The 72,089-nt window shown below is 42.8% G+C and overlaps 1 protein-coding gene across 1 annotated transcript; it reads right to left on the bottom strand.

Moving 5' to 3' along the window:
• Nucleotides 1–8,399: 8,399 nt before the first annotated feature.
• On the bottom strand, nt 8,400–47,878 carry LOC147718283 (nicotinamide N-methyltransferase-like). The gene is made up of 3 exons (XM_086918252.1): nt 47,731–47,878; nt 44,136–44,343; nt 8,400–10,981 (listed from the first exon to the last, which is right to left on the bottom strand). Exons 1-3 carry the CDS (start codon nt 47,876–47,878, stop codon nt 10,555–10,557), a joined length of 783 nt encoding a protein of 260 aa, XP_086774378.1. The 3' UTR covers nt 8,400–10,554.
• Between the last annotated feature and the right edge of the window lie 24,211 nt (nt 47,879–72,089).

A 72,089-nucleotide genomic window follows, 5' to 3' on the forward strand; every position in this document is an offset into this window, starting at 1 on the left:
CTTAGTGTTTTTTAACTCAAGTAATAAAAGGTCGGGATTATTTGTATCAATTTGCTTAAAGGAGAGGCCTCCTGTAATTTTCACCCATATTGTTAGGCCGCCAGAAGGTCTTCCCCCATTTGTGTTTATTGCGGGGATGAAAAAAGATCTATAATCAACCTTAAAATAATTCTCGAGCCTCTAGGTTTCCTGGAACATGATTAAATCCCCACTAGCCAGATAGTCTTGCCAGGCCGGATCTGAAAGGTTTTTTTTCAAACCTGCAATATTCCAACAGATAATTGTTGTTATTTCTAGAACACCTAGTTTTCTCTGTTACCTGCTGTTGTGTAGTAGACCCATTTACATCTAAGTGTGGTGTTTGTACCATTGTGTCAACATAATGCAGTGGCTGTTGAACATTTTTAACAAGTGCGATCTGCTTAGGTACAACTTCAGGATGCAAACTAGGATATGTATGTTTTATGCCACATGACATTGGCAAAGCCCCTCCATCAAGTCAATCGCAATCAGCTAAACCAGCTAGGGCCTCAAACCTATTTGAGGTGCTGACTCCCCAATTATAAGATGGGGCCCCAAAACCCCAACCATTTGCTGGTACGTTCCATCTAGGTGCAGGGGTAATAGGATATGCTGGATTCTGGTGAGTACCCAGCCATCCTCCATTATGGTTGCCATTGCCTATGGGTGCTGGGGTAATAGGATACAATAAATTCTGCTGCACACCTGGCCATCCTCCGTTGTAATTGCCATTACCTAAGGTCCCACAATTGTTAGCAAGTGTACCCGGCCCTCGTCTGCCCATTAGATTCCAATTTTGACCTGGAGTGGTGTAACGAGGAGTGTTATGTTGATTAACTTGCCATGGGCCAGCCCTATTTTTAGAAGCATAGTTCGTGTCAAACATTGTAGGTCCCCCACCCCATCCATTATTTCTCGCTAACCAAGCTGGCTTCAGGGACTTATGATTGTTGGCTTTTTGCGACTCATTGTAAAAGAATTCTAATGTAAGGGGGATTATAGAACTACTTCTTCTTTGTGGTGGAAGAATATTGGATAGAATATCAGGAAGAGCAGCTGGATTTGAAAGATTTAATATCACACAGTCGCCCTTCCATTTTTTTTGCTTATTTCCTATCCATCTAACCCTCCTTGCCATTTTAATTTCGTCAGCCAGCCGCTGTTCACCCCCCTGTGCTATCCGCATATTATTTGACAGCCAGTATAATGCCTTGCTTATTAGTGACGAGGCTGACTCGGTTTGACCCGGTGATAGGGTTGGTGTATTAGCTAGAACTAACACCAATGGTGATGCTTCAACTACAAATTGTGTTGAATCTTCTTCAGAACTAGGGGGCACTATGACATGTGGTGGATCAATTAGTTGAACAATTGGGGCTTCTAATGGCAAGTCATTGATAATATGGCCAGTTTGCGGGCATTCCGGGGGAGTTGGCCCTGGTGGGGTAACATCTGATGTTAACCCAGATTCATTATCTTCCTTTGGACAGTCGTGGCCCTTATTAACATTACTTAAAACATTTCCTATCACATCTGCTAATACATTTTGTGTACCTCCCAATTTCTTTATCTCCGCAGAAAGTTTATCAATCTTGCTAATAAGTGGCTTGATAAGTGTCTGAATTTTTATTTCTAACAGCTCCGCTATTCTTGACATTAGGTCCTCATCCAATATCTCCCTCAAATTGTTCTCCTCATGGTTCTGGCGAGTACTTTTTGTCTTTGGCGGTGATGTAACCTTATTTTTTCCTGAACGTGCCCCCCCACGTTTGTTTTGTAGTCTACGACAGGCTCTAACTGCCCTCGTGGACTGCTTTACGGATGGATCGTCCTCCACTTCTTCTTTTTCTTCAACCACAATGACAGCCTGTGCATCTAAAACATTGTCCACATGTGGCTCAATATCCACCTGCTGCACTGGTATACTGACATTTACTGGGGAGTTTATTTCATGAGCATCATTGTTAGAGTCTAATAGCAGAGACTCATTTGTTTGTGAGGAAGTGGGTGGGCTCAAGGAAGGGAGAATAGATGACTGGGACAGTCCCAACGACTGTCTGCGCTCACTGTTTATCTTGTTAACCACTTGAACAAGGTAGTTTTCCATGGTGTTCTTTGGTGTTTCAGATCCCATGTGATGATTTCTTTTAGGCATAATTATACAAAGGTGTGTGATAGTCTTGCACCCACAACTCAATAAAATGACAAAGTTTAACTCTCAAGGTTTAAAAACAAATGTCTTACTTCAGTGCCTTGTACAGGTATCCAGTGGACTCGTTTCCTGATTCGTAGAGGTGTTTTATCTGCTATCAACGTCTCAGCGAAGGCCCCCTCCTCTTTCCAAGCTCCTGGGCGATTCGGTGGCAGCTATACAGACTACTTACCGACCCCCGTCTGGTAACTAGGATTTGGGAGGCGGTCAACCAAAAGCAATAACACTTCCACTGGGAATGAGCTGGCTGGAACTAATCCCTGGTGCACAATGATGATTTTTAGGGAGGTGGCCTAGCCTGGCCTACTCGTGCCGATGAGGGCCGTAGAGGGCCCGCCCTTTGCCCGGGCTTCGCCCCGGGCGTCCCGCTCACGTCCCGCGCGCGGGTGTGTGCCCAGCTTTATCGGTCCTTTGCGCTCTCCGTGTGCGTCACACAACGGGCCGCCGCGAGGCCTGCCGGGTGTTTTGGTTCCCGGAGCGGCGGCGCGGATTTCTATGGCAGGATGACTCTCGGCGGTGGCGGCTTCTTCCTCTGCTGTGCGGCGTGGCAGGACAGGTGAGTTTTCAGCGGTCTCCCCCGCTTTGCCGATGTGTGCCCAGCTTTATCGGTCCTTCGTGCTCTCCGTGCGCATCACACAACGCGCCGCCGCGAGGCCTGCCGGGTGTTGTGGTTCCCGGAGCGGCGGCGCAGATTTCTATGGCAGGATGACTCTCGGCGGTAGCGGCTTCTTCCTCTGCTGTGCGGCGTGGCAGGGCAGGTGAGTTTTCAGCGGTCTACTTTTACTGTACGCACTTTACTTTACTTTAAGTATTGCAATTGTGGCAATTCATTTCTCTTGCATGAGGAAGAAAACTGCTCAATAAATAACACCTTTTATTGAAAACGCCTGTCTCTCTATTTCTCTGCATTCTGGTGAAACTAAGTATGCACTGCTGACTGAGTGAAATAGCTGGCTATTGTTTTCACACGACTCTAGAGATACACTCCTATTCTGAGGGAGCAAAGTTGTCATGTTTATGCGGTTGTCGGAAACTGAATCCCTTCTTGTCTGAGCCAGGGAAGTTCATCCCTCCCTATTCATTTGAGAAAGTTTCCAGTGACCTCTGAGCTAGCTGGCGCAAACCTAATTAAGTTTTACATAGTCAGTAGAGACCTAGATGACCTCAGTCCTACGTCTACACTGCTGTTTATGTTATTCCAATGCGCAGAGCCTATTGGGAAAATAGGAACTACACTACACCGCAAGGGTCCTCACTACCTCCAACATTGTTTAACCTGCTCCTGGAACCTCTCACCAGGTACGAAAAAGGTATTAATTCCCTAATCCGTGGAACAAGAGTGAAGATATTGCCACCTTGTCCTCCACTACCATTGGGGCTTGTGCTGCTCCTCTGGTTGCCCAAACTCGTAGTCCTGATGAAGACTTGCATGGCCACGGTCTAACTTGCCTAAAGGCCCTAAGACGAGTCGAAACGTCCACGCTTTATAATTTTTGTCCTGGATGGTGTAACACACTTTATAGTGCAATATAAGTTTGGAAGCAATGTCTTCATTTAATGTAAATTGTGTTTAGAATCTACACTACATGCTAGGCCATTAAGAAATTGTCTATTGTGCGAATTTACTGCGTATATATACAAAACTGTAAATATTATTCTATGTTTTTTTTCTTCTTCTCTATTAAGCACTCTACATTTCAATTTTCTTCACATTCTTCTTTGGGCAACCAAAAGTTTTTATATTGAGATAGCCATGAATGCAATGAATTAAAATTACCCCAGAATCTAGAATTATTGCTGTTGCTTTTTTGTATAAAAAAAAAACATTGAATGGATTGGGCTGATCTATTGGACATGTCCCATAATTAAGAGAAAGTTTGAATAATCACTTGATTTACCTGTTTGAGCAATGATTTCAAGCTGGCAGTACAAGCTCTAGTTATCCCTTGTGTGGAGTACTTAAGTGCCTCTCTATGTGGCCTTCCAAAAACTACAACAGCACCCCTAAGAGCCTCAATAAATGCTGCAGCAAGACTCCTCACTGGTTCTAAAAAAGTTCCGATATTTCCCATACTTCGGCATGCATCAGTTGCTGCAGTGCAAAGTGCAGTGGTTCGGCGTGCTGTGCCCTCAAGTCGCTGGGCAGCAGCTCGGTGACAGTCATCCAGCTGCATCGGTGAGATGGCAGTCATCTTGCTCCAAAAGAGTTCTAAAGTTCAGGGGTTAGGGCCCCACTTTTTATAGCCTAAAATAATTTTTCCTCTTAGGCAGCAGAGAGTGACTGTGCCCAGCCAGAACCACTTCTGTCCTATCTGGTGCAGCTTCCTGGCAGGAGATGGAGACAACATTGTCAGGGGCAAACCAAGATGCAAGGAAATCTCCTTCCCTACTCTAAATGCAGCCCAGGTATAGTCAGCCCAATCCTGACCCACCCAGACTATTTGGAGCCATTGCTCGTCCCCAGCTCCTCTTCTCCCAAAGCTAGACAGTCAATCCACAAACCCAGTGGAGACACACTAGATGGGTGAGCAGACAAATACCTACTTTCTAAAAGTGGTATTTTTTAAACACTAAAATATGCATCTTTAGATTTTGAGTTCAGGCATTTTAAGCTGTATTTCTCTACCTTGTTCCCAGGGCCAGTTTTGTTTATAAGATGTTATAAACAAACTTCCTATTCTGTTCTATGGGAACAGGTAGCCTTCCAATAGTGAAAAACGACAGAAATTCAGTATCAGGACAGGCCACACATATTAGTGCATATCCTACCTTTCACATACACTGCACTCTGCCCCCAGAGATACTGTGGCCTACCTTAGGGGCGACTCACATGTAAGAAAAGGGAAAGGTAGAGTCTGGCAAGTGGGTACACTTGCCAAGTCAATATGGCAGTTACAAACTGAGCATAGGCTCTGCAATGGCAGGTCTGAGTTACCCTTACAGTGCTACTTCTTTGAGTGGCGCAATCAGTGCTGCAGGCCCACTAGTAGCATTTAATTTAAATGCCCTGACACACTTAGTTCACTTTACTGGTAAATCAAATATGCCAATCAGGGAAACACAAATCCATAACACAATTTACCCGGAGAGCATATGCACTTCAGAACTGATCAGCAGTGATAACGTGCTTAGAGTCCTAAAACCAACAAAGACAGGTCAGGAACAAATAGGAGGAAGAAGAAAAATGTTTGGGGATAACCCTGCAAGAAAAGCCACTTCAAAATGTTGGATCATTTACAAGCTTTCGAAGTGATGTTTGAGGAGCCCATTCTCCTAACCTGGTTCTGTGTATGCATGGAATGGATGTGAGTAGACGTCTTTAAAGAACGAGGTGTCTGAATGGCTTGTAGAAATGTGATTTTTGGCAAAGATTGAGTTTTACACAGGATTGTGGGTAAACAAAAAAACTTCTGAGAGCCATGTAAGACACTCCAACCTGGACTCCCCCAGGTGGATAGTTTTAAAAAATGTGCTGGTTTTATAGGTTTCTCTAGGTGCCTGCTGAGCTGTACTCAAGATCCACAGCTGATCACAGTGCAAAACAGCTCAATTCGTTTTAGTTGAGAAATGTGATGTGTATCTGTTGCATTTGATGCCCTTTCCTCTCACAGGCACTTGGCCTATTCACACAAGGGAGGCACCATTATTTTTAGGAGACATGGGGAAATGCTGGGTGGTCGACCATTTATTTGTCCATGCAAATTGCAGCAGTTTTCTCCACAGAGATGAAAGGAACATGTGTTTTTTAGGCAACGCTTGAGCAACCATGGGATTCTGGGAAGAAAATATATGGTGAGAGCTGCGCAGGTGTATAGGTTTTTTGTGGGAAATGTGATGTCTATGTTGTTTTTTGCACCCTTTCAAATCATGGGGATTTAGCTCACCCATACAAGTGAGGCACCGTATTTTACAGTAGACTTGTGGGAATGCTGGGTAGTAAGAACTGTGTGGGTCCATGCAAATTCCAGGAGTTTTTCTCACGTAAATGGCACAAACATGTGCCTTGCAGGCAAAGTTTGAGATGTGCAAGGGATTCTGTGTAAAACAAACATTAAGAGAGCCACAAAATTCACCCCATCATGGACTTCCACTGGTTTCTAGTTTTCAAAGATATGATGTTTTCATAGATTTCCTGTTGGTAAATGAGGAATGTGTTGTGTGGTTTGGGTCTACATACGTTTTTCACTGGGAACCAAACACACAAATGTCCCACTTGACTCTCATAGGGTAACGTTGCAGAGCAGTCCAATGTCTTCTGTAAGGAGCTAGTAATACTATCGGCCTGTGTATAATTGTAAATCAATGTGTGGTATTGAATAGTCTGTATGTAATAAATGTATGTTTTGAAATAAAAGTCACAAACTAGGCAATTCTTCATTGAGTGTTCTTAGTGAGTATATGTGAATAGTGATTACTAGCCCACACCACCTCCTTTCAGTAGTCCTTGGACTGCTCTGCAACGTGTGGTGAGCCCTAGCGGATCAGGTCACCACCAAATTGAAGCAAGTGTGCGGGTGTCTACAGAAACAGCACAGAGTCGCCCTAAAAGATTGGGAAAATCCAACCTAAAGCAGTTTTATTTACAAACAATGGGTCAGGTGCTGAAAGGCATTAGGGGGCGTTCCTCTGGGAACCTTCATATCTGAGCAACGGCTCCCCCACTGCTCCAGGGAGAGCTGCACTGGATTGTCTGGCAGGTAAGGGGTTTCTCTGAAGCATGTTTTAAGGCATCACACAACTCTGCATAGTCCCTTCTGTGACAGGTTACCTGTGCCCAGCTCCTAGGATGTGCATGTCAGGAGTCTACCAAGCATAGCCCTCACATGGTGCACATGCATGTGTACATGTGTCCCCATGTAACTTGACCCCTACCACTTACTCTGGCTGCATCACAGTTGCCTTATCTTACAAGGCGGACACAGGTGGTAAAACAGGCAGCCCATTTTACCATTAGTTTACAGTGGGTGTGTACCAGGTTATGAGGCTCTCCCACAGTAAAAGGTTAAAGTTCAGGTGAACAATAATGGAAACATCAGAGTGGTCAGATGGTCAGAACCATCTTCTCACATTCCCCTATGTCCTCCCTGAGCTGCAGTCCAAAATCCATAGCTAGCTATCATGCAGGGTGAAACATGTTGTCTTCTACATAACATTTTGTGGTGTTTTTGTTAAATGCACAAGACCCAGCCCCTTGTGAATATGTCAGTACAGTCCATATTACAAAAGGGGCCATTTCTGTAATAACATAGGCAACAAAATTGGGAGCACTAGTGTAAAACAGCCACTGTTTTTTAATAATTACTCATTTAAAGAACCTGTTGCCTGTATTCTTTACTGGTTGCACAAGTGTGAGAATGAAAACAGATATCATGTGGCCCATAGACAGGATCTTATTCTGGCAAATCAAAAAATAGTTTGGTCTTGGCCACAGACAAATGTAGCTGTCGCTAGGCAAAACTATTGCTTTGAATAAAAATATAGATGACTTGCTTATCATTTCACATCCTATCATTTTGTTTGTCCAATCTAGAGGTGCTTTGTGGATTCACCAGCTGTAGATTGGCCTTTTTATCTTTAAATAGCAGTATGTGTATTGGGATTGATTGGCTTTCTTGCCTATTTTAACTCTTTGCTACTTATTTAACAGCGTTTATCCCTTTTCTTTCAATGTCCTGCCCAAAAGATCACCTTAGTTTAAACTCAGCCTGTGGAATACATTTAAGAACCAAATCCTCTCCTCAACATTGGAAACAGTTCTTTATGTTTGCAATTATTAGAGACATGCTATTTCCTCTTTTATTCACTTTCATTTTCACATTTAGTTTTTGTTTTATGCCTCATTTGTGCGTGTCTGCCATTATGTTGTGTAATAATGTGGTTACCCTGACCCCAATATAGCTAGATTGTAAATCTTGAGAGAACAGTAAAAAAGCCACAATCTCACAGACGTAGGGAAGTGGAGATCTTGGGGTTACTTCTGTTCCATCACACCAACCCTCAGCCATCTTGACCAGGCCAGAAATGTACACTGTTTGAGGGGGGGGCTCTTACATGATGACATAAATGCTTCTTCTAGTGTTTTCATGGCTTTCCCTTATTATAGACTAAGATCCACCCCCACCCTTCATTCTGACACTTTTTGAAATGAATCCACATAACATGTTTTAATCCTTGTATCTTTTATTTAAAATATTGACAGTAAACATGTCATATTTTTCTGGGTGCCCTGGTCGGCTCCAAATGTGCAGATGCCCCTTCAAATGTCCCTTTAAAAGCATGGATGCAGGGGCTCAGGATCACAACTCTTGAGGCTTTTGTGGTGTCTGCTCCTCAGCAGGTCTGGCTGCTCCTCCATTGTTACTCTCTCTTCCATGGTACTGCCTGTGAAGAGGCTGAAGATTGAGCATCTTCAAGCTGACACAAGCTCTTTCAAGGCTGACTGTACAAACTGTTTACTCATGAATGGCATCTGAGAATAAGGTCTATCAAAGAGTGAGATTCTTCTGAATGCAGCAGGGAGTCCAGGAAGCGTGTTACATAGTAAGGTTAATTGAGCACATGCGTGCATGCTATTACATTTGTACCAGGGTAAACATTTCATCTGTAATTAAACACATGCAAAATTATGACTGGTGGTGTGCACCTCAATTCTGGGAAACCATACATGAGTAAAGAATGAACAGGCAATTGTATAGGTGTTTAACATGCATGCAGCTCAGCGGAGACCTATTCATCAACATCTTTAAATCAAGGGGCATATGTATCTTCAAGTCATGCAGCAGAGCAAGTCACCTTGCAGAGGTGCACTGCATGATAAGGAAAGGGCTGGAATGCATTGCCTTTGTCCAGAGATGGCACATAATGTGCGGCCTAGTGCCAATATAGGCAGTCTCACAACCTGCGTTTTTATCCGGATTGTGTTTGTTCAGGAAGGGGCATCTTTTTACACAGAAACAGTCCCCTGAGGCATTTCCTCCTCTTATATGTGCTGCAGAGTGCAGTACTCATAGAAAGAGGGAAATACAAGGCAACATGAACATATGTTTCCTTGTCACCCTTCCCCTCGGGAGGCGTTGCCGTTTTGGCTCATTCCCTGCTCTGCCACTCATGGTAAATCTCAGACTGGATCAAAATGCATGGGATTTGAATGGGAATATCCACATACCACATGCAAATACCTCCAGGAGAAGAGCAAACGAACGCAGCGATCTCTGCTGCTGTGCGAGACTCTGAATTTATCAGCACCAGGTAAGGTGGCCTTGTGTAACTTGATAAATCGCATCTTAATGGTTGCTTCACATTTGCACCCTGTTACATGGTACAAAAGTGATGCCACCCTGTGATGAATATGGCCCTGAATGTACAACTCTGAAATGTTTTGGCAATAATCAATGGGCAAAGGTCTGATGACAATATAGTACATTTGCGGATGTTTAGGAAATGATATGGCAGACAAATGTTTTGATTAGATTCAGAGGGACATATTTATCATTAAATCACACAGCTCATGGATCCACCCTGCTGCGCTGTTCTGCATGACAAGGAAACAGCAGAAATGCTCCATATTTAACATAATACAGTGCATCCCTCTTTTTTCCTGGCTGCCTGGTGCCAAAGCAGGAACTCTTGCACTACCGTGCAAGGATGCCGATGTTGTTAGAAGGTTTGTTTTTATGTAGGAAGGGGAGCCGTCCTCCGCAAAACAATCCCCTGAGGCATTTTTCCCTCTCTAGATCCTCTGTAGAATATGGCAAATATAGGAAGAGTACAAAACAAGCAGAAGCATAGATAATTCCCCTTGTCACCTCCCCCTGGAGATGCAAAGCATTTGGCGCATTCCCAGGTCAACCTCTAATGGTAAATCTGGTAATGCGCCAAACCAATGGGTGTTGTGGGAACACCCATGACCACCCTTAGAACTCCACGCCGCGGCAGAGTATCACAATGCGGCCAGGCTGACCAAGACACGTGGCCACGCCAGGAGGCCTTGCATAGCCTGATAAATCACACCTAAGGTTTGCATCACTTTTTCACCCCATTGCGTTGTACAAAAGTAACACTAACCTGTGATAAAAATGTCCCAGAGTCTATTTGAGGGTGACAATGAGTAAAGTGGAACCTGTTCGAGAGCACTCGAGGTGATACAAGATCAATAGCATCTTCCATTGATAAGAGTGAGCTGAGAGGCTGAGAGCAGAGGACTATTGGTTTAAACCAAAATGGAGTTACAACAAGAAGCAGAAGAAGAATATATGTGGTTCAGGCCAGAAGGGAATAACTTATCTCTTCTATATGATTGGCATGTATGGTAGATGGAATGATTATCTCTTTATGGCATTAACAACTATAAAAGCACTATAATCTGCTACATCATACAATAGATTAACTTTCCTAGGGAACACGTGCAGCTCTGCAATGTCATAACCAGTGTCACAAAGCGCTTTTCTCACAAAATCTTCATCAATGCATAAATGGGGAAACTTGTAGCTCCCAACCATGTAATATGTTTCTTCAAGGCATGCTATTATTACTAAATGCCCTCCTGGTTTTAACAGTGTTGTGACATTTTTCAGGGCAGTAATGAAAGTTTCCTTGTCTGTAACGTGGGCTTCCAAACAGTGAGACAAGAGTAGACAATCAGCCTGTGGGAGTATGGTTGGAGACAACGGGTTACTTTTGCTGACGTCATATTTAACAGGTTGTTTGATTTTCTTTTGCCACATGTCTTGCTTCTCAATCCATGATTCCCTAAAATATAAAGAACAAAGAATAATATGTGGCTTAGTAATTAAAATGCATTGTTTGCTTTCTTTCAGGATTTCACAAATCTGTTTTGATTTAACAAATGGGCACATGAACAAAAATGAATGGTTATGAATATGTATATAAGACATTTTCATTGGTTTATGAAGAGCATTGATAAAAAAGAAAAAACGGTTCATGCCAAACATCATGATTGGAGGAGAATATGTCATAGAGTTATCTACAGGTGCACAAAACATTACATCTGAGAAACACAATATTACAGAAATGATATCTCTTCAATATAACAGACACATAAGCACACTTGATCAACACAGGGAAGTTTAATGCTGCCAAGTAACCCATAACCTATAGATCAAAGAGGTGTGTTTATGGAGTGCCACAGAAGAATGAGAAGCTGAGTGGACCAGCTGGTACTTACACCTGTAACAATAGTACCGAACACAGGTCTCTAAGGGGATGTTTTAGACCACAAAGCCACCCAAGATTAAGCCGGTTTGGTTCCTAGCCTAGGGCTCACCTGTGTTCCTGCTCCAGGGCCTTGAGGCGCCCACAATGTCCTCACCTGATGGCTCCCTCTCTCTCTCATTCTGTGCCTCTTGTTCTTTGTTCTCTTATCTGATTCCTACTCTTTTAGTTTGCTATTATCCTAACCTGATTTACTCTGTTTTGTGCTTTGTTGCTCTATTTGTGCTCTACCTTTAACCTTTCTGTATCCCTTTTTCTCTGTGCTCTGGTCCTTTTCATCGTGTTTGTGACGTTGTCTCCGGCTCTGCTCAGTTTTCTACCTGTCTTTTACATTTTTTTAATCTGTACTCTCATCTGTTTTACCGTGCTTTGACTTCATGCTGTGTTTCTGAACTGTTTACTATCCCATTTTGTACCATTTTATGCCCTGTTTTATTCTGTAGTTTTTGTCTCTTTTTGCCCCTTGCACCATTTGTGTGCCTGTCTTTCTATATGTGTACGTGACCGTGCACCTTTACTTGCCAGTCCCTTTGTTTCCTCTAGTGCTCTTTACCTGTTTCTCTCACTTCTGCTCTCTCACTTCACATCTCCTCTGCATCCCTCAGCCCTGCCCACCACCATCATTGACTCAGACACCTTTGAATACAATTGGAAACATTCTATAGTTGCTCCACTATGAAGAAATCCCTGCATCTTAGCAGGCCACGGTCCTAGAGAAGATCATCACACAGAAACACTGCTTTGAACCTGACCAACCTGCGTTCATACTTTTGCAATTCATTGACCGGACGTACAACTACTCCAAATTGCCCCTGCCTGCAACGTTTCTCACCATTGGTTCCCTTATTTATTCTTTTATTTTTTTATTTTATTAAACTTGTATTGCGCACAGCTACCCTCAATGGGTTTCCCGGTGCCAGAAATAATTATAATTAACAGTGAGCAATGTGCCTTAGCAAAGGGCTCCCAATACACCAGGACAATATTGTCCAATGCATTGTGTGCTTCCATCAAACTTAATGCACACGCTCTGTTTTACTTCTCTTCATGCCTCCTCAGGTATCGTGCTACCACCCCACTTCTTGTGACCTCATGCCTGACCCAGTTAGATTTCTTTCCCAGGTCCAAAAACCAATAATTACCTTAATTTCTCTGTTACCCTACCTCTTTGGTCCCAGTTTCTCACACCCTTCGGTTCTGATTCCTTTCAACCTATGCAGCACAATCAGTACCATTGTCCTGAAGATGACCTGAACTCTACACAGGTCAAAACGCTGTTGACACTCCAGCATTTGGTGCTACTTTTGTGCTTTCATGAAAAATAAAATTATCCCTAACTATTGTTTAATATAAGGGAATCATTAGTTTCTTCATTTTCATGCGCCATTTTATCGCTGTATATTGCATTTTGAATTGTCACCTGCGGCGTTCACTTTATCATCCATGAGCACTATTGTGCACAAGTCTGTAATGGTTACATGTACATTTAATGTAACTGAGTGCCCCAATATTGTCCTTTCCTATTTTTTCAATTCCTGCTTAAATACAGATTCATCCTTGAATTTAACTGCTATAATTATTATTGTCTCCCGGTTTCCTTCCTTTTTCCAACTTTTATGTGCATGCTTTTCTGAAAGTAAAACTGTTTTCTACTAATACCTGTAGAGACATTGTTGCTTGCTATAGAAATTATCTACCCAGTTCTCAACTTGGTTTATGGGTACTGTACACATGAGACCAAAAAAAGTTGGCATTTTCTTGTTTGGCAGGTGGGCAATGCAAAAGAGGTCACAAGGACGAAATTTGCATATGAGAACACTTCATGAAAACATGATCTGAAGTCCCGGGAAAACATCTCTGGGAAGGCAAACAACTATGTGTGGACAGGGATAAAGCTGTGGTAAAATAATCTGCCAAAAATGGGATGGGAATGGAGAAGGTTTAAATTGCTGGACTTAAAAGGGATGTGAAACCAGCCTGATACATACGAGTGACAATTATCTAGTGCAGATTATGGGTTTGGAGGTGTCAACAATGATAACTAAAGATTCAAAGAGGTTAAGGGAGTAGTGGCTAGAGGCTTAGGCATGGTGGACCCAGATGTTGATGGGAAGGGTTTGGCGAGAACAACAAATCCAGCAGCCATCAACATAGCAAGGAAAGAAGTGAACAGGATGACAACAGGTTTAGGATTGGAAAAAGGCTTTGGTGTTAGGAAACCCAGAAAATATGTATGAGGGACTGCTATTATTCAGAAAGGATGGGGTGCACTTATCACCTTTGGGTAATTTAATCTACCTACAGGTATTAAGAAGGCTTTATGGAAAAGAAAACTGCAAGACTCTTATTAATAGGGTGAGGTGGGCAAGAGCACCACCTTTAGAGGGGTGTCCCTCTGGACCCAGTCAGATAGTTGCTCAGGACATGATTTGGGGAATCACAGAAGAAGGCCAATAGAATGTAAAGAGAAAATGAGGGGATAAAAGGATTCAAGTTTAGTCCATGGGCTGGGAATATATTTATAATTGTCGCCAGTAGGTATATATAGTTAGGATTTTTTTGAACAGGGATTTCTGAAAATCCTATGTTGAATAACTTTGGCGTTGAAGGACGGAATTGGCTGAAATATTCAGGAAAATGGCACATTTTGTTTCTGAGCGTCCCCTGAAAGTTTGGGGGAGTTTCGTGAAGTGGGGGCCGAGAAAAAAGGGGGGTCCTAAAACGTGTTTTTAACATTGAGTTTTCCATAGGGCGGTTGGACTCACTTTTAGCTCGAATGGCTGAATGGATTTCTATGAAACGTGGCAAAATTGTAGGAACTGGTAGCCCGATGTGCCTTTGCTAGGTCTCAGGATATGTGCTCCAGTGGATTTTGAGTATTTTAGGTTAAAAAAAATATATATATCTGTGACAGCGTCCCGGTTAGCGCCCCGGTTCGCGTACCAGACGCATAACGGAACTTCACGAGGAGAAGCGTATTGGCTCCCCGGTGACTGTGAACATTCTAAACAGTTCGGAGCGGCCGCCATCTTGTCTCTCGGTAGGATCGAGAGATACGAGGTGGAAATAAACGAAGGGGGAAATGAATAAAAGGGGGCAAGGTAGACCCCTCTTGACCCCCTAAGATTGATGTGGGGGCTATTAAAGGGCCCAGCGGGGCAAAAAAAATAAAAAAATAAAAAAATGTGATTTTTCGCGGGGAAACCGGGTAGCTTACCGGTAGTGTAACGGGAGTCCGCCATCTTGCGTTAAGGTCTAATTTGGACACAAGATGGATGATAAACAATGCTGGGATTGTGTAAAAGGGGTCAAGGGAGATATATCCTGACCCCTAGGTTTTGTGAGGGTGGATGAGGAGGCCCATATATGCCCAAAAAAGTAAAAAATTATTCAAATTTTCGAGCGGTTAGCGCCCGGTGCGCGAACCGGGTAGCGCTCCGGAAAGCGTAAATCGTGAAAATTAGTTAAAAAAAAGTTACATTTAAAATTTATTTAGAGTGATCATAGTTAGGGTAGCTCAGAAAAGAGCTTTTGGGTCTGTGGAAGATTTAGGTACTTATAAGTAGGTACCAATACACAGTCTTAAATTCTGGATGAAAACTCTGTTCCCCTCATCTGAGAAGTGCACACCATCTCCTCTGTAGATATCTTGCATGTAGTAACACAAGTTATTGTTGTAGATGGAGCCCATTCCATGGTCTCTCATGTAAGCTGAAACAGACTTATTTACATGCTTCCTCGCTTTCTCAATTTGTGGACAAAATTGATTGGACCACCTCCATTTCTGTCTTTGGCATATATTGGAATATACCAAGGCAGTTTGAGGAAAAAGTGCCATCAATTGCTCAAAGGTGTCCTTTAAAAGCATTTCCAGACCTACCCCAGTCAAAGTGCCCAAAACATTTCCTCCACAGTGCACTATTATGAGGTCAGGGTTTGGCAAATGCAAAAAGGTTTTCACCAATGGTATCAAATGGTGACGTCTCAATCCTCTCTGGCCAATTCACTTGATTTCCACATTTTGTAAATTGAGATTGTGTAAATTTCTGTTATCAGCATACCTGTGAGCCCAGTGGATGTAGCTATGTCCAAGAATCCAGAAAGAAAACATGGTGAGAGGAGGTTCTGCTGCAGTCAGATGAAGTGTGGGAATGAAATGGCAGTTGAAACAGTAGGAGTTTGTAATGAAAAAAACTGTGGAGTTTCAGTGCTAATGATTCAGTAGCAGTGATTGGTGGATTTTGATTGCTGGAAACAGAAAGTTAGGGTGCATGGATGTGTTCTTTGAAAGATGTAATTCGAATGGTAAATTAAAAATGATGTTATGAAAGATTGCAGTGGATTAGCAGGTGTACTGAGAGTTCAGAGTTCATTTGAAACATTGTTGTGTGAACCTGTAAACATGAGAGGTCTGGCAGGAGGTAGTTGCTATGGAAAAAGGGCAGAAAGGGCAGAGGGGGGAAGGGTGTTGATTTGAAAATAGTGAGGGAAGAGTTTTGATTGGCTAACATGAAAGATATGTGTGATGAATATCAGCATTTCAGTGCCTTTATTGGTTCCAGCCTCTGGAGTGCATACCTTTTATTCGGCTAAAGAAAAATTGGTGTGTTTCTGAGACTGTTTTGAAATTCAAAAAGCATTTGTTAAGGTGAGTTATCGTTTCTATATTTTAGATAAAGACTAGTATGCTTTTTTGCGTAAATAAGAAAGCCAGCTGTGTATTTAAAATGATGTTTTGAGTCAAGTGTTTGCATTATGCTTTCAAAGAAGATTTTGCATTATTTTACCAATTGTAATTGCAGATAATGTAAAGTATTAGTACTGACAAGGTGTGGTTGTACATAGGAACTGTGCTGTGTTTTCAAATTATGATCAGAAAATCGTTTTTAAGGAAAAGGAATGCTTTAAAAAATTATGAGAATTTATTTACTTGTGATGTGACTCCTGCAATGCGTCGTTTTTGCGGAACAGATGCATGATGCATTTGTGTTGTTATTGCCCCATGCTGCTCTACAGTGTACATGTAAAAAGTGATACATAAGTGTTGCACGGGCATTGTAAATACTCTCCTATGTGTGCTTAGCCATTTCAAGTCACTTCCCCCTGGTTCAAGGGCCTTGTAAATACGTCCCCATGTATGACTGGTCATTTGTAGTCGCTTTCCCCGTGGTGCAATGTCCTTGTAAATACGCCCCCATGTGTGCTTGAAAAATTTTGATTTTGATTGTTTGAGTTACATAGACATGTTAAAAGTTATTGAAAAAAAGGTGCAATGACCTTAAAAAAACGTTTTCATGTGTATTAGGGCATTTTAAGTCAGTTCCCCATGAATGTAGGTATATAATTGTTTTACAAAAAAGGTTTAAAAACGTTTTTTGAAATTAATTAGGTTTCTTGATATGTACTGCTAGTGTTTCATAGGTTGTTTGGGGCATATTTACAAGGCCTTTGAGTCCCTTTGATGTAATTTTTCCAATTTTAATTTAAGACATTTCCCCTGGAGCAAGGTCCTTGTAAATACGCTCCCATGTGTGCTTGGGTAATTTAAGTATTGATAGGGTGTGCTTCTACATAGGACGTAGACTACATCTGCATAATGAGATAAGTAAGCTGAAGAAATACAGGTGATGTGATTGTTAAATGTGCAAAAATATTTTCACGTTTTTCAATTATATCACTTGTGTTTCCTAACATTACGAATCACATTGTGCAGATGATGTTTAGTCGTGTTCAGGGAGATAGAGGAGGTCTGGCCTTTGTTGAAGAGTGCAGTGGATATGATTCACTTCATTGGTAGGCCTGTACATGTCTTATCACCTCTGTACTCTTCAACAAGCCTAAATTTCATCTGCAACCCTGAGTAGGCCTCACCTCAAACAAACTTCTAGATAGTCCACACCTTATCCTCATCCTGAATCAATCATTTAAAGTGTTAGGGGCAGATTTATGATGGCTGTGCACCTATTTTGTGCTGCTGTTGCGTCACTTTTATAATGCAGTAGTGATTTACAAGATGCACCATTGAGGTTCCGTGACGATTTGAACCCGTGTTTTCAATGTTGTCGGAAATACATAATATTGGTATCAGCGAACCGCAAATGATCCATTTAGCATATCCTGGTGTTTTCGCTACGATACGAGCAAGAGTACTCCTGTTATGAACACATTTCTGATCTACCCACGGCATCCATCTTAGATCATGGCAGCCATTTTGTGTTTCTTGCCCTCACATACGCAATAACCTCTGATCACCTCATTTCGATTAAGGACACGTAGCCTTAGCCGGAGATTCACCTCTTTCATGACACGTGCACCTTAAACCAGATCACGCTGTAGCTACATGACTCGACAAAGGCTGCCTCCTCTGCCCGAGGCCAGCCCAACTGAACTGGTTCTCGTGTCCATTGTCCCGATCATGATTAGGCAGCCGAAGCCGGTAGCCTTGCCCATTTACAACCCACAAACATCCCTTATCCCGCTTTTCTATCTTCCACACCTGGCTCCGTTCCTTTCTTTCTGAATCTTTATTAGGGGGAGGTAACGAAATTTACGATGAGGCGGTCCGGCTCTTGAATACAATATTGACAAGGGATTGTGATGAACTAGTGGGAACCCCTCTTCGTAGATGTTTTGTATCAGATTTTATCAACGGTTCCTGTGTACGCCAAATATTTATTGTTTATGACACAAAGGTTTTGGGAATGTACTAACATGTGAAGAATTCGCCTGAAGGCCAAAATGTAGTATATAAGGAGCAACCCTGTTTGTACAATTTGAACAGGCTCCTAGATACTGCCCATGCGTAGTTTCTGTGACTTCTGTGTCCCTGCAGTAATAAACCTTTGGTCTTTGACGCCACCATCGAGAAGCCCATGTTTCTGTTCATTTGCGCACCAAGGCAGGTGGAACTCCGGGGTCTTTGGGTGTTGTTCCCTGACACCTCTGGACGGAACCAAAAAGTCCAGAACTCCAATTGGCGCCCAACGTGGGGCGACGTCATTCGGTACCGGTCCAAAAGCCTGAAGAGTTCGAGAAGCTTTGTGTGAAGATTCCTGAGGGAGGCGCCCCACTTCATCGATCCCGGCATATCGCAAAAGTGGCCCGAAGTTCTCTTCCACGAGGGTTCCCGTTCAGGACGGCTGCAGTGGGCCGTTGCCTTGACCGTCGCCCTGTCTTGGACCCGAGGTGCAGCCCTTAGTACAGCGAAACGTGACGGGTTTCTCCTTGGTGACGTCTTCAGTGCCTCAGGTAAGTATTTAGTGGTTGCTAGCTAGTTGGTTACTTCGTGAGGGTTGTTAAAATCCTTTTTGGTTCTTGGTTTGGTTTAGTTTCGTAAGATTATCACTGGTTGTTCTGGTTACGATAATCTATTTGGTTTAGTTTGGGTATCGATACATCAGTTTGGTTTTGGTAGGCCTAAAAGTTCTTGGTTCAGGTGCACATATCTGTTTAGTGTTTTGTTTGTTTTGTGTTCCGGACTGAAAAATGGTAAGTCGGAGAAACTGTATGTTGTCTTGTTTCGGTTGCAACAGTGACTCACGATTGGAGGACTCATGTCTGGTTCCTCCGATTGGGACTCCCCTATATGATTTATATTGTAAACATGGTGTGGGTCCTATATCTTATAATGAGGTGTGGGTCCGCTACACTGAGAAAGACGGTGTCCTTAGTTGGCCAATGCATGGTAGTTTTGAACCCGAAATTCTTGATAATTTAGAAGCGAAATTGTTTAGGAAGAAAGCCCGGCCGGCAATGTTTGATTCTTTCCGTTACTGGCGAAAAGAATCCAAACAGAGAGAAATGAAGAGATTAAAGAAAGAACAGAAAGAGAAAGAAGAGTTGACTCTAGAGCAAGCAACTAAACAGTTGCAAGATAGCGAGTGTGAGAAGGCCATAGAGGTGGCCATTAGAGAGCATAATTTAGCGATCGACAAGTGCTATCCTGCCTTGCCATCGAAAACAGCTAAGATACTAGAGGACCCCGAAAACGATCCTCTGTTGTCTTATCTGTTACGGTCACCTCCACCGTATGCACAAGGTGCTACGGCTCCACCTGTACCTAATATTCAATTGCCGGTTGCTGGACAACCTGGTATTCCTGCTCCTGTCCCTCAGAATCAAGCTCCTGTACCTCCTGTAGTTAATGTGAATGTTCCTACGGCTCCTCCTCTTCCTGGATTGCCGACTTCTATACCTGTATCTGTCTCGCTTACACCTACTGTTCCACAAACTATTTTTCTCGATACTCCTACTGTTCCGCTATCTGTTCCTACCTCTACTGTGTTCTCTACGTCTGCGAGTGTGTTGACTCCACTTTCTGTTCGTCGAAGAATCACTGATTCTGTGTCTAATATGCTGTCTCCTTTCTATAAAACTTAAATCAAGACTCCTACTTCTGATTCTGTTCAGAGATGTAGCCAGCATCCAAGCACTGAGGAACGGGGAATTTTAGATTCCACGGCTCTCAGATGGATCTCGAAGAGTAGGAGATATAGTACGAGAGATGTGTTAGATACATTTATGCAGTGGAAGGAACCAACGCAACGGTATGTCTTTGATGAGATGTGTTCGTTGTTACGTGAGGAGATAGAAGAAGATGATGTTGAATCGAATCTAGAAGACTTAATTAAGGTTCAGAAAGAGTTTGCTGCTGGTATGATAGTAGGTGAAAATATAGAAGAAGCGATGGAACTGATCTTAAGTTTTAGAAATGATCTATCTCTTCGTTCACCGAGAGATTTAGACAAAGGTAAAACGAAGCTGAGTCGCCAATATCCAATGAGGGAGGTTCCTCCAATTTGGCGCGAAGCTGTGCAAGCTGACAATGTTAATGGTATTGTAGCTGCTCCAGCCCAATTCCAAAGGGTGTGGATACACATTCCGTGGAAACGAGCCGAAGTGCTAGCAGTGAAACAGGCCTTGCCAGATCCGCGTAAGAATCCTGCTGGATATTACAAGGAATTAACGCAGACAGTTGAGGCTTGTATAATGAACTTAGCAGACATTGATATGTTATTTGGAAATGTAGTTCCTCAACCAGTGTGGGCTAAAATTCATAGGGAGGATCATCAAGTTGCCTTAGGTGGTGATTGGGCGGCTATCACTGCAGCGGATGGTCAGCAAACGGGTGGTGCAAAACCTGAACCCCTAATTGCTAATCTTCCGGGTAGGATAATCGACTTAATGAAGACTCTGATGCCTGCATTACGTGTTAATTGGGACAAGTTATCTGAATGCAGGCAGAAGAAAGACGAAAGTGTCTCCGACTTCTTCACGAGGTTCGAAGAGACTTTTGTAGATCATAGTGGTCAAGATATGAGCACAGAAGGAGGACAGAGACTGTTTGTCGATAAATTTGTGCATAATTTGTTACCTGAGTTATGCAATAAATTAAAGGATTCAGAGAGTGCGTGGGCTGTTTCTACAACTGCGCAAATACTTGCAACTGCACAATATTACGAAAATAGGGATAAAGAGGAAAAAGAGAAATCAGACAAGAAAACGAAAGATTTAAAGACTAAAGTTCTTTTGCAACAGGCGTATCCGCCTCGCACGAATCAGACTAATATGCAACAGAATTCATATCAAAGGACAGATTATAGTTCAACGAGGCCTCAATATCAGTGGAACCAGTGTGCGTATTGTAAGAAAGAGGGTCACTACAAGAATGAATGTCCGATCTTAGCGCAAAATAATGCAGCAGCAGCTCAGAGAGATCGTGGTGGTTTTGTGCAGAATTCTAGAGGACGAGGGCGAGGTGCTATGCCTCCACAGACGAATGATCGTCCTTCCAATCACTTTGATCAACGAAATGGACAGTCAGCCCAGCAAAATAGATCTCAACAATATCTTGTTGAAGACTATTGTGAAGTGGATGAGGGATTTCAGCAAAATGGGTACTAGGACAGCCATGGACAGAGAGAGGGAGTAGTATCAGTTCCAGTGGATCAGAGTGGGCCTTATGTCGCAGTAGCAACATCAGGTGTAGTCGAACCGTTTCTGTTGGATACTGGTGCCGCAAAAGTTCTATCATTCATGCAAAACTCCCTGGCGCACCTTTGTCCGGCTCAACAAATGTTTCTGTAGGTTTTTCAGGCGCCCCTGTTTACAACCCCATATCTGGTCCTTTGTCTATCTCTGTTGGACCGTGTCAATTGAAAGCACCCCTGATTTTGACGACGGGTTGTAATGAAAATCTGCTTGGTTTAGACTTGTTAAAACGACTATATGCGACATTGTACTGTTCTCCGGAAGGGGTACAGCTTACATTGGGTAAAAGAATCACCTCTCCGATGTACTTGTCAATGGATGCACTCCCGCCAGAGCTGCGTTCACTCCCTGACTCTCTTTGGGCGACTGGTCCTAATGATGTAGGCCTTTTAGAAATACCACCATATGTAGTAACTTTGAAAGCAAATGTGAAATTTCCAAGAATTCCGCAATACAAAATATCTAGTGAAGGTGAGCGTGCACTTTTATTGATTGTGCAAGATTTGATCAAGAAAGGTGTGGTTGAAGAAACTAGAGGAAATGTTTGTAATAGTCCTGTATTACCGATTTTGAAACGAACTGATCCTACAAAGCCTCCAGTGTATAGGTTTGTCATCGACCTCAGAGAAGTCAATAAGATTGTGGTCCCGCAGTTTCCTGTGGTTCCAGACATTACTGCCTTGTTAACATTGATTCCTGCTACAGCTACTTGGTTTTCAGTTATCGACTTGAAGAATGCCTTTTTCAGCATTCCGATAGCCGAAGAAAGCAGAGATATTTTCGGCTTCTGTCTAGGAGGTCGCAGTTTCAGATTTAAACGCGCTCCACAGGGCTACTGTGAGAGCCCATCTATTTACAGTCAAGCATTAAAAAGTCAGTTAGATTCCTTTGTCCTTCCTCCAGGTTCTGCTCTAGTGCAGTATGTAGATGATCTTCTAGTGGCTGCCGATGACAAGGAAACTTGCAAAGCAGCTACGGTTTCGTTATTACATCACTTGTCTAATTTGAATCACAAGGTATCACCTTCAAAAATGCAATACTGCTGCCAAGAAGTGACCTACCTAGGTCATCTCTTGTCAAAGGAGGGAAGGAAGTTGACCCCAGAGAGAATAAAAGCAATTACGCAGATGAGTGTTCCTCGCACACAGAGAGAAGTACGTGCCTTTCTAGGTATTACCTCTTACTGTAGGCAGTGGATCCCAAATTTTTCTCTTTTAGCAAAACCATTGGTAGCTTTGACTGGGAAAAATGTGCCGAGTCCGGTGCCATGGTCTGATGAATGTCATGAGAGTTTTACTGAATTACGAAAAGCATTGTGTTCAGCTCCTGTATTGGGTACACCTGATTACAGTAAGCCATTCACGCTCTACGTTCACGAGAGAGAAGGTTGCGCGTTGAGTGTTCTGACACAGAAGTTTGGTGATAAACAACGCCCCTGTGCGTATTTCTCATCAACATTGGATCCGGTAGCTAGAGCGTTACCTAGTTGTTTGAGAGCTACAGCGGCAGCTGCGGCTTCCATTCGACAATCTGCTGGTTTGGTGATGAACAACATGCTAGTGGTCATGGTTCCTCATGCGGTGGATACGCTCATGAATCGAACGAAGACACAACACCTTACTAGTGCGAGACTATCTGGTTACGAGCTGACATTACTAGCGAGTCATATTCAGATCAAAAGATGTAATGTATTGAATCCAGCAACGTTGTTGCCGGCTAATCAAGAGTCGAGTGATTCCGAACCACATGATTGTTGCTTTAGAACGGAGGAAGAGACAAAAGGACGTATTGACCTAAAAGATACTCCATTATCAGATCCAGATGGCACATTGCATGTGGATGGGTCATGTTTTAAATTGGAGAATGGTGATGTGACTGTTGCTTACGCAGTAACGACTTTGAAGACGATTGTGGAGACTGCAAGAGTGAATCAGAATTCTGCCCAAGCTGCAGAATTAATAGCTTTAACCAGAGCGTGTGTTTTAGCTAAGGGAAAGAGAGTGAATGTCTTTACAGATAGTCAGTACGCATTTGGCGTGGCCCATAGTTTTGGCCGGTTGTGGAGAGAAAGAGGTTTCATTACGTCCCATGGGACTAAGATTCAACATGGTCAGCTAGTTAACGACTTGTTGGAATCTTTACCCTTGCCGACTGAAGTTGCGATTGTGAAGTGCAGTGCTCATAAAGCAATCACGGATGATGTTGGTTGTGGAAATGCTTTTGCTGATGAGACCGCTAAACAGACAGCTAGAGACATGATGAGCAGAATGTATGTTGCTACGTCTGCAAGGTGGATTGCTGAGTCTGGAATGTGTGAGGATACAATGGAAAGTGTGAAAGAGATTCAGAAAGAAGCAACTGAGGAAGAGAAACGTGTATGGAGAGAGAGTACGGGCAAATTGGATTCGAATGGGTGTTGGATTGATTTGACAGAACAGCAGCGTTGGATGTTGCCTGATGCGTATGTGCTTGCAGTGGTGACGATGGCGCATGGAGTAGCGCATATAAGTTCTAAAGGAATCTGTAAGATGTTGGCTCCGGTCTGGAAGAATGATGGGATCAGTAAGTGTGCAGAGAGAGTGGTGAAAAATTGTATGGTATGCCTGATGCATAACCCTGGCAAGGGAACTCCAACTCCTGCTGGTCACTTCGCTCCTCCTTCCTGCCCCTTTGAAGTGATTCAGTTAGACTTCATTCACATGGATCGCTGTAATAATTTGAAATATGTCCTGGTGGTAGTCTGTGCTTTTTCCAGATGGATCGAAGCATACCCATTAAAGGACAACACTGCCCTATCAACAGCCAAAATTCTTCTCAAAGAATATTTCCCTAGATTCGGTATGCCACGGATTGTATGGTCAGATAACGGAAGTGAGTTTATAGGGAAAGTTATGAAGAGTGTGTGCGCCGGCCTAGGTCTGAAACAAAAGTTCCACAGTGCGAACCATCCCCAGTCTGCTGGTTTAGTGGAGGGTTACAATGGCACCCTCAAGCTGAAATTAGCTAAGATACAAGCATCCACAGGTTTAGCCTGGCCAGACGCACTTCCTTTGGCTTTGTTATCAATAAGAGCAACTGTACATTCTAGAGTGGGGCTTAGCCCTTATGAGATAGTGTTTGGCCGCCCGGAAAATATTTGGGGTGTGCCAAGACCTAAGGAGTTTTGTTCTCTAGAATATCCTATGTTGATAGACTACCTTTACGACTTGACTGCTAAATTGAGTCTTATTCACCAACAGGTTTTCGATGCTTTACCAAAGCCTCCGGAGAGTCCAGGGCATCAGCTGAAACCAGGAGATCAAGTGGTTATCAGGAATTTCGCGAGGACGAAGAATCTTCAGCCCAGATACATCGGTCCCTTCCAGGTCCTGCTTGCAACGAGGACAGCAGTTCGTGTAGCTGGACGCAAGCATTGGGTGCACGCATCCCATGTTAAGCGTGTACCTTTACCACTTCCTTACGACGACTGGGTGAAGAAGGGAATTGGTGCCTCCGAGTCTGAACGCACGCCAAAGTTCATCCCTTTCAGCGATGCCGAATTGATTACTGACACTCCGAAATCTGACTCTCCTCCTGAAAAGACTCCTTTGAACTCTGAACATTTGTCTCCTGCATCAGAAAAAACTCTGTCATCTGCGAACTTGAACACTGCAACAGATACCAGTGATACGCTATTTGCCGATCAAACAGTACCTGCGAAGCAAAGATATAATTTACGAAACCGTAAAATGGACAAATAAAGCAGGCAACTGCATATTGTGATATTTTGAAATATTGAACTTTTGCCTTCAGCCAGGAAGTTTGCTATTGTTTTATTGTTTTTGAAATTGCCTTGCCGTCTGGGTAGCCGTAGGGTCGTGGCTGTGTGCCTAGTTGAATCTACAGGGGTCTGACACAAGGTCGATCTTTCTGTTAGTTCTGGGAACTCCCAGGGCTGATAGAGGCATTTTCATCTACGTACACATCATCAGTGGTCGCGAGCGGATTGTAGAAGATGGAACTTCCTGCGCTGCAACGAGAAAATGTGATTTATGTTCGCAGAAACAGACTTTACAGAATTCTTCATAGCAAATGCTTTTTGATGCAATGTGCCATTACATTTCTAATTGTTTTGATAACATTGGTGGGTGGAATCGTTTTCGGTATAAGTTTGATTTATGTGCCAGTAACTACAGTACCTCCCCTTAATCCTGTTACTTCTACTATTTCCTCTATACACTCTTTTCATTCGTTTCCTGAACATGAGCAAGCCCGACGCTCAGAATTCATTAACAACACTTTTGTACAGCTCCTGCACCAACACCAACTAGTAGTTAACACTACAGACTGCTGGGTGTGTGGCTTGATACCCCACACTATGGATAAAGGTATTCCTTATCTGGTTTTGCCTTTCAGCTACAATGGATCATTTCAGGCCCTTCAAACCATCTTTGCTTATGCCCTTGAAACCTATCCTCCGCGCCCCCCACGTTCCACTAAATATAACTCTGCCAACAAAGCCTTAGTCCAGGGAATTTATGGACATGATCAAGGACGTCAATAATACTCCATCATACCCTAGAGACGAATTGCGAGTATATTTAAGTTGGAATTCTTCAGAGTATCGCCTTAGTTTGGGAGAAAGCAAGCGTAAAAGCTCAACTCCAGTCTGGGTCGTACCTCACCGAGGTCAGGTCTGTTTGCAAGGTAATGGGAGAAATCCGAGAGCTCAGCTAGGGAGGAGTGAGTGCGTTGAGACTTATGTGTTTCCGGCTAACTCTTCCCCTGCCTTTCTTACTGCTAGGGGTACCTACTTCATCTGTCGAGACAGAGCGTATACATGGTTGCCTGCCGACTTTTCAGGTTCATGTTATATTGCTCGATTGTTACCTCCAACATACACTGCTTCATCTGAATACCACAGAACCAGAGTAGCGAGAGGTGTCTTCAGCAAGGAAGATACCGCTGGTCAGGAAGCTGGAGACTTCTTCAAAGGCTTCCTTCCGTTCTGGGGGCCTATGGCCAATAGTAGAAACATACGTCAGCTAACACGGGTAGTTGAATCTACTATTACCGAAACTGCTGGTGCCCTTAGCAATTTGACAGCTGAGCTTCAGGCGGATAGACTCATGACGTTGCAGAACCGTATGGTTCTAGACGTTATACTTGCAGATCGAGGTGGGGTATGCAGAATGATCCAATCGAGCTGCTGTGTCTTTATTCCCAATAATTCTCCAACAGTCTATGAGGCGATCTCTAAGCTACACAAGATTTCCGACTCTATACACGTAGACAAGGGAAACTGGTCCTTCATGGAGTGGTTTTGGACTCTGATCTCAGCGTGGGGATGGAAGGTTCTAATGGTCATTGGTGTCGTCTTAGTATTCCTATTCTCATGTTGCCTGATTATCCAGTGTGGTCCTGCTCTGTGTAGTCTTTGTGCTGCAACCTGTTTTAGGAAACCACCTGCGTTTGGAGAAAAGGCACGAGAAAGGATGATGATACAACAACATGTCACTGACCTGATGAGCATAGAATTAGATTCTGACATAGACTGATTAATTGCCTATGTAAGGGCAAAAGGAGGGTCTGAGGTTCCGTGACGATTTGAACCCGTGTTTTCAATGTTGTCAGAAATACATAATATTGGTATCAGCGAACCGCAAATGATCCATTTAGCATATCCTGGTGTTTTCGCTACGATACGAGCAAGAGTACTCCTGTTATGAACACATTTCTGATCTACCCACGGCATCCATCTTAGATCATGGCAGTAATTTTGTGTTTCTTGCCCTCACATACGCAATAACCTCTGATCACCTCATTTCGATTAAGGACACGTAGCCTTAGCCGGAGATTCACCTCTTTCATGACACGTGCACCTTAAACCAGATCACGCTGTAGCTACATGACTCGACAAAGGCTGCCTCCTCTGCCCGAGGCCAGCCCAACTGAACTGGTTCTCGTGTCCATTGTCCCGTTCATGATTAGGCAGCCGAAGCCGGTAGCCTTGCCCATTTACAACCCACAAACATCCCTTATCCCGCTTTCTATCTTCCACACCTGGCTCCGTTCCTTTCTTTCTGAATCTTTATTAGGGGGAGGTAACGAAATTTACGATGAGGCGGTCCGGCTCTTGAATACAATATTGACAAGGGATTGTGATGAACTAGTGGGAACCCCTCTTCGTAGATGTTTTGTATCAGATTTTATCAACGGTTCCTGTGTACGCCAAATATTTATTGTTTATGACACAAAGGTTTTGGGAATGTACCAACATGTGAAGAATTCGCCTGAAGGCCAAAATTTAGTATATAAGGAGCAACCCTGTTTGTACAATTTGAACAGGCTCCTAGATACTGCCCATGCGTAGTTTCTGTGACTTCTGTGTCCCTGCAGTAATAAACCTTTGGTCTTTGACGCCACCATCGAGAAGCTCGTGTTTCTGTTCATTTGCGCACCAAGGCAGGTGGAACTCCGGGGTCTTTGGGTGTTGTTCCCTGACACCTCTGGACGGAACCAAAAAGTCCAGAACTCCACCATGTTGCAAGATAGCAGCCGCAGGTCGTGGAGGGAGTTACGGTGGGGCAGGGAGGCGGGGAGGGGGAGGGGCAGGGTGGAGGGACCTAAACACTGGCATATGTATTATTGCAGGTAAGTACACAATTTAATGTGCGTAAAGTTTCATGTGGGCTTTTTGATGCAGGGTGGGCAGTCATTTGCATGAAAGCCCTGTAATACTATCACTATCACAGTAAAATTAAGAAGATTTCACTGAATCATCTTTATAGCATTGCTGAATCAAATTCTTACTGTTATTGATTTACTGTTTGGTAATAGTGGTTAATAAAAAATGTTATTATATTTTACCACAGATTCAACTGCAGATTATTTAGAAATTAGACAATGCCGTCTAAGGATAGAATCCGAAAGGCTACGAAATGTCAAAGACAGCAGATTACTAAATTCTTGCAGCAGTCCTCTACATTAAAATCACCTCAACGCACGAAGAAAGCTCCGGGTAAGAGAACAAAATCATTCCTTAGAAACATTTGTAGAAACAAAAGTATATCTACAGAACAAGTTTTAGTCCAGAAAAAGAGAGCCAATTTTAATGGAAAGGAAAGGCCCGTCAAAAAAGTTTCTGCTAGAGCAGGAGATAACTCTGTGCATGGCAGTAGAAGGGAAAATACATTCAGGGACATTCGTAGGCGAATGTTCCGCAACAGGGTAATTGTCAATTTGCTAAAACAATTTAAGAAAGGCCAACAGAAAGTGGCATTTTATAAGAAAAAGAAAAATGTAGAGAAAATTATTGATCAGGCTTTCGAAATTAAGCGAAAGTAATTTATTTTGGTAATTAATAGAATTAGGAAACTAAACAAGGTAATCTATGTTTTCAAATCAAATAGTAGATGGAAGAGAGAAGTTAATCGAAATAATTTTTGTGAAGTTTTCTTAGGAGAATGGATGCATAGTTCAAATAGTGAGGCATTTTTTAATGAGGAGAGGTATTTTCAGGACAATGATTTGGTGCATGCAGTTGACAGCAGTGGTCGAGCATATGAGGTAGAATATGGTCGTCCGGCTGAAAAAGAAATACTTGTGTCTGCAGATGCAGAAGAGGTGTTAAGTGATGAGGTTTTAGGGAGACGTCCTAAGGGACCAGTGTACACCTGGAAGTGTAGTTCTATTTGCAGTGTGCGACAGGATTCCATCAATTTGCTTTGTGATTTTATACGGACATTTAATAAGAAAAGTTTAAAACAAAAAATAAAGTTGTTGCAAGAATTAGATCCTTGCAGAGTGAGAAAAGTGACAGGTTTGCATGGTCATTCACTGGCTTGTCTTTCTAGGAGAGTATGCCAGAGTGTTTTTCATCATTTCAGGATGCTAGCAGTGCATCACAATAAAGTGAGGAAATTATATAGAATGTTGTATTATGCTAAGAGTCCAGCAATTATGCTTAAACAATGAAGCAGAGCTCTTTTGCATGGTTCTGAAGGAGATGTGAAGAATATTTGTCAAGAAATTGAGTTCTGTTACTTTGCTGGTAAAGAGAACAATGTTGATATTGAACCACTAGAAGAAGGTAATGTGGAAGACAGTGTACAGATTTTTAGTACACATAAGTTTCACAAGGAAATTTCCACGTTTATGGTGAAAACATGTGAGAGGCCTAATTTCACTTGTGTGTGCTGTTGACGGACTTATTATAAGAATCAGACTAAGTTAGTGGATTTATATGCAAAAAGTGATATAGAAAACAATAGTGAATGGAAGGATTTTGTCACATACTTGATGGTAGAAAATTGTTTTGATTTGGGAGCGGACCAACGTATGTGTACTTATTGCTATAACAAATTAAACCAAAACCAGATGCCTGCTAGAGCGGTTTATAATAATCTGGAATTAGTTGACATTCCTTCTGAATTGAAGGATTTAAATACTTATGAATCTATTTTGATTCAAAGTGTTCATCCCTTTCAGGCTATTGTACGGATGGAGCCAAAGACAGGGAAGTTGCCTCCATCAGATTTACAGAGAGGATTAAAGAGAAGGGTTGTTTATTTGCCTTTAGATTTGAAGAAAAATATTAATACAATTGGAGTAGAGAAAGTGGAAGAGGAACCTCTGGATATCCTAGTTAATGGTGTTCCGACAAAGAGTAAGAAAATCTGGCAAGATTTAGTGGATGTTAGGAAAGTCAAAAAGGCAACATTGTATTTGAAAAAAAATAATGAGTACTACAAGAATGTATGTGTTGCAGAAGAGGAAGTAAGTGAAGAAGAGGACAGCGAGACACATTGAGAAAGTAGAAGCCTCTAAAAAGGAAGAAATATATGAACATTATAGTATTCATCCTTTGCATTCCAAGGAAATCATGGGGAATGCTATTGAGTTGTTTCAAATGAAACAAGCAAAATGGAGTCCCATTAGTGTTTGGGAGGAAAGTTTGGAAGCTCGATGTTTCCCACAGTTATTTCCCACATGTCGAGGAGGACGATATGATGAGCGACCTGTTCAAATTCCTGCTTCAGAATACCGGACTTTACGATTGTATGCAGAAGATCCTAGGTTGCGTCAATGCATTCCCTATTTATTTCATCTACTGTTTGAAAGTGATCTCTCTGGATTGTCTTATGCAGTGAACCACATCTTGAAAAGTGGTGTACAACTGCGAAATATCTCGGCAAGGGACTTTACGGATAAAGTCAATGTGCAAGACAGTATTTTGGATTCTCTCCTGATTAATCTGATGGCATGTCAGCATGGTACTAATGAGTATTGGTACCGTCGTCATGGTGACTTAAAATGTATGCTGAGGAACTTAGGAACTCCCACATGGATCCTCACTCTCAGCTGTGCTGAGTATGGCTGGGAAGACCTACTTGAATTTCTACGAGAGGCAAATGGAAACATCGAAAATATCGAATTCAAGACACCCGGAGAACTGTGCTCTTTGGATCCAGTGAATGTATGCAGGTACTTCAATCATAGATTTGAAGCTATGATGTCTTTCATCATGAACAAGAAAAATCCACCTCTTGGAGAGGTGTTGGATTTCTTCTGGAGAAAGGAGTATCAAGCAAGAGGAGCTCCTCATGTACATATGCTGCTGTGGATCAAAGATGCACCCAAATTTGGAACAGATCTGGATGACTTAGTGATGAATTTCATAGAACAGTACGCTACATGTGCTGTTCCAAAGACAAACGAAGACAAAAGTCTAAGAGAACAAGTTTTACGGTTTCAAAGCCATCGTTGTGGAAAATACTGTCGTCATAAATTCAGAAACAAGGACAAGTACTACACCAAATGTCGTTTTGCATTTCCACGGTCGGTGATATTAAAAGGAAGAGTTAATAATTTGATGTCTTCGCTGCGACATAATGTGACAAGGAAATCACCCAAAAACACATACAATTTGAAAAGAAATGAAGAGTCCAAGTACATTAACGACTACAACCCAGTGATTTTGTCCATGTGGAATGCTAACATGGATATACAGTTTGTGGCTGACAACTGTATGGCTGTGGCTCGGTATGTGACGTCTTACAACACCAAAAAAGAAAAGACAGAACTGAAGGATATGTGGGAGGATATTTCCCATGAAAAGAGCCTCAGTAAGAAGTTGTACAGTTTCAGTCTGAAGATGTTGTCGCATCGAGAAATCGGAGCTTACGAATGTTCTGACCGGTTATCTTCAGCAAGTCTCTATGCCAAATCTAGGAGTATCATTTGGGTGAGTCTTGGTCTTGCTGCAACGCGTAATCGAGTTCTGAGACCTGTACGGGAAATTGAGTATTTGGCGGAGAAGGAGCCAAACAGTACAGATATTTTGAAGACCAACATGTTGGATACATATTATCCAAATAGAAGCAGTCACCTGGAGAATGTTTGTCTGTATGATGTTCTACAAAATTACGTTTTCAAGAGGAACATCAAAGAAGATATTGATAAAGGAGTGTATGCTGTAATTGGAAGTGAGGGATGTCTGGTCAAGCAAAGAAAATGTCAATTGGTAAATCATCGAAAATTGGATTGCGAATCTCCAGAAAGAAAATAGTTTTTCTATTTAGCTCTTTTGCAACTTTTCAAGCCTTGGCGTGCAGAAGAGGAACTGCTTGGAGATTTCCTCTGTTACGAAGACTCTTTCAATGCAGCCAAGGAGTCCATAGAATGTCCTGTTTTTCCAAAATATCTAGAAATGTTGAATGCAGAAATCGAGCAGGAAGCAACAATTGCAGCGGAGATTGCTAGAGACAGTTCTCAGGACAGTCAGAGTTCTGTTTCATTGAGTCAGGATCCACTAGGAGAACCTGTTATCGAAAATGGAGCTGCCACTGCCATGATTGAAGTGGAAAGAGCCATGGCACATGCTCAGGAGGATGCGGTTAACTTAGAAGATTTGGAAAGACAACTCAACGTTGAGCAGAGGAAAATATATGACGAAGTTACCAACCAAATTGAGCATGGATTAAGTCATGAGAAGAAAGAGTGCTCATGTAGGTTGTTGAAGCCTGTCCGACTATATGTGAGTGGAGAATAAGGAACTGTAAAAAGTTTCCTCATTAAAGCAATTTCATGTTATCTGCAGAAAAGGACTGAGTCATCGCTGCCTTGTGGTGTGACCGCTCCAACTGGACTGGCATCTCATAACATTAAAGGGATTACTTTGCATCGGCTACTGATGCTGCCAGTGGAGCATGATAACAAATTACAATACCACAAGTTATCTGGGGATGCTTGTTGTGAAGTATCTAGAGTGTTGAAGAAGATGAAACTTCTTATCATTGACCGAAGTAAGCATGGTTTCCAATGTCATGCTTGCCTTTGTGCATTTGAGAATGCAGGAAGTTCTTAAAACAGAATATGATGTGTTATTCGGTGGCAAACACATCATTGTTTTTGGTGATCTTCTGCAGCTGACACCAGTGAAAGGACAACCAGTGTTTACACTGCTTACACATGAAGATACCAAGAAGTGCCTAGGGAGCATTGGCAACGTTAACATATGGTTAAACTTCAATTATGCTGAGCTGCATGAAAATATGCATCAGGCGAAGGACGAAGATTACAAGAATATTCTACAAGATGTTAGAATCGGGAAAGTGACTGAGCGTGGGAAAGAAGCTTTACATGCACGATTACTGTCAAATTTGTATCCAGAAGAAGACGTTCTGCCAGAGGATATTTTTCAGAAAATTACTGAGAAGAAATCTGGAATATGTTTGATGCCAACTCTTGCAGAATGTTCCATCTTCAACAAAAAAATGTTGAATTTAGAAAAACAAGAGATTGTGAAACTGGAAGCTATTGACAGAATAGAGCATATGGGAGCAACAATTATTTTGTCTGAGAATTTGAAATCTAAATTGGATTCATTAGAGAAGACTATATCTAAAACTGCGGGTTTCGAAAAGACTCTGAATGTGTGCTTAAATTGTCGTATCATTTTGAGAAGGAATTTACATGTTGAATGAGGTCTGGTAAATGGATCAATGGGTAATGTTGTTGATTTTGAGAAATACAGAAGTAGAGATGGAATTGAATTTTTAAAAATTAAATTTGATGGCATTGAGGAAGTACAGCTAATTGGTCGTTGCACAGCTAGGTTTTTGCTTGTAAAAGACCTATATGTTCGCCGTAAGCAGTTTCCTGTTTGCTTGGCATATGCAGTGACAATTCATAAATCGCAAGGTTTAAGTGTAGACACTGCTTTAGTGAATATTGGCAGTTCTGTGTTCAAAGAGGGTATGGCTTATGTAGCATTGTCACGAGTCAGAACTATATCAGGATCATACTTGATTGACTGTGATGTCACAAACATTTGTGCGGATCTAGATTGTGTTAAGGAATACAATAGGTTAAGAAGAGAGTATGCGCCACATTTGCTTCAATATCCTTTGTTTGAGAAACGTGGCCGGAAATGAAGAAATATCAGTAATAGTAGGGAGGTTGAAGCAAAAACACCAAAAGTCGATGAACCAAAAATTGTAAGCAGGAATAAAATGAATTCTGTTGAAAATGTTGTTGGTTTTAAATTTGAAAATAGTTCTGGTGTCAACTGCTATGCTAATGTAGTTGTTAATGTTTTCTTTTCACTAGAGACTTTCAAAGAACAGATGGTGATCAATTCGGAACAACGTTTATGCTGTTTGTTGAATTCTGTGTTAGAGAAATGTAGCGCTGATAGAACAAGAGTAGAAAGTGTGTCTGAAATTCGTTATCTGTTAGACGAATGTTCAGGTCAAACACAATTCTCTGGAAATATTCAGCAGGATTGTCAGGAGATTTTAATGTATAGGCTTGATGTATTGCAAGATGAAGGTGTAGATGTAGATTATCTGTTTGGCATTTCTTATGTATGGCAGCATGATTGCGAGAACTGTAGGCTATCAAGTAGTACTAGTGTAGACTCAGAAAGATTTATATATTTAACTTTGCCTGACAGTAAATCAGTATCCTTCAATAAGCTAGTAAAGGCAGCCGATCAAAACATGGAGTGTAGCCAATGTAAGTCTGCAATGCTGTCCACGTTAATTTTATGAAGTTATGGCCAGTATGTCATTTTAATGTTCCAACGATGTAGGCCTGATGGAACTAAATTGACAACTTTAATTAATAATTTTGTGGCTTCGCAGTTGTCAATATCAGGAAGGACTTTTGTAACTACAGCAATTATATATCATGATGGTCCTTCAACTACTTCAGGACATTACACAGCTTATTTAAAATCTGGAAACGGCTGGTCATTCTGCAATGATTCTGTTTTAACTTTCAAAAAAAGATTGCCTTTCCACCTTCAAACTTCTTACCTGGTGTTCTTACAACCAAAATTTTAGGAATGGAATCTTGGGATTTGTTCAGAGGAATTTCCAGAGGTTCTAATGGCTCCTACTCTATATGGCCTTGTGGATAATTGTAATACAGAGCGACAACTGTTTGTGTTTATAAGCTAAGTCAAGTAGCAGATCAAAATAAGGAGTAGAGGAAATGTAAGTCTGCCATGCTGTCCATATTATTTATGGAAACTGATGGTTGAAATGTCATTTTACAATTTCAACTACATAAACTGGATGAAAAAAAAGTTGTTAAGTCTAATTAAAAATGTTTTGGCTACACAGTCATCGATTTCAGGAAGAACATTTGCAACTGCAGCTATTATATATTATGATGGTCCTTTGACAACATCAGGATATTACACAGCTTATTTGAAATATAAAAAAGGCTAGTGTTTTGGCAATGGTTATCATTTTAGTATGAAGCAATGTTGCCTTTTGACTTGTTTTCTGAAGTGAGAATTTAGGGTAGGTAACTGGACTATAATGATTCGAGGTGTTGCTGTAATTTAGTGTGCTGTTTTAAATTGCTTTGTATGTCTCATTTTTCTTAAATCGATGGAGTTTATCTTTCAGAAAGTGGCGGGCAGAAAATAGTAACAGCACAACAGAGTATAAGCTGTTCATAGGATATCCTTTGACGTCATAGAAAGTAAGTTACTTTTGAGGAGTTCTGATTTCTGATTAGTTATATTATTTGGGTTTTTTAAACACAATCATTTTGATTGTGTTTTTTTTCCCCGCTGTTATATGATGAATACCTTCAACTCACTGTTTTCAGTGAAATTTGATATATTCTGAGAACAGCAAAAATAAACCATTTAATATGTATAATTAATTCTGTCCTTTGAATTGTGATTTTTAATATGTACTCATCTTGTCTCATGCTCACTCATCTTTTAGTACCTTCTATCAATTTTTAAATTTTTGTTCCTTCTTTCACAGATTGAAAGTATAAAAATAACAAGTGACTAAGTTAACGACAATTATAAGGTAAGTGTTTAGTACTCTTTCCATTACTTCTCTATCACATTTAACTTTTATTAGTTCCACTGCTTCATTTCTTTAACCCTTAGTTTCCTGCCTTTGCTACTTCCCTTATTTCTTTTTCCATTACTTATTTATACTACTCTTTTCACTCCTTTTCTCAGTCCCTCTTTCAACAGTAACTGTGTGTTACTCCCTCTATTTGTCTTTCTTTTAACATTACTCTCTGTTTACTTACTCGTCTTTTTTTTTTAGTTCGCTTCCGGTTCGCGTACCGGCGCGCGAACCGGGAAGCGAATCAAAAGAAATAGAGGTTGCTAGAGTGCTAAACATTCTAGCAATTTTTCATAAAGGGAAGGTAGTTCTGAAAATAACTTTTTTTATTATTTTTGTTGATTTATATTTTTTTTGTGTTTTTTTGGAGGGGGGAAACAAAAATGATTCATTACATAGGGCTCAACAGGAGCAACAAAAAAAAAAAATGTAGTTTCTGGGACGTTTTTTACATTGATGATGTTCATAAGCTCTATTGATTAGAGTTACACTCCTCTCTCCACATGAAATTAATTTGCCGCAAGTTAAACATGTCATTTTCATTTGTCCAATGTTCTTCTGAAGATTTGGGACTGTTTCCCTTGCCTCTCATTCCGTCACTGCCACTTCATTGGTAGATGTACTGGCAGGTCGGGGGTTATCTACCAAATCATCATATTTGGGCAGCACTGTAATTAATCAGGTGCCACCTCTCCATATGGCGATGCATGGTATAATTACCATAACTATATTTTTTTTCGGTTCCTCTGGAGAGTACATCGTGGCAGATAAGGCAGGTAACGTACCTGGCATTTACTTTTTTTTCGTGTGGAGGAAATGAAAAAAATTGCCAAATACAATTTTCTTTAATATGGGACCTCCTTGGCTGTTCTTTTAAAAACACCCTTGTCCCTTGCTCCTGTTCCTCTTCTTCCTCTTCTTCCTCCTCTTGTTGGAGGATGACCTAAGGAGTTGGTCCTCTCTTCCTTGGAGGTGGTGGTGGTGGTGGGGATCCATCAGCTGCAGCTACTACAGATGCCATGACTGAACAAGCAGAAACAGGTCTTTCTCTCATAAAAATGAAAGTCTGAGTGAGGAAAACAGGTGGGACTTTCATCATTTGGGAAAAAAAATGTTCTAAACCAATGAAAAGTGTTAATTTTACGTCATATGATCAAGCGTTCCATCATTAGGAAACTAAAAGTAAAATAAACCAATGTAAAGTTTTATGAAGTAGTCACATGACCTGTTATGCTTACGTTACGCGCTCCGCGCTGCGCCTCGGATCGTTTCCGGGGCTCTGCGTTTCGCGCCTTGGTTCGCGTTCCAGAGCGCTTCCGGGTGCGCTAATGCAGCGCGTCATAAGGCGCATTACGCAGTAACGCGATACATTGCGATTACGCGACGCGTCACGATGTGGCTTTCTAACGCGGTACTTACATTAACGGAACGTTTACCGGTTCGCGTACCGGCAGCGAAACAATAAAAAATAATTTAAATTATAATATAAATTAAATTAAAGAAATATAATACAAAAATAGAATAAGAATACATTTTACAGCTTTTGATATTTGCTATTAAAAAACCATTGAAATTCACTGAAAAAAACAAAGGTTATAGACCATATATAGTTAGGGATTAGCATTTACAAAACCTTGAAAATTCACTGAAAAAACTATAGGTTATAGACCATATATAGTTAGGGATTAGCATTTACAAAACCTTAATTTACTCGCACAAAACCATTGAAATTCGCATATATAGTTAGTTGCACTAACTATATATCGCGCACCCACAATCCACTGCTGATCATGTCACATATTACATCATTCGTGACATGGTCAGTGACAATATGCCCCTTTTGCATACATTACACCTGACGTAGGTATAATGAGGCACAGGGGTTTACAAAGTGACGCATCTACCCAGATGCGTCACTTTGTAAATATGACTCAATAAGGTGCATTTTTTACAGCACTGGTGCGTCACAAAAAGTGACGTACCGGTGGCGTAAAAGTGATGCATGGCCTTATTAATGAGGCCTTCAGTCTTCTACTCATGCGTCATATTAAATATATGACGTATTATGTCGCAAGTACTTACAGATATGTCAGTATTTCAGACGTATCTGTAAGCGCAAAAGTGATGCATTGCTGGAGTGTGTCACAAAAACGATGCAACTCCAGCATTGCATCCTTTCACATGGGACCAGGTCCATGTGAAAGGGCCTGCATCAGTCTTACGCCTGCTGTGAAACAGGCGCAAGATTTTGACGCAACAGCGTCATAAAAGTGACGCAGTGATATCTCATAGATTTCACTGCGTCACCTCTTGCGTCAATACATCCCTTTTGCATACATTACACCTGACGTAGGTATAATGTGGCACAGGGGTTTACAAAGTGACGCATCTACCTAGATGCGTCACTTTGTAAATATGACTCAATAAGGTGCATTTTTTACCGCACTGGTGCGTCACAAAAAGTGACGTACCGGTGGCGTAAAAGTTAAGCATGGCCTCATAAATGAGGCCTTCAGTCTTCTACTCATGCGTCATATTAAATATATGACGCATTATCTCGCTAGTACTTACAGATACGTCAGTATTTCAGATGTATCTGTAAGCGCAAAAGTGATGCATTGCTGGAGTGCGTCACAAAAATGATGCAACTCCAGCAATGCATCTTTTCTTACCCTTCCACACCCCTGTTCCTTTTCTACATTTTCTTTGAATATCCACATTCCCCATGTTCACTCTCCTTCTCCTTGCTTTCCTTCCCAACACTCACCTTCTTTCAGCCCCCCTACTTCACTTCCTTTCCCCTCTCATACCTTTCTGTTCTTTCTTACTCATTTTCCTTTCCTTTATCAAAGCCCTCCACTTCACTTACTCTTTTTCATGTATTTAAGAATATAGCTCTTTGTTGAGCATTGGAGGTAGTTCTGAAAAGAACTTTTTTTCTTCTCAAAAATAAAAACAGGGAATGGAAGCTGCTCAACAAGAGCAAAAAAAAAAAATTATGGCTGGGAACGGCAGCGATGGTTCTCTAATGATCGAACCATGAGCAGAACACTTTGCTCCCCATAGCAAAGTAGCTGATCACAGTATCTGCATTTAAGGACACCTTTGTTAAATGCAGGCTGAATGTTCGGAACCAGCTCTTGTGATCTCCCCCTCACTGATGTTGTTGCTCCTCCGGTGGATGTAGAGGCCCCATCACTGGGAACCTCTTGTGCCAGAGCCCTGACACTTTCCCAGGCAAATTTCTGGGGGTGCCTCCTCTCCACATGGCGAATCATTGTGGAGTTCCCAAAAGAATATTTTTTAGTGGGGTCACCCCAAGAAAGATCCAAGAGCAAAAAACAGGTCTTTTAGTCACAAAAGTGAAAGAAGAAGTGAAACCAATGAAAAGTGTTATTTTAAGGTCACATGACTTGATGCGCTTACGCTGCGCGCACCGAAGCGCTTCCGGGGGCGCTCACGCGGCACGAACGTAGGCGCTTCCGGGGCGCATACGCGGTGCAAACAAAGGCGCTTCCGGGGGCGCTTACGCGGCGCGCCTAAGTGACGTTTTGGTAGTTTCACGGAAATGCAAAATCATTTTCTTTTCCTTATTCAAAAAAACTGCTTTTATATGTATGGTACTAAATGTCTTGCGTTATTATTTACTTTTCATTCATATTTTTTTCACTAATGCAAGTAGCGCTCTGGGTGTGCTTTCCGGTGAGCTTACCGGTGCGCGCACCCAGAGCGCCCCAGGAAAAAATGATTTAAAAAAATTAAATATTCGAAAAAATAAAAAATAATAATTAATACTTACACAAAACAGCAAATTTGTAAAAAAAATCGTAGGTTAGAAACTCGATATAGAAAGGAATTAGCTTTTAAAAAACCTTTGAAATTCACTAACAAAAACATTTCACACCAGTTATTGTTCACTGAAAAAACCATAGGTTATAGTTAGCTGGAAATTGTACTGACATAAAACCATTGAAATTCTCACTTTATAGTTAGTTATGTATAACTTGCGCACCTGCAATGCACTGCTGATGACGTCACATATTACATCACTCATGACATGGTCAGTGACATCACTCATGACATCACTGATGACACCATCCTTTTGACAGAGTAACAGACCTCCTTTCAGTGTAATGTAACCCTTGAAACACATATTCAAAAATAGAAACTAAAATTTTCAAATAAATAGAGATACCGATACCAGTTACAACAACCAATTCAGTAATTCCACCATCTATATACATATCCACTCATTCACCAACAGTTCTATATAGTCACTCATACATATACTCACTCATCATATGTAGTGATACACCTATACATCCTGTTACACACCGACAGTCATCCAAAAATTATTGACACACATACTCACACATGCAAAAAACTATTGAATATCGTACTGTCGTACTCTCGAGAAAACCTGGAGAAAAATCCCAACCACTGATAACCTAGCCACCTTCAAGAACGCCACCCGCAAACACCACCAACTAATCCGATCCACCAAGAAATCAGCATTCAAGGATCGACTTGACAACAATGCCTAAAACATCAAGGAACTATTCAACATCGTCAAAGAATTTACTAACCCCACCGCCGGCACCAACAACATTTCTCCCTCCCAAGACCTCTGAGACTCTCTATCCTCATTCTTCCACAACAAAATCGCCGAAATACATAACAGCTTTGAAAACCAGTCCGAAGACATGTCCACTCCACCCATTCCAGATCCAACTCCGCCCTCTAACAACTTTTTGCGCATGGAACCCAATCACCACCGAAGACACCATCCGCCTGATGAACTACATCCACTCAGGATCGCCAACCGACCCATGTCCCCACCATATTTTCAACAAAGCAGGCTCCATCATCGCACCCCATCTCCGCGATATCATCAACTGTTCCTTCTACTCCGCTACCTTCCCGGAAATCTGGAAACATGCCAAACTCAGCGCCCTTCTGAAGAAATCCACAGCAGACCCCAACGAACTTAAGAACTACCGCCCCATCTCGCTCCTCCCATTCCCCGCCAAAGTCATTGAGAAAGCTGTCAATAGTCAGCTCGCCGCCTTCCTCGAATCCAACAAATCCCTCGACCCTTCACAATCCGGCTTCCGAGCCAAACACAGCACCGAAACCGACCTCATCGCAGCAACAGACGACATCCGAACACTACTGGACAACGGAGAAACAGTTTCCCTCATCTTACTTGACCTCTCCGCAGCCTTCGGCACAGTCTGTCATAGCACCCTCATACAACGACTCAGCAACGTCGGAATACAAGGAAAAGCATTGGAATGGATCATATCGTTCCTTGCCGGAAGAACCCAGAGAGTCCGCCCCCCCCCCTTCAAATCAGAGGCTACCAAAGTCATCTGCGGCGTACCACAAGGATCATCATTCAGTCCCACCCTCTTCAACGTATTCAATGAGCACCCTCGCATTCATCGCGCGCCAACAAAACCTAAACATCATCTCGTACGCAGACGACACCTAGCTGATCCTCTCCCTCACCAAAGACCCGAACACCGCCAAAACCAACCTACACGAAGGAATGAAAGAAGTATCCGAGTGGATGAAGAACAGCCGTTTAAAACTAAACTTGGACAAAACAGAAGTCCTCATCTTAGGCTCATCCCCCTCGGCCTGGGATGACTCTTGGTGGCCACCAGTCCTGGGAAAAGCACCCACACCAACGGATCACGCACGTAACCTGGGCTTCATCCTGGACTCCTCCCTCTTGATGACCAGACAAGCCAATGCCGTCTCATCATCTAGCTTCAACATCCTACGCATGCTCAAAAAAGTCTTCCGTTGGATCCCCACTGAAACAAGAAAGACGGTCACCCACGCACTGGTCACCAGCCGACTGGATTACGGATACACCCTTTACGCTGGACCCACAGCCAAACTACAGAAAAAACTTCAACGCCTCCAAAACGCATCAGCCAGACTCATATTGGACATTCCTCGTCAAGGTCACATTTCCGATCACCTAAAAGATCTCCACTGGCTCCCCGTAAACAAGAGAATAACGTTCCGTCTCCTCACCCACGCACACAAAGCCCTCTATGACCTAGGACCCGAATGCCTCAACACGAGACTGTCCTTCTACACCCCCACCCGCCAACTACGATCATCCAATCAAGCCCTCGCCGCAATTCCGCGCATCCACAGATCCACCATGGGGGGAAGATCCTTCTCCTACTTAGCGGCCAAGACTTGGAATTCTCTCCCCACCCACCTCCGCCTTACCCAGAACCACCTCTCCTTCAGAAAGCAACTAAAAACTTGGATATTCGATAAGTAAATGCACCCGCCTCCCCAAGCACCTTGAAACCCTCTGGGTGAGTAGTGCGCTACATACATTTCTGAACTTGAACTTGAACTTATTTATTTGCATATGCAGCTATACACACGCTACCACCTTACTTCTAAGGAAACGTACACATACTTACTCTCTTAAACAATCACTTATAGAAACACATATATAGTTAAAAAGGAACTCTTTCAATCTCTCACTCTCACATATACTCACTTATTTACATCAATACTCACATATACTACATTAAAACATATGTAGTTACTGATAAAGACAGTAGTGAGACAGTCATTCATTCACTAACACACACATATACACACTAAGCCAGTTAACCAATCATTTTTTTTTTTTTAAAAACATCCATTAAGACACTTATTTAAACATTTATTCTTTCATCGTCCTTTACATATACATAAATAAAACATATTGATTTTTCAGAAAGACACACATTCACTGGATGGTGTCATCAGTGATGTCATGAGTGATGTCACTGACCATGTCATGAGTGATGTAATATGTGACGTCATCAGCAGTGCATTGCAGGCACGCAAGTTATCGTGAGTCCAACTAACTATAACGTGGGAATTTCAATGGTTTTATGTCAGTAAAATTTCCAGCTAACTATAACTGGTGTTAAACCTATGTTTTTTTTCAGTGAATTTAATAGGTTTTTTAAATGCTAATTCCTAACTATAACTGGTGTGAAACCTATGTTTTTTCAGTGAATATATATATATATATATATATATATATATATATAAATTTCACTGGAGGATTTACAAAAGACGTAATGGCTCTGACCTTCATTTCACTTTACCCTGTTGACCTGCACTGCCCGTGACGAAGGAGCAAAGTGTGTTCTGAAACGCGTAGGGCTTTTTATACAAAAACAAGATGTTTCCTGCTGATTGCTGAAAATAAAAGGACGATGCAAATAATAAAGCGGAGTCCTGCTGTCGCCTTTGAGCGCGCTCTAAAGCAAGGGCAACCTTTTGAATGGAAAATATATATGCTATATTATAATATATTATATTATGTCATATATTTATACTATATTTGTATATGTATAATATATATTTTATGAAAGCAGAGAGCAATAGAAAAAACTCATTGAGCCATAAGGATTCAAATGGTGCAGAGGAGGTGGAGAGTAGGTGGAACAGGGGAATGCAAAGGGGGCAGGAACTGTGCAGGCAGCAAGGCTGGGTTATGTGCTAATCGTTAGTTCATTGTTTCGTCCATTTTAGATTGTGCAGAAAAAAGCTGAATAAAGTGGCCTATTACATCAAGCATATGTTTTATCCTAAGGACGCATTTAGAACAATTGAGTTTTACATTGGCATGATTTAGAAACGGCATGTGTTATGAGCTTAGTTGAGAAATAAAATTAATAGCTAAAATGCAAATGTATCTGTTAAGTACGTTGTGTGGCGATGGAATGCAGCAATCACAAATAGGTCACATGCTAGTTTTTCCTGCTCTTTTCACTGGATGAAGTGCACAGGACATGCTCTGGTCTCGAACTCAAATGATCATTTACCACTATCCCAACTGTGCTCCTTAGCAGGGATATGGTGGGTTCTGCAGACCCTGTGACTGCACGCATCCCAATGGGGAGAGGATGCAAAGCCTTTGTACAGAGCTATCCTTTGCCATGGTGCTTTAGGTTGATGTGAAATGCCTTCACAAGTGTGGCTGCAGCTTGTGATATCAGTAGCAGAAATATTTTGAGGAAAGAATATTATGTTAAATGTATCGAGGACCAAAATATTGAGAAGGTCAGTGCAATTTATGTACATAAAGGCACACATATGTGGAGTTATATATAGTAACACTTTTCTTAACTATAGAAATGTACCTTCACAATACTTTTGATTTTTGTATTTGTAACATATTTTGTTGACATATCTTTTTCTCCCAATATTTCATCTAAACTCCACCGCACTCTGGCCTAGCATCACTGAAAGAAAAACAAAGGATGCTGCATAATACATACCCTTTGCCCTGAACTTCGCAATGTGCCTGGACTGCATGACTCCAATCAATGGCCCCAGGTGCATTCGTCCTCCATTTATCTAGCTCATTGATGCATTTATCATTCGGGCAGCAAATAATGATATCCTTGAAATACTCGCAGGCTGGGAAGGCCCAATTGAAGAAAGGACCAAAGCAGAGGGCAATCAGCCTCTCTCCCTTCACAGCACCTGGTCAGAAAGATATTCATAGCAAGAGTTATGGAAGAGCATATGATCAATTAATAGATTCACCATTCAATTTGCTGTTAAAGTACGCACTGGCACCACTTCAAACAATTTCTGCACACTTTTCAGAAACAAATCAATACAATTAGATGAAAGGACTGAAAAAAGAATTGCAGCTGGACAGTGACAATCTTACAGAATGATCTAGACTGTGAGTGGAAAAGTAAACAAAGTATGCCTAAGATCCTTCTATGATCAATATTTAAATTCTGCTAATCGTGTTCATCTCAAGTATCCCACAGTCAGGAGCACTGCACCCAAAGAAAGTGGGACAATAGTCATATTTAATGTTACATATATGGACAACAACAGATACCAGTTGCTCTCTCTGGGATGCCCCTATTGAACAAAGCTAAGAATTCAAGGACATTAGAGTCTTGATGGACCCTCTCTGCTTCTGGTACTATTCGTTTATCGGCACATACAATCTCTGCATTCCAAATGGAATATATTCAACATGCAAGATAACTCTCTAGCTCCTAAAACAAAGAATGAGTGTTGCATCTCTGGAGTATTCATTTTTTTCTCTACAGCCCTTATGGAGTAATTGCACTCCTAATTTTGAGAAATGTGCTGCACCAGCAGACATCTCTTCCATTGGCATGGACCTCCATTACGGCTGTTATGTCAATGCATTGAAAGCGTGCCTTAGGAAAAGTTGGAGTATCTTATTGGAAATAAAAAAATGCCCCCCCTTGACATGGGACTTTTTTCCATGGCGTGGAGGACATTGACATTTTTTACTTCCACGAATTGCCATTTTTGTGGGATAGATTTAAATTAAATAAAATATGAAAATCCCCTGGGTGAGGTAGGAGGGTGGGCCGGACTGGTGGGCAAATTAAAAAAACCTCAGATGGCACTTACTCTGTCAGAGGTGTATGTCAGCAGTGGAGATGGGGGCACCTGATTCTAATTGAGGTGGGCAGACCTTCAGTACAGTGGAAAGGGTATTACCTCCCTCTGAGTTTTTTTTTGTTTTTATTGTTCAGCCCCACTCAGTGTGTTTCCCAAGGATGAGAATCAAACGTATGCTACCTTTTTACGAGATAGAAAATGTAATTATAACTACATTTGATTTTTTTACTGCTACTCCACTTGAGCCACAAATTTGGGATTAGTCATTTGACCCCTAGCTTTTAGCGTATACCTCATTATCTAAGGTGAGCCATTTCTAAGAATTCTATATTGATTTGAGCACAAATTTACCACTGATGAAGGGTCCTGACTTTGACTGTTTTTTGAAAAGCTACTAAATATCAGACTGTGCTAAGAACCTGCAATTTTTTCGCAAATGTTTTTTGTGATTGCATTACATTACCGATATTAGATGAACACAATGAATAAAGAAACTGAGTAGATAATTACTATAGATTACAACATGACTCAACCTGTTTGCTGTTAAGGAGGTGCTTGCATAGCACAATATTTAAAAAGGCCCAGGCTCACCTCTGCTGTACATGGACCTTGTGATGTCTGTTTAACCAGGTTTGAAATCTATGGCCAGGCTTGCCTGGAAATGTTTCCCAATAGAGAAAGCTCCAAATGCAGATTGTATCCTTTTTGCCCCCTCCCCTACATCTCCTCCATATACAGGAGTGATCACTTTCCTTCCTGATCCTGGAAGCAGAGGTACCTCAGCCCTTTATCATCGTATGGTTTTTCAGGGTGGTAAAAGGTTTGATGTGTGCCCACAAACATACAGGTTTGGCTAACCATGTCTTGTTCCCCTCACTTACCACTCCTTACTGGCGATTTACTTATGAATATTTCTCTGTATACACGTGAAATGCCCCATAATAAGAGAACTATTTCTCAAATTATCATGCAGCGCGGTATACACCCGTTACAACGCATCTTTTACAACTACCTACTATTACAACGCATCTTTTACAACGCATACCATTACAACGCATTGCACTGGGGGGCGCTCTAGGATAGGGAATAAGTATAATTTACTATCCAACACCTTCCCTAGTGTCCACGGGGACTGGAGTTAGAATAGTAAATTATACTTACCACTATCCAGCACCTCAAAGCGCTATGCGTTGTAATGGTATGCGTTGTAATGGTCGCGTTGTAATAGTAGGTAGTTGTAACGGTATGCGTTGTAACATGGTACATCCTGCAGCGCAGCAAGCCACCTTGCATTTTATTTAACATAATTTAAAGCTTTCCTGTCCTTTCCTTGAGCTTGCAGACTCTACGCTGCCTAGCACACAAATAGGATCTCTTGCCTGCATTTTGTGCAGGAAGGCGCCCTGAGGCATGTGCCTCATTTCATGTGGGCTGCAGAATAAGAAGTAATGAGAAAAAATAACAATGTTTCCCCTTGTTAGGCCTCACCTGGGGAGGTGCAGCATTTTGACGCATTACCAGATTTACATGGCCTTGCATGGCTTGATAAATTAACAAGGGTGACACAACTTCTACAGAAAACCGTTTACGCATTCTGGAACTCCTCATATAAATACTTTGCAGACATTAATGAGAGCATTTTCAGATGTAAAACTATGTTAATTAGCAAAAATGTCTTTGATATTTGCTCTCAAATATCTTTTTTCCACAGCAGCATGTAAAGACTTCAACTTGAAAACCTTGGAACAGGATTTTAAAATGCCAACATTCACCACATTTAATTTATTCGGGTATTTCACAAGAAATCTTTCATTTGTGATATGTGAACGATTCTATGAACCCTTTAGTTTGCAGTCCACTGAGTTCAATTTTTGCTTTCTTTTTGTAACAACCGGTAGCTAAAGATGCCCTGCTTAGTCTTGAAGAAACAACCTGAACGCCTTTTGAAAGGCTGTACCTCACTTCTTTATTGACTTTTGAGGGATATCTGTATCTGTGGTAAGTTTTTTTATTTGGAAGGATTTTCCACTTTTAAAAGTTTTTGCTTTATCAGCACTTCCTCTGTGATGTTGGGATGGTTTGAAGTCAGACTTTTAACAATTTTTCTGTTGTTGAGGATGACGTGAAATGCCAGGGGTCAAAGCAGGATCACTTTTGTGGCAATTAATGTTGGGGGCAGACCAAATATGCCCACAATCCTGTATCTGTTTCAAAGAAAATCCCTAAGTAGTTGATTTCTAACTAGGTGTGCCAAATTTGTTCATCATATATAATCGTATACTGATAAATTAGAATTATACTTTCACCATGTGTCAGAATCATTTGTAAACCTTAACGTCATACTTACCTAGCATAATCCTCCAACTCATTTCTCGCAAGGCCTTCAAATTGGGTGAATGCATAAATCATGACTCAATGTAGCCATTTCTTGAAAGCTTTAGAGAAAATACAACACATAAGATAGTCACATACCTGAAGCAAATGCCTTGTTCAAAAGTGGAATGACCCTCATCACTGTGTCTGTAAGAAAGGGGGCATCCTTTCCAGTGTATATGTCCATCAGCATCTTTGGGTCCAAGAGCTGGTCATGGCGCTCCTTCAGCTTGTAAACAGATTCCATTTCTGAGATTAGTACTGAGAAATTCTGCTTTCTGAATTAATGTACATGTGTTCTTATAGCAAAAAAATCAAAATTGTAAATTATGAACACACAGTCGGATGGTGATTGAAGATTATAAACTGTTCCATATTCATGTTATTCATACAGGGCGGGTTAATGCAGACACAAGAAAGTCATTCAGGCTGGCTCATTCAAACTGAAAAAGCATAACTGTATAAAGGTTACTATGTTACAGGTCTGTTACTGTAGTGGTTGGGTATTTTGTTGAGATCAGTTGGAAAAAACATGCATCTTGTGCTCATTGTTTAATATAAAATTAGCTTGTATTATGAATGCTTAGCTTTGAATCATTATTTCTTTGAGCTATGCAACAGGGCAAAGTATATTTTTTTACGTATATATAAAGTGTTATACGGAACAAACTCAACCCTGGAAGGGTATCAGAGCGCTTAACAAATGTGACAGCAAGTAGAAAGCAGGATACCCGATAAACATAAAGGCTGTCAGTACCCAATACAAATCAGGAGAAGGAGTGAGTTAAACATCTGAATGCAGCAGCGAGGGCAGGTCCTGGTTGGTAAAATGATTCAGATACATACCCAGATAAATTAATTGATGTATTCAGGGTAAAGGTATTCTCATTAAAAACAGTTTGACTTCTTTTTTGAAGGATCGGTCACTGCCTGAAAGTGCCAGTTTGACTTAGAGACTTAGACTTAGAAAATGCTTTATTCGCTTTCAATTTTTATAAAACCATAAAAGCAACAGTTCATTTAAAAATATACAGACATACTTAAATTGAGAACAGTTAACACATTTCCTTTTCCTCAATATACTTTTAAAAAAAAACAACATGATTCCAACACAATCTCATCATTCAATGACTGTAAAAATAGAAGGGCCGGTCGGCATTGCCACCATAAACCCTGCCTCAAGAAAGGTTTAATCCACCTGGCCAGTTGAATTGTATAAAATTTGTAGAAAAAGATCACATGTAATAATGATTGATCTTATAGGTTATCACACGGACATTTAGTAAGCATTCTGGACCAGTCATTAGTATTTCGGAATGGGACCAGGCGAAAAAAGGAATCAAAGCTAAACCTGGTCAGGATATACCTGTCATACTCACTCAAACACCGTGCAAGGTAGGGCTGGATGGTGACAGAAGTCAAAATAAGTTGATGCTTCATCACTGAATTTCTACTAATCTCCAGCCCCAATTGTAACAAGTCGAAATGATTCAAACACAATGCCTTGAGATCTTTTCTAGAGATATTAAGTAAGGAATCAGGGTTACTAAAACATTCTAATCTGCCCAGATAAAAAAATTCTGGTCTGCCCAGAAACAATGCCAGTTTATTGGCTAGATACTTTGATGTGTTGAAGTGCAAGGTTTTCAACTCTGTTCTTGCCCCATAAGGGAGCCTGTTTAGGGCCTTCAGATCAGGAGTGATGTGGTTGTAACTTTTGGATCCAGTGATGAGCCTTGCGTTGAGGGACAGTCGTAGTGGAGCCATACTAGAACTCAGCAAACCACATAGGGTTGCGCTCCCATAGTCTAATCTGACGATCACTGGCTCATTTGAGATCGTCGGCAGGAAAGAAGTGTTTTAGTTTTCCTACAATGTTCATTTGAAAATGTGCTACTTTGCTGGCTGCACTGATGTGTTCCTGTTTGGTGAGAGTCTTGTTGAGTGTTAAGTGAATACAGTGATTCACGTAACAGCCATAGTCCAGAACAGGATGAACCATAACAAGTCACTAAATTAACCTGTAATCAACTGTGGGTAGCTTCACACAAAAATCATGTCAGGCTTAACTTAGAGGCAATGTGTAAAATATCTATGCAGCACACAAACATAAATCAAGTGAAAACACAGCACAGGAAAAAATCTACATTAATTTAGAAAAAATAGAATACATTTTAATAAATAATTTTACAATAAAACATCAATAAAATAATCAGTAAACATATAGAGTTATAGTAATTTTAAATACTTAAGACAATGGCACCAAAACACACAAAGCATCATTCCCTGCTATCTGTACGAGACCAAGTGAAATGCACAAGTTTAGGCAAACGGCAATGGAGCATAGCATGGATTCATGGATGAGGTTAGTCCGACTGAAAAGAGTTACCTAGACAGTCCAAGAGTTTTGTTTGAGGTGAACGGGCCTTTGATGAGTAGAGACAGCATTGTGGATGCCTGCTGAAATAGTGTGAAGAGCAAGTTGAGCATCGCAGACAGTCATCACAGTAGGATGAAGATCAGGTCATGGATGGTTGGGGCTGGAGCTTTGCGATTTGTGGCACCATAAGCGTTCGATGGTGAGAGTTTGTTTGATGGAACTTTGCATTGGTGATTGGCTCCTTTTAAGTTTTTTCAGGTAAGAGTTTGGTAGTGATGTCAGCGAGAATGGATCTGAGACCCCCAGAGCACATGTGCCAAGTGACTCCTGGTTGACCCCATCTTGAATTTTCAACCAAACTGTGCAGGGAGGTTTGCACAAGGGTGGAGAGGTGATGTGGAACTTCAGTATATGACAAAGGTTCATCCCTGCTGGAACCTCCTGCCGCCACATAAAAAGGTCCTATGCAGGGGTGAGAGGTCTTCAAAATGTGTTTTCACGTTTGCGAATGCGACTTACCAGGATGACTGCGATCGCCAAAGATATTTCCCATCTGTTAACGAGCACTAGTAGAATTGGTAGCCAGCCGCACATTCTCGCAAGAGTGTGCTATCAAGAACATGTCATTCACCCGCACCATCGGACTACCAGTGGAAGTTTTGTGAAGCTCGGGATCCAGAACACACGGAATTTGCATTAAAACGTCTGTGAAATGGTGATTTGGATTAATAAAACTCCTCAGATTGACATCTGGCTGTACTTTTATGTGCAAGGACTCCTTTATCTTTTTTAACTTTTTTTTTAAGAAGAAGGAAACACCCCAGAGTCATCAAATTCCTGTTCCTCCCAGTGCTTTGTCCATCTCCTGTAGACTTTTCATTTAGATTTGGAGCAGAAAGGATCACTCTTTGTGGCTGCTGCATCATTTATCATTGGATTTGAGGAATTGTGAATCTGAGATTTCACAAGTAAGTTGGAAAATTGGTGTTGGGGTGCTAGAGGGCGGCAAGCAAGAGGGCTGCCCTTGCGTGAGGCTGTTGCTGCTCGGGAACCTATCCGGAAATTATCCTCCTCTTCTCCAAACTATTAATCTTCTAAGTGAATGTAGGTTCAGAGGGAAATACCACCAAGCACACTGATATGGAGAGGGTGACAGACTAGGGAAGGAGCTCGCATCCCTTATTCGCCCCCCGCTTCTCCAACATGGTCCTCGAAATTGAATACAAGCATGGCCACTTACATAGAAACACTCCAGAGAGCATGGGAGCTTTCCGAAGCTTCTACAGAACCCTATACAAGACACATAGAAGGCACCCAGTAGACTTTATCCCCTTCTTCAAGGATACCGCAATAGCCTGGCTTGGAAACGGCCAAAGGGAATTTGTCGTAGAGCACCATGAAGACGAAGAAATCGTATCCAGCATAATGCAATTACAATCAGGCACGGCCTCCCGGCCAAAATTTATAAAACTTTCCGTCATTTACTCATCCCTGTGCTGCAACACGTCTTTGAAGAAGCATGTCAAAGGACCATACTGCCCCCAGCAATGTGAGAGACGCGCATAATCTCCTTGCCCAAACCAGGCAAATCAGCCTTGTACTGTGATTCATATAGGTCCCTCTCCTTGATCAATGTCGACGCCAAAATATTTGCGAAATTGATTGCGAACAGTATTAGCCCTCTCATGACTGCCCTGGTACTCCCAGACCAATGGGCATTTGTACCAAACAGAGGCACGTCTCATAACCTGCGCACCCTGTTTGCAGTCCTCCATGATATTGATCACGACATATGAATGGTGCTGCTATATTCCTCAACGCCAATTCATTTCATTAGAGTGGAATTACCTTGCCTTTTTCCTACAATGTATTGGATTTCCCGCTCCTTTCTTGGCCTGGATAAACTTACTATACACTGGCCTATAGGCTAGAGTCATGATCAACATCTTCCAATCCCCCCTTCAAAATAGCCGGAGGCACTCTACAGGGATGTCCCCTTTCGCCCCTCCTTTTTGCCATAGCAATTAAACCCCTAGCGGCCAAAGTACGATAGCATTTCCATGATCATGCTCTATCCAGAGAGGTAAATACTAATTTCCCTATATGCCGACGATCTTAGGCTGTACCCGTGCAATCCAGACAAAAGCCTCAATCCCATCCTCGGGCTACTCATCTGATTCGATCACCTCTCTGGGGTCAATATCAACTGGGGGAAATCTCAGATATACCCCCTCACGGACACCACCATGTGCTTCAAGCCTAACTTTCCACACACATGGTGTCGGGATACGCTTACCTATCTTGGAATAGTTATTTCTCGAAACAAGCACAAATTGATACTCCTAACCGAAAAAATCACAATTGCGCTGCCCGTCTCCCCAAATTGCTTTACCATTTTTCGAACATCCCCTACATTCCGTGCCAATTTTTTTTTACAGAGATCAAAACCCAACTGATTCACGTTGTTTGAGGTGGGAAACAAGATAGGCTGAGCTGGGACATCCTCACACAACCCTTTGCTGCATGTGGATTTGAAATACCAGATCTGGAAATCTATTTCACCTGCACCCAGGTTCACTTTGCAGCCTCCTAGATAAACCCTCCCCTTATACACACCACCTGACGATAGAGGACAAATACCTGAAACCCACACCATGCTCAGCATACTTGAGCACCCCCACGGTCCGAAGATGCCTGTCCTCCACCACTGTCCAATGTACTGCCAGTGCCTGGCAAGACCTAGCTCGAAGAATCCACTGCCCCTACTATACTCACCCCTACTACTCCTCCAGGGAAGGCATGACCTCCTGGTCACACAAATAAGGGGGCTGTCGCGGCCTTCTACATAGGCTGTCAATCCTTACCTGGGTGAAACTTTATGTAAAAGGTCAAATTTGCACTAGCAAAGAATTCTTCTGAACCTCCTCCGACCCCTCTAGAATGATTTTACTACATTAGACTTGTGCAAAACATGCGGACCCTCACCCCATGCTTCCCAATGCTTTGTCTATATTTGCACGATAATGATCACTGCAATCATTGTGGGGAAGAGGGAGCTGATTTCAAGGTTTTGGCTTGGGACTGCCCGCCTATCTGACACAATTGGGGGTAAGTTATGCTCGCTTTGGATCAAATTACTTGGTTACACATCTTGGAAGACCCTCGCACCGCACTCCTGGGATACACTGAACGGCTGTCCGCTAAGGTACGTCAGTATGTTTCCTTGGCACTCCTCCTCACCAAACGACGAATCGCCTGTTGATGGGGCAGAGGAAGAGCTACTAAATTTAAAGATTGGCTACACGATTTGATATATTGCCAAGAACAGCTGCACAACTATGCTGAACTCTTACCACCCTCCTCACGCCCATGCGACATATGGGCTCCTCTCCAGACTTATCTCCTGGAGCATACCACAAACACAGACACAACCACTGACTCCCGCACTGACAGGGATTGGCCACACAGTGGGGATGGAAACTGATGCACGGGGGAGTTCAACAGGTCGGACTATAACACCTAAATGTGGCCACGGAGAATACTGTAAACCATACATTAATACAACTGGTGGTGTTTTGTTGTGTACCAACTCTCCCGCCTCTAATGCTTTATGACACGTCAAATTGCATTGCCAGCCCGACTGGGATGTAGACGTCATGCTGTGTATAGAAACGTTTTGCCATTAATAAAGGTTTTTTGAAAACAAAACAAAAAAAAAACAGTGAAAAAAATGGTGTTGTTTTGTTGTGAATGTATCTAGGACCCTAATTAAGAAATTCCCGATGTATGCCCTTATGTGGTTATAACAAATCATATCCTTATAAAGGCATACGAATCATATCCATATTAAGTCATAGCCAATGCAGTCCAAATACGGCAAGCCTACTCCCATAGACTCCTAGAAAGTACAACTCGTTCTTAAACAAACCAAGCCGCCAGCAGCCCGGGAATTCCCCCTGCTTCTGTTTTGATTTTTCCTAGAATATATTTTATCCATTTTAAAGTATCTTATGGCTTAGAAACCATATAAATGCTTTTACAGTATTATTTCATAATACTCCTTTTACTGTACGCACTTCACTTTATGACAAGTATTGCAATTGTGGCAATTCATTTCTCTTGCATGAGAAAGAAGACTGCTCAATAAATAACACTTTTATTGAAAATGCCTGTCTCTCTATTTCTCTGCATCTCTGCTGAAACGAAGCATGCATGATTGACTGAGTAAAATAGCTATCTATTGTTTCCGCGACTCTAGAGATATATTCCTTATTGCAGGGGGAACAAAGTTGTAATGTGATATGTTTGTCAGAAGCTAATCCCTTCTTGTCTATTCAGGAAAGCTAAACACCTTTTTGTTTACTCAAGAAAGTTTCTAGTGACCTCTGAGCTAGTTGGCACAAACAATTAAGTCTAACATATTCAATAGAGACCTAGTCGACCCCAGTCCTACGTCTAAACTATCGTATAAGTTATTCCAATGTGCAGAGCCTATTGGGAATATAGGAACTACACTACAGTTTGTTTGATTGGGGCATTGCACCTACATTTATTTTTGCACTTTTCCTCTTTTTTTTAAAATGTATTGTGGTGGGTGGCCTGTAGTTCAGTAGGAGCCTAGTTGTTTCTTTGATAGTAATTGTACATCTTTTAAAAGGAAACATGTTGCACAGTTCACTGCATTTTCTCCACTTTTTGAAATTAATGAATGTGCTATATTTAAATAATTTACTAGCCCAGTAGTGTGCCAATACTATAGACCTTTCAGCCAGTAGGCCCGGAGCTACTCATGGGTTCATGAAACAAATGTTTCCGTAGTTTATTTTGAATTTAAACATTATTTAGGGCATGGATGGATTTTGATTGAATTGCAATTTGTTGTTGGGGGTATTTCACGTTTTTGTGTGTTTCAAATAAAAAATGCCTTTATTGGATGTGTGTGCTGTGGTTGTTATGTAACTTGCAAACCTTTTTTGCCCTGTGGATTTTCGTTTTTGCATTGTTGTATTAAGGCTGTATTGTTTAGCATGCCTTCTTTGTCTGGCCATAGGGCCTGCTTGAGTTCATTGTTTTACAGGCCTCCTGCTTGCTGTGAGTGACTATGTGCCTGGTGATAGTTAGTCTGCTGCTTTTGCCATAGGACTGCATGTCTTTCCTTTGTTCATCTTGGCTTACTTCTTCTTCTTGTTGTGGACTGGCCATGTGGATGGCGCCATTTTGTGAAGGCATCCAGTGCGATTTTGCCATATGCTAGTATTGTCTGTCTTCTCTTACTTGTTGTTGTGGCGGTGGCCATGTGGCTAGCAACCATTTTGTGAAGGCAGCCAGTGTGCTTCTGCATTAGGTCTGCAAGCCTTCTTTCTGGTGCCAATGCCTTTTTGTTGATTTGCATGCAAATATTTCTACTTTTACCCAGCAAAAAATGCAGAACAGTTTACTACATTTTCTAATACGTTCGAAATGTTATTGATTTGAATTGATTCACTTTGTGGCCTAGTTGGACAATGGGCTTTCAAACGAATATACCCAAAGCTACTCATTATGGTTCATGAAGCAACTGCTTTTGTGGTGTCTGTTGAATTTGGGGTGTCTTTTTGGGGTATTTCACTTTTTCTGTGAGTGTTAAATAAATGACTTTGTTTGATGTATGTGGTGTGATATTTGTGTAACTTGCAAAACTTTTTTGGCCCTGTGGAATTTGTTTAAGCATTGTTGCATTAAAGCTGTGTTATTAATCATGCCTCCTTTGTCTGGCCATGTGGCCTGCTTGATTTAATTGTTTTCCAGGCCTCCTGCATGTGAGTGACCATGTGGATGGTGGCCATTTTTTGATGGTAGTTAGTGTGCTGCTTTTGCCAGCCCACAGGCCTTTATGTCTTTCCTTTATTCCTCTTGGCTTACTGCTTCCATCCCTATTTCCATCTGTAGCTCCCTGAATGCTGCATCCCACACGATGCACAATGCCAAACAGGTTCCATCCATTACATTTGTATGTTTGTTTTTGTTCTTCTTCTTACCTATCCTTCCTCATTGTACACAGTACACAATACACACCATTGTTGTCAAAGTCTCACAAATGGCTACATTGTTGTTATGTTTGTTTAATAACTGAGTGAATACAATTTAAATATACTAATTGTAACACTAACAAGTGTGACCAAACACTATGTTATATATTATATTTGTATGTTTGTAAATTGTACTAATAGTAATTGAATCACAACTATATATGGCACATTTTAATGATATTCTTTTTGCTTCTTTGCTTTTAGGTGCACAAAAGAAGAGGAGGCATCATCACCCACTGTACGGCCAGACAGAAGTACTGCTGCTGCACAATGTCACGTGATGTGTGACCACAGACATCTCTTCAACGTGTGCCACTGTGTGCTGCTGACATCTGAAGATGATGTCCCCAAAGAAAGCTACCATGTCCTTCAGTACCAAGAAAGTTGCCAGTGAAAATAAGGAACTGCCACTTACCAAGACGGTATGTCGGCCAAGATCTTTTTTGGGAAACCAAAAATTGTGCCTGCAGCAGTGATGTCTGAGGAGCAAGCTGGGAGCAGCACCCTCACATCAGTAGACCCATCCCATCAACCTAAGCCCAAGCTTTTGTCTGTCATGGACGCAGCCAGGCCAATCACTTTTTGTTATCGCAAATAAGCCTGGGCAAAGCACTACGCTACGCGTGTGTAGTTTGCGAAGTTTGCGCTACTTTGCACTACATGAATTGCACGTAGCACCGTGCAAACATGCGTAGCGTAGCGTGGTGCGCTTATGCTCACGACCACTTGCGATGAGAAACTACCAGTCCGCAAAGCTACAGCTCGGGTAGTAATCTACTCGAGCAGCAGAAAACAACCTCTTGCACTGTGCAAGATGCAGTTTGCACTAATTGCACAGTGCGGACAACCATATGGCACTGTACAATTAGTGTGAAAAGCCTATTGCACAGTGCACTATGCAGTTTTAATAGCTACGCGTAGCTCGCATAGCACCAAGTGCACTTTGCATAGCTACGCGTAGTGCTACTTCACAAACTACGCCCAGGGTTAATCACAAAGTAGCACCCAATCAACGCAGGAAACTCAGATAAGTGGTCAACAACAGCTGCAACCACCACCAACAATAGTAGTTGTTCCTCCTGAAGTAGGGGCAGTTCAGGAAATCATGCTTCCTGCAGAGGAAGAAGAAGAGCAAGACACTCTTTCAGAAGATCCAATGTCTTCCATATCCCCGGCAAGGAAAAGGAGGGTTAGTCCATTGAGTTCATCTGCAAGCCCCCCTTCTGATGATGAAGATGCCACTTGGATCCCACCACCTCAGTCTGAGAGTGAGACAAGCCACAAGACAAGGCTAGGGAAAAGGAAGGTTCTAGAAAACCTTAGAGGGATAGAGGTAGATTTAGAAGACAAATCATGGACATCAGTCCCGCCCCAGTGGAGACCGACATTATTCCATCTCAAATTGCTGTGAGGGATGTGACACAGATACCACCAACACAGATAACATCAACACCACCTCCAGCTTCCATATTTGCATTTTCAAAAGCCCGGCAGCAACCTACATCCAGCATAACCACTGCAGTAGAAGTAGGTACTGCAGAGAGTCAAACTGCATGCCCACCTACCAGTTCATAGGGCATTGGAAGTGGCACTAGCAGCTCCATAAAGTTCAGCCCCCAGTTCTTTTTAGTTAGCAGGAAGGAGGTGAATATTGTGATATGCTCCATTTGTGGACAAGGTTTTAGTCTGGGTAAGCTTGATACAAACTATGGTACCAGAAGCTAAACAACCATGTGAAAAAAAATACCACTTAATCCAGAGGGAGGCGCACCTTAGTGGCCATAAAAGTGCACCCATTGTTGTTGGTGGGGATGAAGGAGTAGAAGAGCTGATCACAGTGGAAGTTGAACAAGAGAAAGATTTTTTCTCTGGTACACGAAGTAGCCCTGTCCCCAGCAGTGAAGTGCTACCGGCCAGATCCACATCAGCAAATTCGCAGTAGCACAAGAGTTAGAGTCAGGCTGAGAGTGAGACACCAAGGGGTCCCAGGCATGAGAGTTCCGCAATGAAATGTGTGTTAAGCCTAACAACAGCTGGCATCAAGAAGATGTCACCTGCATCATTGGCACCAGAAAAGAAAAAAAAATCAGGCTACTGTTTATGTAGGAGGGGAAGCATGAACGCAACCACCTAACGGCACGTTTGTACAATGCGAAGCTGGCTAAAATGTTAGCGCTGGACCTTCTGCTTTTTATTTTGTGGAAGGGGTGGGTTTTCTTAAATTTGTGATAACCACCTGCCCAAAATGGAAGGTTCCCAGCCAGTACGATTTTGCCAAAGTTACTTTTCCAGCACTACATCACAACATGATGGAATTGCTCAGACAAGCTTTTCAGCACAGTGCTGTTGACACTATCCACCTGACAACAGACATGTGGACCATTTGCCAAGCCATTGAGTACATGTGCATCACAGCACACTGGATCTCTTTTGTGGGGGTTTGAGAAAAGATATTTGCAGGTGTTGACTCTGCTGAGATTTTTAGTGCCACTCGAATACATGCAACTGTAGCCATGTTCGCAATGGAGAAATATCATACTGCTGCAAACATTTTGGAAGATTTTAACAGCAAGGTATTTGAATGATTGCACTCAAGAGGACTTAACATTGTTTTTTGTGGCCTTGGACAATGGCAGTAATATAGTTAGGGCCATGTATGATGGTGGGAATGATAGGGGCATTTGTTTAGTGCACTGCATTAACAATATTGTTCAAGACTTCTGAAAAAAGAAGACCGGGTCAGCAACTGACTGACCACCTGCAGAATAATCTGCACACATTTCATCTATTCTTTTACAGCCCGAAAGCAGCTAAGGATCATTCGATGTGAGAATAGAATGCCAGTGAAAGCGCTCTTCCAGGAGGTGGACACACGTTGGAACTCAACATATTACAGGTTTGAAGGTCTGTTTGAGCAGTACAGACCAATCAATGAATATGTCATGCAAAGAGGGTATACTACTGTCAAAGGCATAACCATTTGGATGGACCAATGGGGCCTAGTTAAATGCCTGACAGAGATACTACTTTCTTTTAAGATATCCACACGTAAAGTCAGCAAGGAGGATGTACTATGGGCTAAGCTTTACCATTGTTGCACATTCTACAGCAACAGCTGAAGGGGGTGTATACAATGTACGCAGGTGTGGAGGAAAAAAGAAGCATATGAGAGTTTAACCCTTCACTTATCTGAAAATACATGGGTACAAAGAGACATTGTGCCATCAACCATTACATTTCTTCCACAAATCTGGATTCACAGTACAAAGCAGTACTGAACACTAACACATTGATTCCTTTTTCAGAAGTGAATGTTGCCAAGTACAGAACTTGGATAGCTGCAGAAGCCAGTGGCTTAGAAAAAGAACAGCTGGGATTTTAAAGGACCGCTACTCCGACTCAAAACAAGTACTGAAGGGAGCCGGAGTCAAGTTCAAGATACCTGTAGGGTGATAGCAGCGCTATATAAGACCACAATACAATACAATATAATACAAATTCAGAGCCTGAGGGCAGTGCGGTTTGCTCATAGCAGTCCAAACCACCAAGAACAACAATAGCAAACACAGGCTCATCAGGCCCAGTAAAATCGGCACGGGACTGAGGCAAAGACAAAAGAAGCATAGCAAAGCGGAGCACTCCTGAGCATTTAGCGGTTGATCCAGGCCTATCTGGATGACCCAACAGTGATCTACATTGATCAAAACCTGTTGCTGTATTGGTATGGGAAAAGGGGGCAATGGCCAGTGCTCAGCAGGCTGGTGATAAACTATCTGGATTGCCCTGTCAGAAGTGTCTCTTCTGAAAGTGTTTTCAGTGCTGCTGGTGCTGTTTTAACAGTGAAAAGGATTAGTCTCTTACCCCAAAACGTGCGGATGTTAACCATGGTCAAAATGAAACAGTACTTTATACCACCGGATTACACCATACCTGAAGAAGCACATCAGGAAGATAATGACAGTAACTTAGTTCATGGAAGTAGTGTGTTGGATGACCTACTTCTGGGTGAACTACCAGAGTTTGAGGATGAGCTCTGGGACACCTCCATCGGAGGTAGCTGCGCGCTCTACAAAACTCAAAATAAATAAATAAATAAATAAATTTCCTGACAACTAGGCTTTCAATTTGTTACTTTTTCTTCCGTCCTTATTTACTGTTACTATACGTGTGTGACTATGTCTTACTGGTTCGAATCACATCAAATCCATCACCTCTGTCTTACTCTTTTATTGCCGGATTGGAGTTACAACTGTGTGCAGTCATTAAAAAAGTAAGTCTACTCCCCCGAGTCCTTATCCAGTCCACTACTCCTGACTCGCACTAAAGCAATTTCCCTCAAGCCAGACATTGAAGGGAGAATAGTACAATAAATGTGTGCCTGCCTTATAAAGTCCCTCCAAAGAACGTAACTAATTGACTATAGATATCCTCCTTTCCGAGCAGAGAGGGACTGCCCCTTAAGAAAAGGTAATGATGATGACATGCAATGGACGTGGAATAATTGGTGTTTTTGTTGTTGTTGTTCATGAAATGTACTAGTATTTAATCTATTCTACATTAAAAAAGTGACTCAAGTAAATGTTTCCCTTTTTGCTGTTTAATAACAAAATTGTACTTTTACTGCAGGCCGATACATTGCTTTTTTAATATGGAATCTGGACTCACTCGGTAAACTATAGAGTTGGACACCATAATGACTATACTATACTTGTAGCAGTCAGTCAGTCGGACCTGTGATCATTGATGGAATAACTCAGGCGTTTCATAAAGAGGATCAAAAGGTTAACAAGTCAACAACAGCCACAGCAGACCTACATGTCTGTGTCGAAGTGGAGGTGAGTGTAGTGGTATGACTGACAGCGGTACTTAAATAGGAACATGCTATGTTGCTATATATGTGTGCTTTGCCTGGTTAAAAATCTTAGCTAAGTGAAGATTGGGTGGGCTCTGTTCTTCTGTTGTTGTAGATTATTGCTGGAAACATATTAGACATGATTTGGCCAGGCCGTGTCTATAATTGATCTTGTTGCACTCCTTTGTAATTTATACATTTTAACTTTAATTTTCTCTTTGATTTTTCAATATCCCTTTTTTTCCATATATACGTACAGGCCCGCCTTTACCCTGTGCTATACTCGGAAAAACAACTCAATTTATCTTACCAATCTGCATCCATCCACCCAAGATTGATGGATGGCCCATCCATGGAAGGAAGAACCAAGAGGAATGCTGAGATGCAACTACCAATTTGGCCGTAACATAGTAACTTATATTATTGTCTTCTTTTATTTCATTTGATTCTATTTTTCTCTTCAATCATTTTACGATTGTGTGTATTGTTGTTTATTATGTTTGCTTATATATTTGACCCCTACAGCTATTTAACAATTTTCTTTGCTAGCTTTAAAAGGAAGCCTGGTATAACAGAACATAAAACATACGTACATTAGGTCTCTCTGGGGGCAGACTGGCATGGCACTTTCATATTAATAATAATTAATAATATACTGCTGCCCTGCACATCTAGTCTAGTCCTGCTCATCATTAACCATCAAGTCATCATCATGCATGCATTTTCTTTTTCTTCCTAATAGATGTATGATGGTCATCCGCCAAAATTGTGTGTTGTTCATGTGTAGTGTTTGTCTTTGTCAAACCCTTCCTCAAATACCCCTTCCCGACCATTCGTCAATCCCTAACCCTCTTCCCCTGGGCTGTGTGATTGATATTGAGATGTGACTAAATTAAAATAATTTACAACAATAACTGATCACATACTTGCTGGGGCAGAGGTGGTGAAAGCACTAACTTAAGGCAGGACGAGGATCTTCTTTGGCTTGCCCACATAATCCATCATATTTAATTGCTGCCATTGATTCATCATCCTTACAGCACTAAAGGTTACACTTGTCCACTTCATAGGTTGAGTCAACGACAGTTTGTCTCTTGAACTAGGCTATCCCCGCCACCATTATGTTTTATTTTACTTTAGCATTGCTTAACATCATGGTTTCTTGTTTGGCAGTCTTGTGTTCTGTACATCGTTCTACTACTCCTTATCGAGTCTCCCTCAGGTGACTGACTGTCTGCAAATGCTACTTCCAGTGTCTACTACTACCACCACCACCATGGAATCTTGGGACACCAAACCATCATCACCATGCAGCCATCGCTTTGCCTAAGTTTAAATAAACATCAATCAAAGGTAAGAAAAGAACTTTGGGGGAGATATAATTAATCACATGGAAATTAATTCATTAATTTATAGCCCCACATCATTCTGTGCAGACTGTATAGACTATGAGGAGAGACTGACAGTATTCGTAGGACAAGTCACTCACAAGTGAGGGTATCACATCTATCTGCTCATGTGTTACACTATCAGCAGATTATTTAAAACAAAAAACTGGCTGCAGCCCTGCAGCAGCAAAATAAACTTTGTTAAGTAAAAGAGTAACCCCCACAAAACATTTACATCATATGTTCACTTTAAGTATAAATAATGTATTCCCCAACCAAAATAAACGAATGTAAAAGTCCCATAACACCCGACTCACCCCCCTCCCTAACCACAACCAATGTCCAAAGATAAAGAAAGAGTTCAAGCAAAGTCCGCTCGGCTTGAGTCCATTTTCCATAACAAATATAAACACCAACTTTTCCACAGTGCCCAATTACCACACACCAAAAAAAAGAAAAAAAGGGGCAATGCGACAGAGTTCTAGCGGCAGACTCGCTTGTTTACCTCCTTGACATTTATCTGCTCCTCTAGGCGCGCCACCTGGAGGAGAATGCGGCAATTGGATGCTTTACAATTATGTACACAGGGGGGAGCATTGTTGAAGCACATTGGGCGGCTGCCAGATTTTGGTGCAGTACCACTGGGGGGGCCTGGCTGGGGCTCCTGACATTGGAGGAGGCCACCTCTTACTCTGCCAGAACCACCAGACACCAATATTCTTTGCAGATGGCTTCCAGCTTCTGGCGCTAGGCAATGGCTGCCAACTCCTTCCTGTTTAGTGGTCCTTTTGGTTGGGAAGGGGTAGCTATATGAAGAAAGAAAAAATACAATTGTAACCAATACTCTTAGTAAAACAGTAACACAAAATTAATTCTACACTTAGTGGTACAGTAGCACTAGCAAGCACAGTACATAACATTTGTGGCATCCTCCCACTTCCTCAGTCTCTAACACTTGTCGAAGTTGCAGGCATTACTAGCAGTAGGCACTATGGAGTAGACAGGTCTTCTTCTTCTGTCTCTTGTTTAGCTAAATTAACTCATGCCGTAGACTCAAATTATTTTTATTTACTACTCTCTGCACATGGGGAAGCTGTAGTCTACAACTACACAATTATGTTATTTTTATATTATGAGTGGCCATACTCTGTTACATCAAAGGCAACTGATCAATTTCACTTTTACTTGACTACTACAAAAAGGCAGATGATAATGATATCTGATCCAAATAGAGGACTTTACTAAGGACTTATGAGTAAATTGGAGATGAACCAATATTACCATATTTAGGGGAGTAAGCATACGCGTGTTAGCACTGGTTAGTAGTGTTAAAGTGTAGACAGTACTAAAGCCATCAGAAAGGAGCTAAGAATAATGTAGGGAGGCAGACAAAAATTTGGGGGTAGACCACCCTAAGGTTGTCATGTCTAACAGGCGGTCAGAGCATAATTGGGTTCCATAGATGCAAACATCTCATATTTTATTGCAGGGATGAAGACCCTACGGGTGGAAATGGGCTCTTTTCATGCAAAAATGGAAAACTGGGAAAATAAGACATCCTTTTCCTAGGAGCAACTCCTGTGGCCTGGACATCTGGCACCTTAAAGAGAAGGTGATTGATCTGGAGCAAAGGGTACAATGGAATGTTGTTCGATGATATGGCATCCCTGAAAACCTGGAGATGAACAATGATATTGGTTTTTGGGTGGAAAAGTTAATAGGTCTACTGAGTTTGGCTTTCGCATATTATCTAGAGCTACAGATGGCCCACAGCATATATTCACAAGCAATGCAAATGGACAACCTGATCTGGCCTTACCAGTTTTCGCTTTTCTACTTCGCCACAAGCAGGTTTTCAGATCATCAGCCAGAGCCCTGGTACCCTATGACTTATATGGTCACTGTGAGTAGACAGCTGGTAACAACTCCCCAGAACCATTGGCAAAAGGAAAGACTTTTAACAACTTAGGCCTTAACTTCATAAATGGAACATCAAATACATACTCCTGGAACCGGCCAAGATGTGTATACAGGTGGATTGTAAATCTAAAGACTATATTGAACAAGACGACTTGACCAATCTCCTGGAATGCTTGGCTGGCCAGTGCATGGACTTTACTCCGCCTCCACCAATGCCCAAACATCCACCAATACAGGGCTGGCAACTGCCACACCATGCTGGAAGATTGCTTAGCAGACTTTACTCACAAGGTTGCCTTAAGGCCCATTCTATTGTGGTGGCTGCCTCTCTCCATCCCTCATTCTGCACCTTCCCCTCCCCCTCCCTCTCCTATAATCCTCCTTTTATTGTCTGTTTCCTGCATGGACCATTGTTGTTTTTTCCCTATGTTAACCTAGTTGCACACTTTGTATGCCTCATTTTCTTTTGGACACTTTGCTATATAAACACGCTTGCATTTGTGCCACTTTGTGTAAAACAAAGGGCCAGGCAGGAAACACATGACACCCTATCCTCCTCCACAGCAAGACCATCAGTCTTTTCCATACACCACACCTTTCCCAGAGCAGCTGTTGCTGCTCCTATCTCTCTCTCCACATTTTTCTCCTCCCCCTCATGCACACCTTTAGTGTCAGCTGCTCTCTCCTTATGGAGCTTAGTCTTGAGCCAGAGAAGTTACACACAGTGATGAAAAATGTCCCATTGGCATGCATCAGCAATGGACAGTTGGTTACCTGAGGCTTGTCAGTTTCTACTGAGTTCCCACTACACCCTAGCAGCACTACCATCTTTTCTTCCTTACATCTCCCTGGATTGGGGATGGATCTACACTCTACTTACTGATAAACATTCCCATTACCTCACACCCACACTCACGATGGTCCCACCCCTTCCAGCTCTTCTCCTTGAATTTTCTTTTCTCCTTCAATCTGAATAACCTGATGAGTTATGTTGAGTGAAACAAATCCTCTCCTAGCGGGCCTCCAAGTGGACAGCTATAGCCCTCTTCCAGGAGACTCAACTTTTGCGCATAGAATCAACTACATTTTTAGAATGACTGGGCGGAACAAGTTTTGTACTGTAGCTACATTCCCCCATAGTTGCAAGAGGAGCCAAATACGTGCTCTATATCCCGAAGATGTGGGGTGACTGCACTGATGTGGAAGTCAATATTGCATCAGGGTTTTCACTTCTGGGTGGGTACAGAGGGAAATTTTATAGTGTTCAAAGTTAAGTTTGGTGGTAGGTTATTAGGGGTGGGATCAATATATATGCACCCATGGGGAATTCAGAGCTTCTCCTCCTCCATCTCAATCGCATATTGACTGAAGTAGAAACGTCCTCCATGGTCTTAAGAGTGACTGGAACTAGCCCTTGATTTGATCATGAACAGGATAGACCCTTAGATACCATACATGACATTGATAGGACTCTACTGCAAGACCTAGTAGATGACTATGGCTTGACTGACATCTGGTGCCTATTTCACCATTGGAAACAAATTTCATGCTTTGGATCCTAGGACAAAGATTGTACATTTCACTCACAGGTTTATGACTCCCAGTCCCGCATGGACTAATTTTTGGTGACCATGTGCTGATTCGGCATACCAGTGACAGTCTCATGTTTGATTCTGTCCTTGCCGATCACGCTCCCCTAAGGATCACTATAGACTGGAACTTCAGCAGCCCCAATAATATGCAGTAGTGTCTTAACATTTTGACTCCTGCTGAGTAGGCACATTTGAAATCTCACTTGTCCATCTACTTGATGGAAAATACATTGTCCCCCTCAGATAATGTTGACTGCTGGGAAAGCTACTTTCTGGTGCCAAATTATGACTCTGCAATGGGCAACAGAAATAGATTTGGGCTTCACAAAGCCTTGAATAGAGACATGGGGTCCATGATGAGCTTGTACCTTCCACTGCAGTTTGAGACAGTGTCTGGAGGAGGCAAGAATGGAATTGAACTCTCTGTTCATCTCCAGAACCAATCAATCAATCAATCAGTGACACTTATAAAGCGCGCTACATACCCGTAGGGTCTCAAGGCGCTGGGGGGGGGGGGGGGGGGGGAGCCGCTACTGCTCGAACAGCCAGGTCTTCAGCTTCTTCCTGAAGGAGAGGTGTTCTTGGGTCAGGCGCAGGTCGGTCGGGAGGGAGTTCCAGGTCTTGGCGGCCAGGTAGGAGAAGGACCTTCCTCCTGTAGTCGCTCTTCGGATGCGGGGGACGGCGGCGAGGGCGTGGTTGGCTGATCGGAGGTGGCGTTTGGGAGCGTAGAAGTAGACTCGGCTGTTGAGGTAGCTTGGGCCTTGGTCGTGTAGGGCTTTGTGTGCGTGGGTGAGGAGGCGGAAGGTGATTCTTTTGTTGACGGGGAGCCAGTGAAGGTCTCTCAGATGTCCGGAGATGTGGCTGGTTCGTGGGATGTCGAGGATGAGTCTGGCTGAGGCGTTCTGGATCCGCTGGAGTCTCTTCTGGAGCTTGGCGGTGGTACCGGCGTAGAGGGCGTTGCCGTAGCCCAGTCGGCTGGTGACGAGGGCCTGAGTGACGGTCTTCCTGGTCTCGGTGGGGATCCACCAGAAGATCTTCCGTAGCATGCGTAGGATGTTGAAGCACGCCGAGGAGACGTTGTGGACTTGCCTGGTCATGGAGAGGGAGGAGTCCAGGATGAAGCCCAGGTTGCGTGCATGGTCTGTCGGTTTGGGTGCGGTGCCCAGGGCGGGAGGCCACCAGGAGTCGTCCCAGGTGGAGGGAGAGGAGCCCAGGATGAGGACCTCCGTCTTGTCCGAGTTCAGTTTCAGGCGGCTGGTCGTCATCCACTCGGCTACCTCTTTCATCCCTTCGTGCAGGTTGGCTCTGGCGGCGGCGGGGTCGTTGGTCAGGGAGAGGATCAGCTGGGTGTCGTCGGCGTAGGAGATTATGCTGAGGTTGTGTTTGCGTACGATGGCCGCGAGGGGGCTCATGTAGACGTTGAAGAGGGTGGGGCTCAGAGATGATCCTTGGGGGACGCCGCAGATGACTTCGGTGGCCTCTGACTTGTACGGTGGTAGGCGGACTCTCTGTGTTCTCCCGTCGAGGAAGGAGATGATCCATTCCAGCGCCTTGTCCTGGATTCCGACGTTGCTGAGGCGCTGTACTAGGGTGCGGTGGCAGACCGTGTCGAATGCCGCGGAGAGGTCCAGGAGGATGAGGGCCGCTGTTTCTCCGTTGTCCATCAGGGCTCGGATGTCATCGGTGGCGGCGATGAGGGCGGTCTCGGTGCTGTGGTTGGCTCGGAAGCCGGACTGTGAGGGGTCGAGGGATCCGTTCGTCTCGAGGAAAGCGGCCATCTGCTTGTTGACGGTCTTCTCGATGACTTTGGCTGGAAACGGGAGGAGCGAGATGGGGCGGTAATTCTTGAGGTCGGTGGGGTCCGCTGTTGGTTTCTTGAGTAGAGCGCTGAGTTCGGCGTGTTTCCAGCTCTCGGGGAAGATGGTGGTGTCGAAGGATGTGTTGATGATGTCTCGCAGGTGGGGTGCGATGACAGCGTCTGCTTTGTTGAAGACGTGGTGAGGGCAGGGGTCGGTCGGTGATCCGGAGTGGATGGAGTTCATCGTGCGGATGGTGTCTTCGGTGCTGATCGGGGTCCAGGCGTGGAGGGTGGTGGTGGGGGGTGGTTGTTCGGTCATGGTGTGCGTTGGTTGGTTGTTGAAGCTGTTGTGTATGTCCGCGATCTTGTTGTGGAAGTATGAAGCCAGGGAGTTGCAGAGGTCTTGCGATGGGGTGATGTCGTTGTTTCCTGCGCTGGGGTTGGAAAGCTCTTTGACGATAGTTAGGTATTTGTACGAAAAAGCAGCAGCGGACCTTAAAAAATGCCGCACATAACCTCCAGTGCCAATGAGTCTAAGATCAAGTCAGTTTGATATTGTGCTGCCAACCCCGACACCAGCTGCTGTTTGGCGTCGCTGTGCTCTCCAGATCAGTTAAATAGTTTTTAGGTATTCATGGGGGCGCACCAGAATGAGAGTCCAAAAAGAATAAGTAGAGAAATGTTCTTTATTTATCTTTGTTCAGCAAAAAAGGCACATTAATAAAATATATAGTGAGATCAGCCAACGCGTTTCACTCCCTACCAAGGAGTTTCTTCAGGGCGCTATGAATATTTTCGGTAAGTTGTCCTTTGTAGGATCCCTCTGTGATCGCACTGATATTTTCTCGGTCGTTATTCCAGCCTATTTCTTTAAAAGACTTTTTGGAGTATCTATCTTCCCTTCTCTTTTCTTGTTGTAGTGGACTTTGTAGATCTTGTCCAAAAAGGTAGTTCTGGTACTTCAAAACCAGCCATGCCGAGACGCCGAAACTGACGACGGTCATTACAGCACTTCACCCACCTAGAACAAACATAACCAGGGACGGGTTTCTTTTTGAAGTACCAGAACTACCTTTTTGGACAAGATCTACAAAGTCCACTACAACAAGAAAAGAGAAGGGAAGATAGATACTCCAAAAAGTCTTTTAAAGAAATAGGCTGGAATAACGACCGAGAAAATATCAGTGCGATCACAGAGGGATCCTACAAAGGACAACTTACCGAAAATATTCATAGCGCCCTGAAGAAACTCCTTGGTAGGGAGTGAAACGCGTTGGCTGATCTCACTATATATTTTATTAATGTGCCTTTTTTGCTGAACAAAGATAAATAAAGAACATTTCTCTACTTATTCTTTTTGGACTCTCATTCTGGTGCGCCCCCATGAATACCTAAAAACTAAGCTCTTTGACGATGTTGAAGAGTTCCTTGCAGTTGTGTGCGTTGTTGTCCAACCGGTCCTTGAATGCTGTTTTCTTGGCGGCGCGGATCAGCTGGTGGTGTTTCCGGGTGGCAAGTTTGAAGGAGGTCCTGTTGTCCGGTGTCGGTTCCCTTCTCCAGACTTTCTCGAGGGCTCGGCAGTTCTTCTTGGAGCTCTTGAGTTCGTCGGTGAACCATGGGGCTTTCTTGCTGCCGGGTCTGCTGGGCGGGGTCCTCAGTGGGGCGAGTTCGTCCGCGCAGTTGCTGATCCACTTCGTGAGGTTGTCGGCGGCCTGGCTGGGGTTCGCTGAGCTGGCAGGAGGGTGCTGGCTCAGGGAGGTGGCGAGCTGGTCTGCTGTGATCTTGTTCCAGCTTCTGCGGGTGGCCTGTTGCTGGTGGTGGTGGGTCGTTGTTTTCTTGAAGGTGAAGTGGACGCAGCTGTGGTCCGTCCATTGAAGCTCTGTGGCGTGGCTGAAGTCGATGTCCTTGCTGGATGAGAAGACTGCGTCGAGTGTGTGTCCGGCGAGGTGGGTGGGGGTGGACACCAGTTGCTTGAGTCCCAGGTTGGCGAGGTTGTCGAGCAGGGTGCTGGTGTTGCGGTCGTTGTTGTTCTCCAGATGGAAGTTGAGGTCTCCCAGGAGGATGTAGTCAGCGGAGGGGAGGGCATGTGGGCTGACGAAGTCGGCGATGTCCTCGCTGAATTGTGTGCGTGGTCCAGGGGGTCGGTAGATCAGGGTGCCTCTGAGGGTGGTGTTCGGGTTGGTGTGGATCTGGAAATGCAGGTGTTCGGCGGTGGTCAGGGAGTTGTCGGTGCTGGTCGTGAGACGGATGGTGCTCCTGTGGATGATGGCGATGCCTCCTCCCATCTGGTTGGCGTTTCGGTCCCTCCGGACGATCTTGTAGCCCTCTGGGATGGCGATGGCGATGTCGGGAGCTGAAGAGGCGTTCATCCAGGTCTCCGTGAGGAAGGCAACGTCTGGAGCTGTGGTGTCGAGGAGGTTCCAGAGTTCGATGGCATGCCTGTGGACGGAGCGGGTGTTGAGCAGGATGCACTTGAGGTGGGTGCTGCTGGTGTTCGGCTTGGTGGGTGCTGGTGCGAGACAGGTCCGGATGCAGGTGAACTTGCAGGCGTGGCAGCTGAAGGGTCCGTGGGTACGTCGTGGAGAGGCTTGATGGCATTCTGGGAGTCGGCCGGTGTTGAGAGCGGTGAGGGTGGCGGCGGAGTACGTCAGGCGGGTCGGTCGGGGTCTTCGTGGGCCAGGGGTCCTGGCACTGGGCGCGGTCCACGCGCGGACGGGCGTAGACGGGCTTACCTTTGGCGCGCCTTCGGCGCACAATCGGCGCGCCCGCTGCGCGTGACCACTGCGCGTTCGCACGGTCGCCATTTAAGGCGAAGTGCGCGGGTGGGCGGAGCAGCTGGGAGGCGGGAGCGGGGAGGGTACAGAATAGAAAAAGGGGCGGGGAAAAGCGGCGGTGGCGGGAAGGGAGGGCGGAGGGCGGCGAGGTAGGCGGACAACAAGGAAGGAAACCACAACACGGGGGAAATAAAAATTATACAGAACGGGCACAAATTCTCAACAAAACAAGGAAAACAAGGAAAAAACCAAAGTTATATCAAACAGGCACAAATGTTAGACAAAACAAGGGCAAAAACAACCGCAGCGGCGCCCGCCGGCAATCGGCAAAACGAGGCAGCAGCGAGGCAGAGGGCAGGCAAGGGGCACACGCAGCAGCTGGTGGCCGTGCGGCGCGGGGGTGTCCCACAAACGGAATACATGTTACTCTGCCTCCAAGCCTAGCACTCTGAAGAGGGTGATAAGGGAGGGTTCTTACTGGCTGCCCAATTGTGACAGTGAGAAGCCATAACAACCATCCATGTCCTTTGCGGGGATGAAGATATGTTCTTCACAGACCTGTAGGAGACACTAACTACCTTTGCAGCTTGCTGCACTGACCTGTATAAATCTGGGCATGATGTCGGGAATATCCCTCCATGACCAGGGTGGATCCCAGTTATTGAGTGAAATGACAAAAGTGGAAACAACAAAGGACACTGTCAACCTCCCGTATAGTAAAGTCCCAGGGTAAGATGGATTGTCAGGTGTATTCTGCAGATGGCTCCAGCCGAATGTGGTATGCTCCCTTTATGATGCTCATTGGATGAGGAAGACTAGCAGATATCTGAAACAGAGCACTTATCATGGTCCCCTGCAAACCTGGGAAAGACCCACAGCAATGTGGCAATTAGTACCCTATTGCCCTATTTCCCTTCTAAATATCAATGCAAAACTGCTGGCTGCAAAATTAGCTGTTCACCTTATACATTCGATACCCCCCTTAATACTAAATTCCCGGGGTGGGGTTTGCGCCTGGCAGGATGCCCTGCAGCCATTTCCCTACACTACCCCCCACATTATGAGTATCCATGGATTCAGTAGAGTAAGGATTTGCCCTCTCTGTTGATGCAGAGAAGGCATCCAACCTAATTGATTGGCCCTATCTCTACGGGTGCCTCAAAAATCCTCTTATATGCACAATATATATTACTCACTTTCACCAACCTCCCCACATCCCTGTCAACCATCAACTCTATCCTCACATACTTCTCAGAGATTGCAGTCTATTGGATCAATTGGATCAAGAGCGAGGGTCATCCAGATTAGCACAAAGGCATACATAGCAGGATAAAAGTTCCAATGGAAGGATGAAATACTAGTAGGTCTAAGTTAACCAAGGCCTAGAGAGGATTGTAGCAGACAACCTATATCTGCTTATTGCTCAAACTAAATTGTACTATGCGAAATGGAAACCCCTTGGCCTATCTCCATGAGATAGTGCAGGCAGGTAAAATGGTCACAGTGTCACGCTTGACACATGTCCTGGGTATGTTCCTATTGTTTGTTCAGACCTCTATAATGCAAGATATTTGCAAGGATATTAAATCCTTCACATAAGAGACCTAGAGGCCTAGGCTATAAATCTTGATATTAATTAACCATAAGGGAGGTAGATTGAGTATACCAAGCATGGAGCATCATCAA

Source organism: Lissotriton vulgaris, chromosome 4_1, assembly GCF_964263255.1.
Source record: "Lissotriton vulgaris chromosome 4_1, aLisVul1.2, whole genome shotgun sequence".
Classification (NCBI taxonomy): domain Eukaryota; kingdom Metazoa; phylum Chordata; class Amphibia; order Caudata; family Salamandridae; genus Lissotriton; species Lissotriton vulgaris.

Coding starts and splice junctions, on each gene's coding strand:
- LOC147718283 (XM_086918252.1), bottom strand. CDS start 47,878: ATGGAATCTGTTTACAAGCTGAAGGAGCGCCATGACCAGCTCTTGGAC. Junction 44,344..47,730: donor GAACAAGGCATTTGCTTCAG/GTATGTGACTAT, acceptor CTTTCTGACCAG/GTGCTGTGAAGGGAGAGAGG. Junction 10,982..44,135: donor TGCGAAGTTCAGGGCAAAGG/GTATGTATTATG, acceptor TTTATATTTTAG/GGAATCATGGATTGAGAAGC.